The 72,089-nt window shown below is 38.1% G+C and overlaps 1 protein-coding gene and 1 long non-coding RNA gene across 3 annotated transcripts; both read right to left on the bottom strand.

Moving 5' to 3' along the window:
- Positions 1 to 7,369: 7,369 nt before the first annotated feature.
- On the bottom strand, positions 7,370 to 10,236 carry LOC139733976 (uncharacterized). Its single transcript, XR_011711126.1, has 3 exons — positions 10,131 to 10,236; positions 9,084 to 9,200; positions 7,370 to 7,786 (listed from the first exon to the last, which is right to left on the bottom strand). It is a non-coding gene; the product is annotated as an uncharacterized lncRNA (long non-coding RNA).
- A 9,894-nt stretch (positions 10,237 to 20,130) lies between these two features.
- LOC139734052 (striatin-interacting protein 1 homolog) lies at positions 20,131 to 48,767 on the bottom strand. Of its 2 annotated transcripts, none has more exons than XM_071644867.1 (21): positions 48,641 to 48,767; positions 45,437 to 45,506; positions 44,417 to 44,491; positions 43,641 to 43,772; positions 43,179 to 43,299; positions 41,505 to 41,573; positions 40,401 to 40,507; positions 39,545 to 39,672; positions 38,518 to 38,700; positions 32,775 to 32,956; positions 31,636 to 31,701; positions 29,114 to 29,177; positions 28,393 to 28,464; positions 27,032 to 27,106; positions 25,762 to 25,859; positions 24,635 to 24,761; positions 23,845 to 23,945; positions 23,119 to 23,185; positions 22,084 to 22,188; positions 21,497 to 21,701; positions 20,131 to 20,968 (listed from the first exon to the last, which is right to left on the bottom strand). In XM_071644867.1, the coding sequence occupies exons 1-21, from the start codon at positions 48,761 to 48,763 to the stop codon at positions 20,694 to 20,696; spliced, it is 2,445 nt and encodes an 814-aa protein (XP_071500968.1). In that variant the 5' UTR covers positions 48,764 to 48,767; the 3' UTR covers positions 20,131 to 20,693. The 2 variants fall into 2 exon arrangements, with proteins under 2 accessions (XP_071500968.1, XP_071500969.1); XM_071644868.1 differs by having other exon boundaries at positions 32,775 to 32,941.
- Between the last annotated feature and the right edge of the window lie 23,322 nt (positions 48,768 to 72,089).

Below are 72,089 nucleotides of genomic sequence, written 5' to 3'. Positions count from 1 at the left end.
TTCAAACGTTCCCTCATGTCCGAGGGGGATATACACCTTATTCCCGTTCTTGACAAACTCAGTGCATGTCATCGAGGGACGGTGGAACACAGTATTTCGTTCTTCAGAATTCAGGCAATGGCTTGATCGAGCCATCTTTGACACTAACAATCCTAAAATGAAGAACGGGGGAGATATTCGACACATCTGGTATTATGTGTCACGAAAGCCTTGTGATAATGAGAAACTGTACGCAAAGTTCGCGATAGAGACTGTTTTCAGCAATGCCACATTTTCACATTTGCGTATACCTTCCACTCTCTATTACCACACGATATGACACTCCCCTGCTCCCGAAAAAGAACACAACAGACAACAGACAATGATGTGCAGTATCAAGATGGCCGTTTGTTGTCTTAGTGCCCAGATGAAGTTCACAAGTCTGACTCAATGAGTGACCGATGAATAAATGAATACTCGCGTCGACTGACTTCGAAGAACAGAGAGAAATCGTCTTATAATGATAGTAATCTGTGAGAGATCGAAACACATATAGTATTAAACTTGTCTGTAACACCACCATATAGCAACAAAATGATTAACAGTTTCAAAAAATGTATGCTCCTACCCTTGATTATCTACCCCGAATGCAAACCATCATTTAATGTTGTCTGTCAGATGCTGATTGCATGGCTTTGGACCATGCATGATCATGCATGTTCAAAAGTGATCTCCAGACTGACCACTCCATTTATTATGTACTCTATTTTGTCGACTCTCCACTACCACCTGACTGGTGAAAATGGAAATCCCATAAATGTGCTTCTCCCTCCTCCCTGGGATAGGCACAATTCCCTAAACGTTCCATATTTAGTTTCCACAGACTCGATATTTCTATATTGCTTATGTAAGGTTCTGGGGCAGTTACCCCCCGGACAATTACCCGAGACCCTTCCCCTGAACATAACCTAAATCCTAGTCCTGAACCTTATCCTAACCCTAACCCAAACTCTAAGAACCCTAAACCTAGCCTTAACCCAAATCTTTGCCCCAACCTAAACACTAAAAAGCTTTTAGCCGAGGGGTAATTGCCCTGATACTGCTTTTAACAGTTTGTAGAGGGGCCCTAAACAGCCAAAACTTTCCTTACCAAAGACTCGACATTTTCTTTGTATTTCTTTATAGCATGGTTTACGAAGGGGAAGGAAGACAAGGTTTGATTGCTCTGTCGCAAGACGCAGTCGAAAACTTGATCGTTTGTACCTATGTTTGAATATCAGTTTTGTATTTTTTTTCTATGTCGTTTCGAGGCGAAATAATGGAACGTTATATAAAACATCACATCTGCTATCTGTCTTTGTTTTATTTTCTTTGCGATCTTTTTTTTTTCGCGCTCTTTTTATTTCATTCCAGCTTTGGAGGAATCAAGCCGGACTTAGAGTTTTCGACAAGTCGCACGGTAGTGGTCAAGGAAATGGCAGTGGCTATCCACGATTCCTATGATTACATTCCGTCGGGATTTCGCCACGTCATCCTCATTCGTGACCCACGGCGAGTGATACCGTCCTTTCGCAAGATGTTGCTGGATCTTAAAGGAATCGATGCAAGCGATACCAGCTCGAATATGGAAGAAGTGCACGACACGTATCCTACCCTGCACTGGTATGGCGAAATGTACGCACTCTGGCAGTATATCCGGGAACACATCGACATAAACCCGCTGATCATCGACACAGAAGATTTCCTCACCGATCCTGCGACGTACCTGAGAAAGATCTGTGAGCTGATCAACGTCGAGTACCGCGACGATCTGCTTGAGTGGGATCCTTCGATGGACGTTGTCAAGAAGTGGAAACAGGGTTGTATGGATCTTTACACGAATGGTATCATTCCCGGTTCCCTGGCGTTCAAGAGGGCTTTCTGCAGCTCCAAGTTTGTCCCTACGTCCAGCCCTATTCCATCACTGGAAGATCTCACGCCTGATTGCGTTCGCATAATTGGTAAATGTCAGGCAATGTATGATGAAATGTATGAACATCGTCTAAAACCAAAAGTCTCGGAATAAATTCCCACCCCCTTCGTACACATGCATATAATGCATTTACTTTTGTGTCTGTAGCTTCTTTATTTTCATTTTTATTTTTTTATTTTATTTTTTGGCAGGAAGAGTAGTTTCATGTTATCTGTCATTGTCCCTCTTTTGTAAGATAAATAAGTTAAAGTGATTGAGCATAATATTAGCAGTGTACTTCAAGATATGCAACTCAGTATAGTAAAAGACGATATTAGTGTGTTTGTACTCAGAAAGGGGGTTCAAATACAATATAACTTTTCTGCCTATCTATCTATCTCTCTTTCCCATCTGATATATATGAATATAGGCCTACGTTTTGTTAGAAAAGTGCAGCAAGTATCTGCGTAAAGCCTTGCTGAAGTTGTAGCCTGTCAATTCTGTTAAATGTGTTGCTTCATCTCATTTTTGCATTATTGTTACACAAAAACCGAATTGAAGTTTTTTCCCTGGAATATTGGTACCTACAGAGTACTTGCCAATGGAAAGGTGACATCCTTGTATTTTTTTTTTCTTTTAAGATCTGAAAGTGTCTGGCGAGAAATTTCTTCATGTTGATACTATTGTCATTAAAAAGTACTAGCTATGATAATCTTGATAATATACCACTAAATATTATACATTTTTATATATATATATATATATATATATATATATATAACAGAATTTACATGTAGAAAACGTTACGGTATCACACGAAATACGTTGGTAAGATTTTTTATTCACCCATATTATCTGGTTTGAAAATATTATACAAATAAGTATAACGCAACCATGCTCCCGATTTTTTATTACGGGGATATAACATGTATGGCAGCTGCTAAGTACATAACCCCTTTTAAAGATTGCAATATAGAGCTATTTGCATAGCCGCTGTGAACATGTATAGGGTATTGTTTGAATCTAGACTTCTTTTTTTTTTTTTTTGTCATTAAATTCTATATTCCATGGTATGTAAAGCAATTAATGGACTGTCCTCTCATTATATTTACAGGATTTGTTTAAATACAGCCAACATGAATATTTGTACTTAGGTCCAAAAGAAAATTATACAATGTATCTACCCAAACCCAACATTGATTACTGCAAATGAACTTTTCTCATAGAGATGCTTTTAAGTTTGGACCTAGAAATAAGTTAAACACTTTTCTCCTGACTGTCTGTTATTCTCCATTTAAGATATTTCACACTTAGTTTTTATAAGGCATTATGCTTTTGAGTTAATAGTCAACATGGATATATTTATCGAAAATATCATGTCGGGACCCTATGGAAGAACACTTGTATTCTTGTTGATACAGCTGAATGGACAATCCCTCCGTATTTCAGTAAATTTGTTCCCTGTTTACGTACTGTTTCTGCACTATATACACCTTGCTATATCTTAAGATTGTTCTGCTTGTCTGTTTTTGTTTTCACTGCTCCTTGTACCACTCTGCCTTTTGATGTTTGAATACGGAAATGAATAAATCCAATAGATATAAATACAAGTTAAGAGGCTCTAGTGAAATTTCGCTCAATTTTGTTAATTTGGTTTTTTTTTTTTGTTCTAGCTTTATTTATTCATTTTTTTTTTTCGAGACTTCCTCTCGGCTGAAATATCATGCAAAATGATACATGGTGCCACACTGAACTGAATAAAAATCACAAAGGGTGGGGCGGAGAAAACAGACATAAGTGAAGAGCTGAAACGAACTTTTCTTACGAGTGTCATGATCTGTAGGGCCTACATGTATCCACGACCGGAAAAGTTAAGCTGCGGCAAGTAGCAATAAAATAGGTACGAAACCACCAGGGAGGCGAACCGAAACCTCCCTGAAACTGCTAGGTATTAATATTGTAAGACCGGATAAGCAATTTAGCTAAGGTGGTGATATTAGCCAAACAGACATTGATGCAAACGCCTAATTACTCATCATTGGACAAGGATTGTGTACTCAGCATGTTCCATAGAAACAATGGGAACAAAGTACGCGTCCTTGATTGTGTTGTAATACTCGTTTACAGAGGCGCCCTTCAGCAGCTTGGAGCGACAATAAAGCAGTCGGTTTTCAAGAAGTATTTAGTGACAATTTTTTATCCCCACTGAACCACAAGACACTCATAAATTTGAAAGAAAGAATTCTGAACGCTGCACATTCAACTCAGCACACACCATCCGAATGGGATACCACAAATGAAATGAGAAACTCAAAAGGATGAATGAAATAAACACCTTGAATATAGATTTTTATTACATATACAGTGTATTTTACTATATAAATTACATTCATTTCCACAATTGCTTTATTATGCGTAGATGGCTAGCAATTGTGAAGTTGATCAGTGACCGTATTGTTTAAACAGCTAATAGAGTCAACTTTGCCTTAGTCGACAGCGCAAAATTGTACGTCAAATCATCAGCTAATAGGGGAAAAAATCTAATTTATACACTCCTGAATAGTCTAACTTAGTAATTATTCCTTTGAACATGCAGAAGTCGAATACAGACTGTATCACCTTGGTCGATGTGTTTCTCCCAGTCCCACGTCAAGATTGACTTACATGGAGTTGACTGTATCAGCTCAGATGTGGTGTATACTATGGTACATGTAATTGCTTTTCTTTATTTTACAAGGCAACAGTACTTGTAATACAGTAACCACCCGGCCTTATAACTTGCCATGCTTTTGTGAACAACTGCAATGAAAGCAGTATCTCAGCTTACAATTTTGCTCTTTCTGTCAATCTACACGTACAAATACATACGTCGACACACAGTGTAGTACTATAAGACATTAAATGTGTAACAGTTGGCATACTGTACACTTCTTTGTAAGAGAAATAAACACCATAAAGGAACAATTCTGTTGGAAAAAAGTGAAAAACAATAAGCACCAGTCCCTGAAAAGAAGCAGCAGCAGTTTACACTCCTAGCTGTAATATTCAGAGACTGAAAAAAAAAAATACATGTATTGACATCAATAACTTCTCATTTATTTATTCCGCCTTCTACCTGCAACAGACATCAAAGATGCTTGAGACAAATCCCTTGCCAGTTACTGTAAATGCCCTGAATTTACTGGAAACTATTACTACACAATGGAGTCAGTAAATGCAAACTTAACAGATACTGAAGCAAGAAATACTGTGAAAATGTTATTTTGCAAATACATGTATTCTGAAATCCATTCACCAGCGTATACAACTACATATTATACAGTCAACCTTGCTTAAGTCGACCTTGCATAAGTCGAATAATTGCCTACATGTAAGTCAAAGGTCTTTTCAAGTCCTCTTCTCTTTATACATGTATTCCACTGATTTTAATCCCTTGTGAGTTAAACTTTCTCTTAGTCAAAGCTATTTCTTCAGTCCAAATAGATTCGACTTGGGCAAGGTTGACTGTACAATGTATATATCTAAATCATTCTGCACCCATAATACTGTCATGTTGTTTAGTTCTCAGGCTCACTTAATCCACCAAATGCAAATTTGTAATAGATGCGCAAATACATAAATGTTCATCTGCCCAGAATCGACTACACTGAATGCATTCACACAACATTCTCCTAAAAAAGACATGTTTAGATTGATGCAGTATCTCCAACAGTATACACATTATGGAATGCTTTGTAGGTCAATGCCAATATCACTGCCCCAAGGGGCATATCTCTTACTCCAAGGATCATAGTAAAAAGAAGAGATCCCAAGGGGCAATAATATCTATAACGCCTTAAATAAAAGCAGTGCACATCTATTTTACATACTGTAAGATTTTACTTGGTTAATCGCTACTGCCAGATATTTTTATTCCGATTGTATTGGACAAGGTGCATTACATGTACACCATGCAAACACATCACCACGAACCAAAAGGCAGTTTAGTAAAAATAGTATGGGGCAGTTTGGGTACACTGTACTATGGGGCTGCAGGCAACTGCTGAATTTACGCCCCCAATTTCAACCACTCAGAATTGAGAATTCAGAAAATGAGGTACGCAAAATGAACAGTAATACAATACTGCTAGCAAACTAACATTTTCAGAGATGATTTTGCTACTATCTAATGTCAATACATTGTATGAGTAGATAACAACACTTCTGAGACATCCAAGACAAGGGAATGCATACAATATCTCGATGACATGATTTACATTAAACTGTGTACTGGAACAACCTTTACCTCTGAATGCAAATTGATAGTGTAATTTGAGTAAAATTCTGTACACAATTTACGGTAGGATTCTCCACTTTTGTGATTGAAATATAACCTTTTCTACACACAATTTCTGGAAAAGGGGTACTCTACTCTACTGAGTACAACATACCCTTTTTATAAAACGGAAGCCCTCCATACTTTGGTGAATTCAGAACTCAATATACTCTTGCCATTAGAGATTGAAACAGGCAAAACTAGCACATTTTTGATTGACTTTGACTACAACATTGTTTGCAAAAGACTTCAATCAATCCAGATGTCACAAAGCTCACACCGATTGAATCACAAGTATTGAATCATAATGTATCAGATTAACAATACAGTACTGCAAAACTTTGATAAAGTCCATGATTATTTGCTGGACTGCATAAAGTTATCATTGATCCTTTTGATAGTGCAGCAGATATTTCTTCATGTTAAAAAAAAAAGAAAAAAGGTGAACACAAAGTTATATGCATACATAGGTGCACTTCATTAAGAATATTTATGACATGTTTGTATACATTTTTAGTTATCACCTGGTATCTCTTGTGGACAATAAAAACAGCACGACACCATCTAGCAATACAGTGTACTTCATAGAAAATTCACATCAAACTGACACACCTGAATGTGTGTGTATACAGAGTGTACTGCGAGAAGTGATTGCCTTTACTGTATGTTCAGCTCAGTATTTACGCAATCATTCTGATTCAAACTATGTAACTATATTACAAACATTCCATCTTTGCAAGCTTCTCAAGGAATTATTGGGAATATCAGTTTGCCTGCCTTGGTCTGCAAAAAAACAACATCTGCAAGCTTACTGCACATGTACATGTACACATTAAATTGTGCGCAACTTCCTTTTAATTGTTTTTTCACACCCTCTCTGGAAACAAAAATTACACAAGCAACTTGGTATTCATGATCATTCCAGATTTATTTCTGGGACAAACCATGGCCTCCAAAGGACTTGGCCTAACTCACTGGCCCTAAAGGGTTTTTACAGTGAGAAAAGGTATGCCTCCTGGTACTCACCTCCATGGTAAAAAAAAACTCCACAAAACAAAAAAAAACAAAAAAATTATAATAAAGAAAATGATCATCCTCAGACTTGTGGACTCACCAGCCTCCTGAATTTTTCATTCAAAACATATACCAGGGGGTTCTTTTGGCACCACTCCAGCATGTACACTTGTATGTCAACTGGCTTTACTTCAGTTCTGACATGTCTACCGCCTTCATGATGCTACCTATAAACTATAGGGTTTATGGCAAGCAGCTTGTCATTTCTTTTTCTTCTTGCCCTTCCCTTTCTTTTTTCCCTTTGGGGCATTGGGCCAGCCAAAGCCCCGAATTTCCAGAAAGTCAACAGGTCCATGGGCAATGTAGTAGGCATTGGTCATGGCGGCAGGACTCATTAGATCTACTGGCTTCTTCTGGCTAGGGGAAGCTGACCGGGATTTCTTCTTTCCTCCTTTCTTGGGACTCTTGCTTCGGCTGCGGCCCCTCGGCAAGGCCTTGGCACTGCGACTGAATCCCTTCTTGCCAGGCTGCAAGAACAACAACAAAATGCTTTACTGCATATTTACATATGTACACAACCACCACACATTTTCTCTTTCATCCATAGTGCACTTATTTCCTTTTCCTATCAAAGGCAAAGTCTATTTGAGTATGAGAGTGAGTGTATATGTGTGTGTGTGTGTGTGTGTGTTTGTTTGATTGATTACAGCAATTATGTAGACTGGCACATAAAGAAAAAGTTACCAGAGTTATGCTACGGTTAGTAATTTGGTCTATGATTGCATTAAGTTGGCTGTCCAAAATCAATCATTGTCTCATCAACACGATGCCCAAGGTAAAACCACCAACACTGTAATCACTGTGTTTGTTAAATAAGGATTGAAGATTTTGACATTCTCTGTCTTGGATGTTGTAAAGGTATACTGTATGTAGTATCCATACAATATTTTTTGTTTACCCCCATTTGGGATCAACGTCTACAGTCACGAAACTTTACAATGAAGCTCAGCACTGATATCACAAATAATGAATGCAATCATTACCAAAGCAATAATGTTACTGTCACATCATCACACTGCTGATTTCATACACCATTAGAATGAAATCACTACCGTACACAAACTATCAGCATTCTAATTGAAGTACTTTCTCTTATAGTACATAGCAATAAAAGAATCAAGAGAAACTAATATATTAAACCATCCCAATAATGAGATGTGCACCATCTCTGATAAATTTCAAAGTCTGGAAATGCAACAGCAACTGCAGATACTATCTGTGCAATACATGTACAGTGTACAACTGATGTTTATACTATGACTTGAAAATGTAATGATTGTTGTTTTCAATGTGGAAATAAATGAAAAAAATGAAATGAAATGTATTCATGAATAATACAGTGCAGGAACATTTTCCTCTCATACAGTGTAGGTGCATGTATTCATGCAGTATATGTACATGTGTACAATATGGTATAAATACACTGTATGGTGTATTCAACAAACTGGAACCTGTAAGGCAATTTTCTGAGTGGCTGGATTTTCAATTAATAACCATATTAAAGGGATGAGAAAGGAGTAATGACTACTTTTCATGAGAAAAACAAGCAATCTTCAACCTTTACTATACATATGATACATATGATACAACCCATTTGTTTCATTGGAGGCAATTAAATACATTTCTATGAGCTATTGATTTCACTAATATCTGCCAATGCATAAATTTGTTAGGATACCGAAAAACATATATCAAAGAACTCTTGTAAGCATGTTTACTTCCCACTAACATTTCTACAAGAAACTGTACACAAATTGTACATACCATGATGACTTGGCCTTGAGGGACAATGGACACGTTCTCCAACTGCACAATTTGCTCAGAAATACGGATGAATTCTTGGGACCCTTCCCAAGGACACCTTCATATCCTCATTGGCATCTGTAAATTAAGAATGAGTAAATGTTGTACAGTACAAAGTTTGTAAACTCAGGACTACGCTTAAAGATTTTTAAATTGACTTTTGTGTCCAACCCATTCACTGCAGTGCTCAATCTATAAATGCAAGGTTGACTTGTCGCAGCAGGTAGATACTAGTGTAATTTGCCATGACAAGATACTCATCCCATCAATGCTGGCTAGTTAATTTCTGAACTTATCTTTTGGCTAGCATTTTGCACTCATCCCCCCCCCCCCTCCAATCAAACAATACTGTCAATATTCACGGATGTTCTGTCATGCATCAACATGATACCTCATTCGTACATCACATGTCTGGACCAAAAATATAAGGGTTCTGGAGTAAAAAAAGTGGGGAATCTATCTAGACTTCTAGTTCTAACAGTTAGATTGATTCTAACAGTTAGAACTAGAAGTAGAACACTCTAAACTTTTATTAAGCCAGCCTAACATTTGTCGTTAGGTAGAAATTAAGACTCTGTACTGTCTGTAGTGAGTGAATAAGATCTTTGATGTTAACGTGTTAGTACAAGTAGACAGATCTACTTAACGTTACAGAAGTAGATCTATATCTACCATGTATAATTTAAACTTGCAACATGAACATCAGTTGTGTTAGAAGTCTAGATTCTAACCCTAGCCTCTAAAATCTGTAGACGTCTAGATCTAGGCCTACTCCCATTGAATTGTAGAGATAATGTTACTCCCAAATCTATCATAATTATTTTCTACAGGCTCATGACATGGTGTAGATGTACGTTTTATAAATTAACTGTCTAACGTGTTAGACCTAATGCATTCTATCCCGTCTGGTCCCCATCACACATTATTACACATAGATCTACTCGATTTATAATTAACGTTAGAGGGATCTACCGGTAAAATTTATAGAATCTAGACATGTCTACTTACATCTCAGGCCCAGGGTGGTGACTCTCACAATTCCCTCTCAATATTACGTGCTGTTGGAAACTCGCAGTTTAGAGGAATTATCCAACAAGCAATAATGACTCTGACGTTATGACGCGTTTGTCCAAGACACTTTATCAAAATCGATAAACAGGCCAGAGGAATGGATCACTATGAGCTGGTGTACAAGTTGTCCCATACCACACACCACACTGCATGCAAGCACGACGGGCAAGCGGCGGCTAGGCTGGCATCGCGGTGGGGTACGCGGGCGGGCAGCGGTGCGTACCGGTCCGTACACTAGCGCCTGAGCGATGAACACACGCAGCAGAGCTACAATACACACAACACAATACGAGGCACGTCGCTATGGTTACCAAAGTAAAGTTTGTATAGTCTTTAATCAAAGCGTGCTATAACTTTAAAAAGCCCAGTTGGCCTGAGTAAAATCAGATGAAGTTACGAGAGGCTGATGGCTACTAGTACTACAATGTAATAACTGAGTCGGATGTTGGAGGAGTTTTACAAAAGACTTCCAAAGAAGAGAAAAAATAAAGCGAGAGACTTGTGATTACTCACAGATCACGTTGCCTACCTTAAAAAGGATGGGAATGGTGAGAAAGAAAAATCTCCATGTCTTCTGAGAAAGACCGTCTTTCTTGAAATATATCAATTTCAGGCGAAATCAAGCCTGATTACAGCATGTTCATTTCTGGAAGGGTTCAAAAGACGTTCTTTTTTTTTGATTTGGGGCCAAAATGAAACTAAGTTAATTCACTGTTTACTGATCCATGCGAAGTAAAAATACGGACTGAATTCAGACTACTGCCCCGTGCTTATTTTGAGAGTCGGTCGATGGTCCCGCCTGTTGAGCACTCGGCGAGACCATTGTGTAGGCTCTAACGATCGCCCCAAGTCGGGATGGCCCCTTTTATGGAGTCGCTAGATAAAGGCCTTGATTGATGAAGCGCCTTATTATGCAGGGATTATTCGATGAAATAAAATGTAACAGAGCGCGTATCAAGGATACAAGAAACAAAGAGCAAAATGTATGTCCCACACAGTCCCGGCCATGTCTGAATAGGGACGGGAATTAACTTCATCGTCTGATGCATTATAGACAGAATACACGACAGCTTAGGCATGCTTTGAGGCATTTCACGAAGATGAGCCCGACGTCTCAGCAGCTCTGGCCGGAAAAAAATGTGAAAAGGAGTGATAAGATATGTCAAAGGAATTTGAGGATTATTAAAATCATACAATGAAGTAGAAAAATTATCAGATATGTTGTCACTGCTTTCAGGGAGGTCAACTTGTTTCAGCAGACCAAACTCTTCATTGCAAGCCATCAAGTACTTTTTTTTCTCTCCCCCTTCTCTCTCTTTCATTGTTTTTTTATGCCTCCGCCAACGAAGTGGCCGGAGGCATTATGTTTTCGGGTCGTCCGTCCGTCCGTACGTCCGTCCGTATGTCCGTCCCGTTTTGTTTTTGTCGATATCTCAAGAACAGTGAGGTGGTTTTTGCATCAAATTTGGTATGAGGGCATATCCTGGGGGATGATACTTTGTTTGGATTTTAGGGTCACGGGGTCAAAGGTCAAAGGTCACAGGTTATTTTGTAAAAAAAAGGTTGAAATTTCATGTTTTTCTCCATATCTCGCAAATGGTTCAAGGTATCTTCATGGAACTTAGTATATATGCATGTACCGATGGGCAGTCATTATCTAAGGAAGTTGGGGGTCATGGGTCAAAGGTCAGGGGCTCAACGGTCAAGGTCAACTCCTCAAAATATCACTACTTTCCTTATATTTTACTTGGGTACGTAAGGGGGGGTCACCGTGCACCCCCCCCCCCCCCCCGGACTCCTCGAAACTTACATACCAAAACATAATCAAGATGTTAACAGGAACGCAAAGTGGCTGTTCTAGGTGAAATTTAATGTATTCTTTTGTTTTTCATAATTTCTTATGTATTTCTTTGTTTTTCAACTTTTCAACTTTTGTTTTTTCTTTGTTTTTCTATTGGAAATTGTCACTGACCACTTTTCTACCATAATTAGCACAAAACTAATCAATGAAAGTGATTAATTGTAAAAATAATCAGGTTTTCATGACCTTCATGACAGAGCACTTGTTTTCCATAGGAAATGTACACAAAATCACAAAATTGTGCCCGTTTTGGGGAGACATACCGTTACAATAATGGGCGTGACTTCGCAAAAGTATACGCGGATGTTGCAAATTTGGTCTCAAAAGTTGTGCGAGACTTGACCAAACAAAGTCAAGAAGCCTCGCGACAGATTTATAGCGCGAAACTTTGAGGGGGGTGGCGGATCCCCCCCCCCCCGTCCTTATTACCCTTATGACTCCTCAAAACTTACTTGACTTTGTTTTGTTCAAGTCTCACGCAACTTTTGAGACCAAATTTGCAACTTCCCCGCATACTTTTGCGAAGTCACGCCCATTTTTGTAACGGAATGTCGTCCCAAAACGGGCACAATTTTGTGCTTTTGTGTACATTTCCTATGGAAAACAGGTGCTCTGTCATGAAAGTCCTGATTATTTTTACAATTAATCACTTTCATTGATTAGTTTTGTGCTAATTATGGTAGAAAAGTGATCAGTGACAATTTCCAATAGAAAAACAAAGAAAAAACAAAAGTTGAAAAAGTTGAAAAACAAAGAAATACATAAGCAATTATGAAAAACAATAGAATACATTAAATTTCACCTAGAACAGCCACTTTTCGTTCCTGTTAACATCTTGATTATGTTTTGGTATGTCATGAGGATCCTGAAAATGTAAGTTTCGAGGAGTTCGGGGGGGGGGGGGGGGGGGGGTGCACGGTGACCACCCCTTAGGTACCCGACTATTTATGCAATGCCTGAAGGATTTTTTTTTAAACTTGATGTATGCATGTATAACCAAATATGTATTCTGTGGGAAGTTTCTTGCCAAAAGGTCAAAGGCCAAAAGGTCAAAGGTCAAGTGAAAGTGCTAAATTACACTTCTTCCTCCATATCTCAAAAGTAACTCAAGGTATTATCATGAAACTTACATATTTATGCATGTTCTACCTAACAGTGATTCTCTTTGGAACTGTGAGGTCAAAGGTCAGGTTTAGATAATACTATTTTACCATTTGATACTGAAATTATACTTTTTCTCAATACCTTGAAAATTACGCAATGCATAAACTTACAAAAGGGTCAAAGGTCAAGTAAAAATCATCAGTTCCCCCAAAAAGCTGCACTCTGACGTTTTAGTCATTCATCCAATTGAACCTAGTTCTAGGAAAGTGAACATTCAGCACATTTGTGGCAAACCTCTCATTTTGATATTTTGCCAATTGTGTGAAACTGTCATCACACATTGTCAAGACATTTATAGACCTATTAGGAGAACCATGCATTATGGCGGAGGCATACACCAGTCGCCGTAGCAACATTTCTAGTTTTTTTTTAATACACTGTGTAATTCTAACTCTCAGTCTCAGGCCCAAATTCACGAAGGTGGTACAAATGAAACCATGGTTTAAACCATGGACAAAAACCATGGAGGGCCAAGTGTCACACAAAGTATTTCATTACGAAAATTAATCATTCGTCGACAAAATGACCGTCTCTTTAACAAAATTATCATTTCGGGACGAAATGTTCATTTAGTTACAAAATGTTGTCATTTCGTTACAAAATAATCATTTCATCGACGAAATGACCGATTTCGTAACGAAATATTCCATGCGACACTTGGCGCTCCATGGGTTTTGTCCATGTCCTTTAAGTTGTGAGGGAGGTCAAACCTCTGCAATTCTAACTCCCTCCTCCATCTCTCTCTCTCACGTGTCTCTTGATCTCTCACATGTGCATACACACAAACACACTCATATGTGTGCAGATATATATGAAGAGTTTGTTCGCAAAAACCGATATTTGTCCATATTTGCCAAATGGAGATACTTGCGATTAAAGGTCAAGAAAAATAAAGAGAATAATAAGAAAAAATTTGCTTCTTTTGACCATAACTTCAAAAATGTACCTTTGTATGTAATGGCCAATATATCATTTAAAAGGTATTATTTTGTACTTTATGACAGAGACCGTAATTCAAAATCTTCAAAAATGGACTTATCGCCTTTTGCAAACATACTCTTCATATTATACAGATAATAGATAGATGATAGATAGAATGTAATGGATATAATATCCCTCTCTGTCTGTCTGTCTCTCTCTATTCCTCTACATTCTCATTTCAGTCACTTCTAACAGGTGTAGTGGTTATATATATATATATACTGTATACGCTATATATTTCGCGGGGGTTTTATTTTCGTGAATTTCGCGAGTCGGGAGCTATTTGCGAAATTAACAACACGCGAAAATATTACCTTCCAAAATGAATCCCTTGCCTTGATGATACGAACATTTCAGTACTAGTATACCATGTCATGGCTTACCGAACAGACCATACTGGCTAAGCTTGTTTATGCACGTCCACGTCTACTTACGAATACTGTAGAGAGCCAATCCATTATCGCAAAGGGAACAATCGTCAGAAATCTAGCGCGATGGACTTAACCACTTCAAAAATGTTGAATTATAACTTACTAGTTCGCAGAGTTTGGTAAGTTTTCATGCAGTGTATAACTAGTATCATTCTTATTTGCTAGTAAGTTGAAAATTCACACTTTCTTTGCCACTTCATATTTTCTCTAGTCCCCCAATCGCGAATTTAACAACTCACGAAAATGTGTGACAGCGGCAATTCGCGAAAATTTATGTACACGAAAATTATAGCGTATAGAGTATATGAAACATGTGCAGGAAGCCACTTTGATCACTATCCTTGTTAAAAGTCTTTCCCATTGCCAGCAAAAGTGTAATTTTATTTGCTGTTCATCCAGCACATTGTGTTACTCCAGCATTATGTACTCTGCATGCACAGACATTTCATTCACCTCAACCATGGGGTAATGCTGCAAAATACAATAAATGCACACTGTGGGCAGAATATTGGATGATGTTCTAACATTTCATTTAAATAACAGACATCTATTTACACCAAATACAATGATAAGTACACATTTATACATATGCACATTCAAATTTCCCTGGGGTCAGTGCATTATTGTGACTCTCATCAACCAAAGGAGAGGTAAGCAACACAGAACAGTAGGGATATCTTCAAAGAAACAGCTAAATGTCACTCAGCACATGCAATAGAAATGCTTCTAAAAAGTTTCCACTACAGCTATTGACAAGATAATTTATATGAGATTTGGGTGAAAAAAAAAAATTAAGCAAACATTGTTTTAGATCTGATGAAAATATTTTTCATTGCTTTTGCTTTTCATAGAGAACTTTATAATACCATTCATCTTTCTACCTATGTGCCAAAAAACAAAACAAAACAAAACAATACAAATCCTAAGTATAAACCAGGGGCAAAGAACTTTCCTGTGCTTGAGCTTAGTACCTGGTAAGAATTATGATCAGCAAACACAGTTATTAAGAATCTGATGATGATGATGATGATGATGATGATGATGATGATGATGATAATAATAATAATAATAATAATACCAATAACAATAAAAAAAATAAAAATAAGGTAAGGTAGAAGAAATACCCTCATTAAGAGAAGAGAAAGAGTGAAAAACTGCGACTCCAACCCTGTGATTGTGACTCTCAACCGCTGCTTACAGAAACTATTCAGGAATGAGTTATTAGGTGATACGCTATCAGCGTATCACCTATTGTGATTGTCAAAATCTCTCTTTATTTTTTTTTATTCTTCTTTCTTTCTGGACAATTTTGTGTCGTCAATATCTCAACAATGACATTACGGAATGACATGAAATTTTCAGTCAACATGTCTCATAACAATATCTAGCCACAATAAGGTTTTCATGACAGTAACATATCTATGACGTCATCTAGGCGCCATTTTGTGATTTTCGGACCTTGTCACATGATCGATCATAACTTCATAACTAGATGTCATTTCTGCATCATTTTCGGTGGACATAAAGTTCAGGTCACGCTCTATCTTACTTTTTAACGCTAGTTACCCAGGTCTTCATTACGCGCGCCTACGCGCGCGTCAAAATTTTAAAAGGCTCAAAACGACTTCCCAATGGGAAATCTCGAAGTTTCAGACAATTTTAAGCGTTTCAAACATTTTCTCGCGTGCGCGTCCGTCCGCGCAATTTCACGCGCAGAGGGCGTAACCAACATGAAAATGCAATTTTTTTGACTGATTTGGATTCCTGATACTTTGAGTAACAATATCCACTGATTTCCGATCGATGTTGACCTATAACAAAGGAATGCACTGGCGTCAAAGTTGAAATTCCGCGCGCGCGTCTTTCTGCAAATATAGTGAAAAAACATGTCTTTGTTTATTTCGCCATAGCTCTTTAAATCGTCCGTTGACCCGATATTTCTATTGCATATTACAAAAGCATATGAATTGTAAATAACATTCCTAGTATCAATATTGCCAGGAAAACGCGATGAAGTGATCATATCGTCATTTTGAATAAAAAAAGTGGAATTGATTTTTTTGAGGTACTGTTTCTGACATTCATTTGCTCGTATCTCTGTTGTTTAAGCTCAATATTATCCCAAATTCACATATGTTGTCCTTTAAACATTTGCCTTTCAAGTCCATGTCATGGTTTTGAAATTTGATGACGTCATCATACTTTAAATTGTGATTAAAAGTAAAGATGCAAAATCGGACAAGTTTACGTGTTATGTCTATGGGAGGTGATTTTTTTTAAAAGCATGCATTGACTTAACAACGTTTAAGCACCTTTATCTCAGCTGATTTTGCTTCATTTCCTCTGAAACTTTAGTATGTTGTAGCTGAGACAATAAGCTGCAGTAATCATGCATTTTATTCTTTGAAATCTCCTCATCAGATTGACAATTTTGCAGTTTAAAACTGAAAATGAAAATGGAATGTGGACAAAACGATTCCTCATGTATCTTTCATATACATAAGTTTACGTTCCCCATATTTTCTCGTCGAGACGTATGGCCGAGTGGTTAAAGGCGCCGTCTCAGAGACGTGAGGTTGCGGGTTCGAACCCCACAAGATCACGAAACAATTTTTTTTTATTTTACTTTTTTTTCTTCAATTTGTATTATATATTCGTCCATGTAGAAATCACGTTCGTATATAAACGCACCTATACACACACACAGACACACACACACGCCATATCCCTCTTTTTTGTGTGTTGGAGACCACATTGCTTCGACTGCAGCAACATTTTGCAGGTTGACTTTGTCAAACCGATCATAGTATGTAATGACGACGACTGAGGTGTTGTACTTTGAACAATTGTCTTTCAAGACGATGTCATTGTTTTGTAATTTGATGACGTCATTACACTGAAAATTGTGATTAAAGGCAAGGTATCAAAACCAGCCGATTATAGGTTTTATGTCTGCGGGACGTATTTTTCCCAAGTTGCCAGAAATGGCATAGCGACCTCAGTCGTTACAAGGCCGCTTTTCCGTCTAGCAATGCAATAGATGTTCACACGGCCACGTTAGTTGAGTGGGCATTGACTTTCCCCCTGTTATATCTATACATTGTTTTTTTTTTTTTTGTCTTACCATTTCCGTGGATGACCCGTGGCCGAGTGGTTACAGAAACGGTTTCGCATGCACGCTCAATATAACTTCAAGGTGCCTATATCACATTCTTTTCTTTGTCGATCACAGATGACTGTCATCTGATGACCACAAGCGTATCACCTAACTCGTCCTCAATGTGACGAGTTTTCATGTCTCGTTAATAAATGTTTTCGGTCACTGTTTTGATTTCTCACTGCCAGTGCCAGAGTACATCTGCCTGGCCCAACATAGTAAGTAAAGTACCAAGCCCCTCCTTGACATCTGTAAAAAAACAGGCAAATGCCAAATGAAGTCTCACCCACAATTTGTGATTATAGTGTTTCTAAATATGAGTTCATTGACCTTTTGACCTCTGACTTTGTTCGACTTAACCAATATTCAAACTTGACCTGCATCTTTAGGTGATGTACATGTTGTGTGAGTTTGGTGGTCCTAGCTCAAAGCTGTGGAAAGTTGTTGAGAGTACATCACAATACTGTGAATACAGTGCTTATCAGGGCAAGCTTATTGACCTTTTGACCTTGACCTTGTCTGCAGAGACTCCAACTCTCCCACTTTCGATTGGAGATCTCCTGCCGAGAGCCCATTTTTGCAAAATCTCTTGTTCTCCTGCTTGACATGCAATTTCTCCCACTTCAAATGATTTCTTACTTATAGTGTCATCGTATGTCGAAAATTATGCCCAAGATAGCATGAGAGAGCATCTACAACCCTAGAGCTTCCAGGGCCCTTAAGTTGCGGGCCCTGGACCCTGGCCGCAAGGAACTTTGCGCTTTACACTTGTGATGTGCGCTTAGCGCACATCAAGTTGGAGTCTTCCGTTTGCTAGGGGTTTCAGGCGAGAGAATCTCCAGATCAGAAGGTGCTTGGGGTTGGAGTCTCTGTGTCTGACTGCAGAATTCTCACAGACAGGCCATGAACATCACCTTACCTGTGAGTGATAGCTTATTTGTAAGATTACTGGCAGGTTCAAAACAGAAATCATTATCATTTCTGGAACGGAAATATTTAACAGTTCTTTAGATATGAAATGGCAAAGATGTATACTAGCAAACAACAAAAGCCCAAACCAGACTTGATGGTGTACACTAGTCACAAATGTGCATGTTTGGTACAGCTAGTCAGTGAGTTTCACTGCTTTATGAGAATGATTACCAATGATGACATAAAGTCATTAGGTTAACAATCAAGCTCTCTGATACATTAGACCTACCGACACAAAATATATCATGAACTTTCACCTGTACAAAGAGTAGTCGTTATATGTTCTCAATATAACGACGGGCCAGTTTGCAGCAAAGTACCAAATGATCCAAACTCTTCCTTCCCCTCTTTCACTTTAAAAAAAAAAAAAAACCCCCAAAAAACATGTCTTGAAATTAGTATCAAAAAAGATTTATAAGTCAATATTCTGAAGCTTGCGATCTGTTCCCTTATGATATTCTGTGTCACCTTCCAAAATTATTAATTCCCATTTGGACGTTGCAGAATAAATAGTGGACGTACAGTCGCTTTGAAATGAACGTCTGCCCATGGACAACATACCTCAAGCAACAAATTTTTGATGTGTGAAACTTGAGCAGGTGTGATGGTCACCATTTTTACACACTTTGCTAGATTTTGCATCACAATCCAGCACTGCAGCAAAGTGGGAAGAGTCAATTTTCCTCTCCTCAGGTCAGAAGCCCATGCCTATCACAGCATGACTGAAATCCATGTATCTGATCAACCATTCCATTAAAACAAACATACAAACAAATAAACTCGCTCTCTGAGGCATGGACAGTCTTTTCGACGAGTGAGAATGTGATTGGAGGTAATTCTGTCAGGTGTATGGGATACAGGACATGAGATCAAATGCATCGCTTTCGATATGGCTGCACTTTTTCTATGCAGCTGAATTCCACCATCGCTCTGAAGAAAATCCAGCTTTTGAATTCCAGTCTCTGAACCTATGGGATGTGCTGAGCAGAAAATTTGACAACAGCAAATGCACAACCAATTAATAAGCTATGAACTGTAACTTTCCCCTGGCTAGCAGGGTACGGCAATATATGTACAGTCATTGAGATATGAACACTGTGTAATAAATACTACCATCTGCTGCTGTAGCTGGGAATACTGTAAAACAAGGAATTTTTGCGTGCACTTTAATTTCGCGAATTTCGCGAGCGCCAAGATTCGCGAAATTAAAATGCACGCGAAAGTCCATGTTTACATTATATGCATTGAACGCCAGTGGCACTTCGCGAAAATTTCATGACGTGAAAAATGCTGTCGACTCCAATTCGCGAAAAATTCATGCCGCGAATATATCATGTTTTACAGTAGACATTAGAATCATTGACCCCCATATTGAAAGAAAAAAGTGTACAGTGATATGCACCAAATGAACCATTGTAGCTCATGACTGTCAGTCACATACACTGTAAGTTGCAAGTCGACCAACGTCCAGAGACTGAGACCATCAATCAATGGCCATGCTTGAGTGCTCAAAAGCGAACCGAAGCAAACTAAATGACAGCATACTGTACCATACCATACCAGATTGGGAGCATTTGAGTGCTCTGTGGAGAAAGCATACCTCATAACTTATTTCTGAACTTGAGTCAGAGGGGTCAAACATTCTGTAGCAGCGGATCATGCATCTGGCACGCTTACACTACATACAGGAGTTCCGTACGAAGAGAACCAACTCTTTGCATTACGACGTAGTGCGTGTCATCTGGTGCATTCTTCTCATGCCAACTTCTGGTAAAGTACGGTACAGTTTTTCTTTGGAGCACATCAAGAAGTTGTCCACTTTTGGCTCAGTATGGTACAGTACGGTATACTTTAGGAGCGTTTGAGCACTCCTCTGGCACGGGTATGGACGCTTTAGGGGAGCGCTCTGAAGCACCAAATGTTCTGACACCAGGTCATATGTAGATCTTGTCCCTGAGGAGCAGGTCCCAGTTGATCTGGGTGGAGAAGACCTCCCGGTCGAGCCAGACCTCGTAGTAGCGCTTGAACTCCTCACTCAGCTCCACCTTCTGGCTCAGCACGCTCTGTAGGTTGTTGTCCACTGGAGCCAGCTCCGGATGGAGTGGGGTCGACGAGGAGGTGTGTTCGTAGCGGCGCGAGTTGAAGCGGTCCACACACGCCCTCAGTGCACATTCCTCTGCCTGGAAATCCCAAGGACGGGCGTCCATGTCTGCAAGTGAAGTACACAGCATATCTCAGAATTTTCTTGCATTAACAACATAAAAGACAGCAGAATTTTCTTGTGACTAATACAGAATGTGAGTTTTCCACCTTACAGAGAATCAGATTTATTTTTGTTCCATATAAATTCATCATGAACAACTGTAGGTGACAGTACTCTCTGGAGTTCTGGCCACTTTACCCAAGGACTTTGATAGTTTGTTATGTGAAGTGCTGCCTCGCTTTCAGTTCAGCTGGTAGAATGACTAGTCTGGAAGGAAAAGCAGTCATACTTAGAATGAAAGCATAAATCATTTGTATGTATTCTTGCTTTAACTGTTTGCCATGAAATGCAGTCTTGCTGATAGCATGTAAATCTCATTGATATATAATGGTCACCCTCACACAGAAGCAGGTGTCTGAAGTGGTAAAAGCTTGCAGCATTTCTGAAAGATTTTTATTAATTGGCATGAATGGAGACTCAAAAAGAAGATGTGGATAAGTAGCTGACGAGGATAGATATTGGGGTTTTGATTACCATTCCCATACGCCCAGTCATCATTCAGCCTGTGCCGGACTTTCTGGTAGATGGCCGACATGGTCTTCATGTTACTCTTCCGCCACTGGCGCCCAAGATACTTAGTCTGCACCTTCAAGAGTTTGAGGACATAGAGTTGCATCATGGCCTGCTTGACCTTCAGTGCCCGCTTCAAGATGGGGGCTGATTTGAAGACTACCAGCATCTGGAAAGTCAGGAAATGACATTGATATTTTCATGTAGAAAAATGCTTCAAATGTCTTCATCAAGTCCATAAAAATACCACTTGTAAGTCTCTGGACAAGCTGGCATATTATACAATAATTCTTTACAACAGACTCACACAGCCAGACAAGAGAGTCTTATTATCAACTTGAATAACAATGACAACGTAACGCACATCTTATCAAAGAGTGTCAAAATGCTAAATACCACTGCTTTCTACACACTGTACACTCTGCTTCGCATGTCTGACATAGGAATCACACTAATATTTCATAAGTCACATCAAAATAGATCAATTTGAATAAAATCAAATGAAAAACTAATTTGAGAGAGCCACAAAGCTTAGATCTTTCATATCTTACCATAGTCCTGGAGTGCTTCCACTTGGTAAGTTTGTTGAGAATCCTAAGCAGGTTGATGCAGGAGAACAGGTTCCTCCAGCAGTATGGTTGAGAGTCTCCAGCCTCCTGCAGGAATTGAATTAAGGGGGGAGGGGGAGCCTTTACCACAACTGTGACATGTAGTAATGTAAATTTCACATAGGTATTCTCTACGGAGGTACAAAGTGTAGTGAGCAGTTGAAGGCACATTAACATGTGGTTCTCAGATAGTGACTGGCTCTTTGCAGCTTAATTTGACAACTCTTTTTACAAGTGTAATCACAACCTTAGATTTACTGTTGCTATGATACATTATCTTTGGTATGCCAGATTTTTTGAGGTTGAATGAGATCAGCACACACAATGAGCATTCAGAAAAAAGAAGATTTGTAAATATTATGCATTACTTGCAAACATAAAATTAATATGAAATGGGCCATTGTTTTACATACATACGAACGGATTTATAGCATGTATCTCTACTCAAAAGTAATTTGACGTGCATGCTGTGATTGATTCGTCTCTGTATTTCAGAATGTTGGGAAGAAAGAAAAAGCATTAGGAAAATGTAATTCATAGTAATTCAATTTTATACCATCTTCATTCACTTGGGAGAATATTAAAAGGACAGTATAGTATTGGTTGACATGAAGATTAAGCTTTTACCTTTTTGCAAATTACTAACAGAAACCACTTTATGAAATGTTTAAGAGCATACAATTCTAAGAGGAATTTTAGTTCATTTGAAGAAAATTGGTTTTGAAATGGCTGAGATATCCATAAACAAAGTAAAACAATGCAATCCTAATAAAAGGTGGGTATAAAAGGTGGGTCCCACCTTTAATTTGGGTGGCTCTGTTTTGGACATCTCAGCCATTTCCAAACCAATTTTAACCACATAAATTTTGAATTCCTCCTAGAATTATATGCTCTTTCATATCTCACAAGAGGTTTCTCATTATCAGACCTGAAGCTCGATCTCAAGCGAAACTATACCATCTCTTTAAGATTGCTTACCAAACTCTCTGCGGTCAATTCTGGCTGATCACCAATCACACACGATGGGAAGTCAATCACGTGTATGCTAGATATATGACACAGACATAGACGTATGATAAGAGCATGAACTTCAAGATGGGATGGAAATATATACCAGCTCTGATGACATATCAGGGAAATTAAAGTACAAATCTATGATTACCCTTTTGCATGACATGATGTTTGTGCTTTGATATCAAATTAAATCCTGAAAGCATAGATATAACTGATATTTATTACAAATCAAGCGATGTGGTGCAGCAAACAAATACTTTGAGGTGCTTGCATTCACAAAGAAAATTATTACCACAGTGCTCGCTTGCGCTTTTGATATGACATTCACCATGTCACATCAACATGCACAGGGTGTATTAAACTTCCTTCATTTCATTTCATTCATATTCATTTTCAACAAGAGAGTGTCAGTGTACAAAACATAGCATGAAGAACGAACAAACAATTAACATATCATACATACATTGGAAGACAATATAAAGACACAATAAATTGAGGAAGAAATAGATACGTGCTATTTACTGCATAATACTGAAAATGTTGAAAACTGACTTTATGCTTCTGGTAGAAATGACAGCACACCTAAATAAGCTCTCCCTGAAATAAGCATACACTGTACTTGACATTGTGACTCTAGACTTACATTCCTCGCCATTGCCCGAAAATAGCAAGGGGATGGCAAACGCTTACCTGTTCTTTGCTCCAACATAGGAGAGGATATTTTGGTTGAAGAACTTCAGGACAAGTGGTATGCAATTGGCAAAGACCAGATGCTGGCTCATGAACTCAAACTGGCAGAAGACAAAACAATTATGAAACAAACTCAAATTAGATAAGTGAAATATTTTGTTGCCATCATCAAAAATATTTCACAGTTTTCCCAACATAATTTCTACCACCAATACGTCTCATGATATTGAAGAGCACTGGCAGCTTAGAGATTGTATGCAGAGTTGACGTGATGGATGTCAATGCAAGCTCATGGCATTTTGTCAGGTATCTTTGTCATTCCTTTAATGAGACAGTGAAACTGATTTTCATTTCCATATTAACATAATTAACTGAATGATTAACAAACAAAGCAGGAATATACATTGTATAGAAGACCTCATCAACAATGTACAACACCACTTTAAGGTAGCCATATGTTTTCTCTACACTTAACTTCTGAAACATTTTGAATACTGTCCATTAGACACTCAAATCTGCTCTGACAACCATCAGTCCATTAACAACCACCTGTCCGTAAAAACCATGTCAGAAAAGAAAATATGTGGTTAAGAAACTGTGCACAGAAACTATCTACCTAATGCATTCACTAACCACAGATTTGGTTTCGGTGGATGACTAACCACTGTCTACAATAATGACCACTTAGTCTATAGTGACCAATTGTCTAGTATAGCGACTACACTTTGTGTTTACCCCAAGCATCTCTGCAGACAGATTTGACTTGTGTATGTGACAGTGCAATGCTTACCTGGTAGACGTGGTTAAGTTTGAAGTGTTTGAGAAGAAGCAGAAGAAGAGCCGAGATAGCTTTGACGATGATCTCTTTGTGTCTGTTAACATCCACTCCCAGCTTCATGCTCTGCAGAACAGTGATACTGTGCAAATAAATCAGAACAAAATGAAAATAATGCTCAAAGTGATCCTATTCTCATAGGAATATGCGAGTTTCACATAGCCTTACGTACAGATTACTGATATTAAGTGAGGTGATGTTCGAGCAAGTAATATTTGTGCTCGGTTCAAAATTAGCTGGATTTTGCATATCCTTAATTTCTCTGACTGTACACATTTAACGACAACATATAGGAGGGAAAAGCAGTTGCCTTTCATATTTTTCTTTTGTTCTTTTGTATTGGTATCACTTATAATCTTTTATGGTGATACTCCTTCCTACTCCCAGTCTTAAAAATTCCATCTGGGGAAAAAAACACAACAACAATTTTTGGGGAAAAATTAATTAATAAATGAAGCAATCACTCTGCAATGCGTGTATCCACAAGACCTACATATGCAAACATGCTCATTATACTGATACCAGTTGATATCGAATAAAATATGCACATGACAACACATGGCCTAGAGACACATGATTTAGTAAAAGCATAGATATCAGATATTTTTAGGCATAAAATCAATCTTGGAACAAACATCACATGGTACAGCACAATCTTGTTTGAAACCACACTGACATGGTAAACCAGTCTTATTACACACACAATGGCTGCCATGAGTCCTTGTAATATGCATTATCTAAAAAGCAATGTGTTAAAATCAACATATTCTGAAAAAAACAAAGATTAACTTCAGGTAAAATACCACGGTAGCCAGTAAGCTATGGCCAAAACTAAATGTAATGTTTTGTCTTTTCTGACACTTTTTACTGCCCTCCCCCTCCCCCCAAACTTCCTAAATAAACAATTGAGGTAAGACTTTAATTATCCCTCATGAAAATTATCACATGCCCCTTAACCATTCTCTGAATTTCAACACAGACTGAGATTGTTTGAGTTATTAAACAGAGTAGCACTATTTTTCCCCCCCACTTGAAACCACCGCACAGGAGCAAGACTTGGCATATACAGGCACGTGACATACGGCATTTCTTCTGGAAGGACGTCCGCCAGTATGTTGATGGATTCTGTCTTGGCCTTGGAGGTCGGCGCGGCGGCCAGAAGGATCTTCAGCAGAGAGATCTGGTGGGGCGAGAATGTCACATGTACAAACATAAGCCACTTTTGAAGAGGTCCTTGAGATTGAACATGATAGGTGGCATTATCTCTACAGGGTAATCACATGTGGAGAGGGAAGGAAGAAGAGGACAACTCAGTACGCTGTCATTCAAATTTAAAGGGATCGTACAGTTTTGGTTGAGACCTAATTTCAGGTTTCTAACATTTTTTTTTGTGAAATAATGAGAGACCTCTTATGAAATATCAAAGAGCATGTAATTCTATGAGGAATTCAACGTTTATTTGATGAAAATTGGTTTTGAAATGGCTGAGATATCCAAAAAAGAGTGATTCAAATAAAGTGTGGGACCCACACTTTATTACGATCGCTTTGTTTTACTTTGTTTCTGGATGTTTCAGTCATTCCAAACCCGATTTTCATCAAATAAACTTTGAATTCCTCTTAAAATGGTATGCTCTGTACTATATCATAAGTGTTTTCTTAGTATCTCGCAAAAAGTTAAAAGCCCAATTCTCATCTCCACCAATACTGTACTATCCCTTTAAATGAATTTGCCTTGATGTATCTTCATGATTGTACTCTCGAATCCAAGCCAAGATCTGAAATCCACACAAAATGTATGGATTCTCTTTCACAACTTTTAATGCTAAATACACACAAGAGTTTAATCACTCTAACAAATGTGTAGCCAAGCAAATTAATTGCCCCTCTGATGGAGCTAGCCTGGAATCATGTCCCATTCGTGATTTTGACAAAGACAATACCAAATCCTGCTTTCTGAGGCCAACATTTGCTCGCTATAGACCTTGAGAAAGAAAGTGGATTTTAAATATCATTTATAAATGAATTGTCATTTCATCTCTTTGATATGGGTGCTATACAATCAATGAAAAAATGCTGCTTTCTTGAGTCTCAACAGCCCGCATTCACGAAGGTGGTTTAAACCTGGTTTTAGACCATGTGTGAAATAGGCTTCTCTTTGACATTCGCCTATCAATGCGCGATTGTTACTGGACGTCCGTTAGCGTACGCAATCTGTCAATCGTATTTGCGCTGAAGAAACTTGCATAAACTATGGTTCAATTTTGTACCACCTTCATGAAAATAGGGCCGATGTGTCAGATCGCACATACACAGGTTGCTACACTGTGCAGCACTGCTGGTGGAGACTTACCATGTACTGTGGCAAGTTGGGAAGCATGGCTTGATAGAGGGCTTCCACAGGGGAAGATGTGATGTCCCCTTCACCCTACAGGCAGAGATAACATGGAAATAAACTCATATTAGGGCAATTTTGGTGCATGTACAGACACAATGTGCAGAGATTCCAATCTAAAGCCCCTTCTGATCTGGAGATTCTCCCACCTGAAACTCCTAGCAAACTAGAGACTACAACTTGATGTACACAAAGCGCACCTAACGAGCGTGAAGTCCCTTGTGGCCAGGGTCCAGGGCCCTTAAGCGGGCCCTGGAAGCTCAAGTGTTGTAGATGCTCTCTCGTGCTATCCAAGGCTTATTTTCTAACATACGATGGCACTATGTAAGAGATAATTCATTGATTCAAATCATAGGTGTTTGGGTGGGAAAAAGATCATTTCACGCGGGAGAAAATACATCTAAGCTGGAGACACAGAGCCAGGGCGGGAGAAATTAAATCTCTAGCGGGAGAACGGGAGATTTGGCGAAAAATGGGCTTTCGGCCGGAGATCTCCCATCGAAAACGGGAGAGTTGGAGTCTCTGAGTATGTGTGCGTGTGTGTGTGGGGGGGGGGGGGGGGGAGGGGGTGGGGGCTGGGGAGGTACACATGTAGGTCTAATTACCCAATTATATTCACAATGTCAGTGGATAACGTGGGACAGTAATTAATTTAATGATTGCCAATTATCGAATTACAAAACATCCATCCAGCCAGTGCATTAATGAAAAATAACTTCTTCTGCTAATTTCCTTAATTCATGTCCATATGGGTTTCCTTGGGCATCTTCAGAGAAATAACTAAATTTGTTATTTCTTTTTCTGTGTGTAATACTTGGTATCATGTTTGAATGGTTGGCTGTAAATCTAGAATTTCAATAATTTCACATACCTCTTATAACCAGAATAAGTGTCACATCAGATAGATATTGCCCACTGACCAGGTATTCATGTTGAAATAATCATGATGGACCACTGTGTGCATGATACAATCTTTAACAGAAGTTCATTTATACAGGCTATACAAAATCAATTAGAATCTACATTGTGGCAATAACCGATCATCAATCAACACATTCCTGGAATAACACTATATGCCTCAAGTACTCAAGACTACATCAGCTACACTTAGATTTTCATGAGAGACATAAGCAGTCTGACATATCTTAGCAAGTAACCTTCTTTCTTCATTTGTATTTCAAATATGAAGTTAAACTGTACAGAAGCACTAAGAAAACACAAATGAATATCTGCAGGGGAGATATTTCTCAGTTTTGTGGACTTAGCACGCCCACAACATGGTCAGTAGATTGTACGCTTACTATCACATTCAAACTTACTTTGGATAGGGGATTCTTGTTGATTTCTTCTTCTCGCTTTATTTGAAGTTCTGAGAGCGAAACATACACATGCTGCATGGAGAGAGAAAAAAACAAATACAAAACATTATTAAAGTTCATCACTTATCAATCTCACACCATTACAACCCTCTTCCAAACAACAAAATTTATGCTGAACATGTTCATATCATTCTCATAAGGTAATGATAAACTCTTTGATGCCCATGCCAAACAACAACAGCAACAGCAGCAGCAGCAGCAACAACAATAGCAACAACAACACCAAAATCAGTGTCTTGTTTCTTCTTTTATCCTATCTTATTTCAGTCATACTTGAGCGACATAAACAAATCCCTGCAAACAGGGCCACGATACCACTTAAAACAGAAATCCAGAATAAAAAGCTCTTGAGGTATAAAATTCCTTTCCCAGTAACTAGCCATGGGAGTCTCCTCTCATCTGGAGATAACATAGATACTGGACAGATCTTTTTTTTTCCCCAATAAGCAATTTTGTGTTTCTGAAAAGAGTATTTGTACAAGTCTTCTGAGCTGATACGAATATGAAATAATTAGGTCATGATACAGCACGCTAGATTTGTGACTAGGCTTCAAAAGTCATCAGAACCAAGGCAGATAGCCACAGGCTAGCACCTTGTCAAAAAGAAAAATACCTACAATGATCTTCCTAATGTCATCCCTGTTTTACGGGTACTCCTCACCTTTTTCAAAATTTGGACACCTTCATGGATAGGGTGAGGAAGGCCTGCAAGTGTGGTGGTGTCACTGTAAAAAAAAAAAAAAAATCAGTACAGTCATGTTTTAAATGGCATGCTGATAAATATCTATTACTGTACCAGTTGATTGCAATTCATGCTAGATTTGATGAAAAAATATAAGAAATAGTATATCCCTCTTGGAATTCAATTCTCTCAAGGAGTATAGTTGGTGTTAAAAAAGGTGTTCTATTTTCTATGTATCCTACTTGTTATCTTAAAGGACAAGTTCACCTTCATAAACATAAGGATTGAGAGAATGTAGCAATATTTAGTAGAACACATCATTGAAAGTTTGAGGAAAATCAGACAATCCGTTCAAAAGTTATGAATTTTTGAAGTTTTTGTGCAGTACCCGCTGGATGAGAAGACTACTGCAGTGTATGAATACCTTAGATGTCACATGCGTACAACAATGTAAGGAAAATATAAAGAGAATTTCACAAAATTCCATCTTTTGAAAATAAAATACACATTTCCCTGACTCGCTACCGACTAATGTTATGGGTAATATTATTCCCCCTGCCTATAGAAAGAGGCAAGTCAAGTGCTCTTTTATTATGCGAAAAAAGTGAAAATATGTTGAATTTTCTTTTACATTTTCTTTATACTGTTGTACGCATATGACTCACAAGCTGTAGTAGTCTCCTCATCCAGCGGTTCCAACACAAAAATTTAAAAAATGCATAACTTTTGCATCGATTGTCCAATTTTCCTCAAACTTTCACTGATGTGTTCTACTATTATTGTTGCATTTTCTCAATCCTTATGTTTATGAAGGTGAACTTGTCCTTTAACTGTTTATTCATTTCACATCTATTTATCTATCTATTGTTCAACACATCTACTTATCTTGTCTGTTTGCAGTTTATTCAGTTGTTATCTCCATTTCAAATTCATTCTCTCTGAAGTGATTTTTACTGTTTTTTCTTCAGAATTCACAAAGTCATGTAGGCATGTTCTGTTTATTGTTCACCTACCCAGTCACTAATTTGCCTACTTTCTACCTACCAATCTATCAATCTATATACCTATCTGTCCATCTATCTACCCAACTACTTGTTGATTTGCCCGTTTGTTTGCTGGTCTTCGCGCAACTCATCCTGTTATTACCACCGTTCAATTTCTGGTAGGCCTTCACCTAGGCAAATGTATCTGCTAGTTGATACAAATACCACAGTAGACTGAGTGATGTATATTGTGAGATATTGGGCGGGATGCATAAACACTAGCAATTGCTTGTGCTAGCCTTTTACTTGACTCCGTATGCATAAAAACAAGCAACTGCTTGCGAGCAGAAGCTTTTGCTAGCAAGCACAAGCAATTGCTTGCTGCCCGCAAGCAATTGCTCAGAGACCAAGCATTTGCTTAAAAACGTATGCTTAAAGCATACCCTTTGCTTGTTCTTGCTAGCAATTGCTTACGATTTTCCAAGCTCTGTAAAATTCTATTGAGCTTTTGCTTAACTGGGACGTTCCCTTTTAAGTATCATTTTCATATTCATAAAAGAAAGACCACACTTGTGCAGGAGTGGTATAAATCTACAAGAAATTACTTGTATGTAGTGTAAGAAACTTTTTCGTTTCAACAACGGGAATGTCCAGTGGTGAACACACAAAATGTGATGAAAAACAGGTAGGATGTCTGACTTCGTTGGAGAGCAAGGAGACCTCTCTCCACATGCGATCTGGCACATCCGGGCTACTATAAGCAGTGATGGGAATCAGTTAGTACGTGTGTGTGTATAGACGTGTCTGTGCGCCTGTGTGTGCATTTGAGTGTCATTTCATAGCTATTGCACTATGTCAGGAAATGTTTCTGCACACACACGCCCTTTCAAATACATGCTGCCACACTCGCCTTTGTTCTTGTGTTCACACAGGCGTGACGTCCCTTTTGTTGAAAACGCAAGCAATTGCTTGTGCGGGACAAGCAAAAGGTATATGCACAAGCAAAAGGTTATGCATATGGATTTAAGCAATTGCTTGAGCTAGACCTTTTGCTAGACGAGCTTGTGCTTTTGCTTGAAGCAAAAGCTTACCAGCAATTGCTTGTTTTATGCATTCGGCCCATTCTTCTGGCGAAACACTTGACACCTGACAAAATTTAAGTCATAAAGCTCAAGATATCCAGTGCTCAAATTCTTCAAAAAATCATTGCTAGGGCATAAGAACAGAGTCATTGTGAGTGCTGGTGTGCGCAGCATAACTAATACTTCACAGGCCAGACTTCCAAAGTATGGGTGACTGTGTACATAGTATTCCACAAACTTATCTAAATATCGAAATAGTTTTTTTTTTTAAAATGGACTGCAGTAAAAATTGTAAGAGCACATGAAAAATACAGAAAAGGGAAAAAATAGGAAGGCATAGAAAGAGAGAATGGCTAAAACGTGAGGGCATGAATTAAGTTGTGACACTGGTTACATAAAGTACATGGAAACAACAGAAATAAATTATTGCACTGACCTGGGGACCTGATAGCCAACAAACTTGTTCCTTGTGTGATCCAAGAAGTTATCCAGATCTCTTTGTCTGCAGAGTAATATGAAATCATTGCACTGTCAGGTCAAGAAATTGAAATGCGAAACATCATCATATATCCCTCTCACTTTTTAGAATATCAAAGAGCAAACAAAAATGTCCACCTTCCCTTGTTTGACAATCATGTGAATTATGTATAGTATTCCTTCAGACTTCCGACACTAGACTACAGAAATACTCTCCATCCGTGACTCAAACATCAAAATCATCCTCACTAATAAGCATCAATCACAATTATCATTATCAATGGTCATCAGCATCAAAACAAAAATACAATTCTCAGACAACTGTCATTTTAAACATATAAATCAAAATTACCAACACCAACATTATCACAGCCACAGTTATAACCACCACCATTGCAATACCATCATCATCATGGCCATAACACTGCAAATTAGCATCACTGCCATTATGGCTTTCATTATGATACAAACCAACATTACCATTGCCTGTAGTTTATCATTGTCATCATCCGTATTGGCACTACCATCATCACCATCACCATCTGATTACAAATCACCAATATTGTCATCACCACCCTCATCACCATCATCACCATCATCACCATCATCATCACCACCACCACCATCATTATCACCATCACCATCACCATCATCACCACCACCATCACCAGGTACCATCATCATCATCACTATCATCACCACCACCATCATCACCACCATCATCATCAACACCATCACCATCACCATCACCATCACAATCACAACACCATTATCAACATCATCACCATCATCACCATCATCACCATCATCATCATCACTATCATCACTATCACTACAACCATCACCCCCATCACCATCATCATCATCATCATCACCATCAACACCATCATCACCATCATCACTATCATCACTATCATTACCACCATCACCACCACCACCACCATCATCATCATCACCCTTGGTATCATCCTGCCCACCAGCACTGTCATTTTCATGATTGTCACCCTCACAATCAATACAACCAAAGACCAAAAACACCATTACTGACGGCCATCACTGGTCACCATTTGTGTTTGTTCGTTTTTGTTTTTTTGTCACCTGACTTTTGGTACCCATGGTAACACCCTGGGCTCCCTTGGCGTGTCAGGGGGTCGTCCATTGCCCTCGTCATCTTCCTCACTCCCGTTGTTTCCCTCTTCTTTCCCGTTGCTCTCGTCCTTCTCCTGATTCGATGGATCATCTGGCATGGGCTCATCAATGCCATTCTGCTTGACCAATCCCTGTGGCGGGTTGTGATGCCATCGGTAGAAGAAATGAGTCTATACTTGAAAGGTTGTACCGCCTGAGCAATCTCGATACATATTGACACAAACTGTCTCCTCCCAAGGCAGCAGACACTGCCCTAGGAACATTTTTACTCTATTCCTCGCTTGACCTTCAGTTTGATACATCTTCTACACCATAATATGGAAGTTACTTAACTGGGGCAAACATGGAACTTCTTAGTGGCGACTTCAAAATGTCGCTATGTTTTATGATACATCCCAATGAAGGAAAAAAGTTTACCACTTTGCAATTGATATAGAATCCAACAACCCCTTTAAATGTATAGGTAGCATACAGCTATTCACATTAACTCAAGCATTCTATTGCTCTATTGATCTCTATTGATCCTATTGCCCAGTTACAACAAATGACACTTACATGACTACCAAGTATTACATGACAAAAGTGAGCATTAGCAAGATATGACTTAAACGAAGAAGTCATTTTAAAGTACTTTTAATAGGAAATGCTGCAACCTTCCCTTGTTAGGGCTTAAGGCTTAACACTTTAAATCTAACATGCACATACACTAATTTAAGTTTTACAAAATTGTCATGCAAGCCCCATTTCTCTGCATGCTGCCAATGATGAAAAAAAAAGCATTGAAAAATAATGAAAAAAACAAACAAATAAATAATAGGGCAGAAAATAAACTGGCTTTATAGCAATTATGGGTGACAAGACCTTGTATCTGCAATTTTGGTGAAAATGACTTTTTTAGATTAATGGTCAAATAATGGGTTAAGTGATGTCCTGTCCAAATCCCAACTGTCTTACTCCAAAAATGAAGACACCACAGCAGGTCAAAGGAAAGGCTATCCCATTCGCTGCAATGCTTTGGCCGCCATGTTTTTTGGCTCTCCTGAACATTTGACATTTTGTAGATACGAGGTCTTGTCGCCCCAGCAACGAATGTACATGTAAATCCTGCAATAAATGGCATAACTGAATACAAGACATGCCAGAATTTGATAAAGACAGCAAAGCAATCAACTCCTTAAATATCACATCAGATTCTTATGATGTACAGAGGCATATACGAGGAATTGCTCAGTTCATAGGCACCAGGGAGGCACTACATTTAGCTGCAGTATGCAAATGAGATATATGATACTGCGCCTCCATGTTATGTTGATGCAGCCGACATGACTGTATTCCCAGGATTATGTACAGGTACCAAATGGCCGGGATAGAAAAGTTTGAAAAGAGGTAGCATACTCGACTACATGAATATATGTTCTGCCTCATGCAGAAGTTCATGACCCATGAGAGAGAGAGAAAGAAAGAAAAAAAAAACACACCAGAAGACAGAACTGCTTCCCAGTGAGATATTGGACACACCTACATGTACAATGTATGCTTTCTCAAGCTACCATCAACTGCATCACATTACCTTACGAGCAGCCATGTAAGACACAGTAAGAATGTGATATATTCTTGTTGATGGATAGAAAACAATTATCCTGTATATAAACTCTCTTAAGAATTAAAGGCTTAATTGACATGATACATATGGTGGGCTGCTCAGAAAGCTGTTTTAATGCAATTCTTGTATACATAATTTAAGAGTAAAAGAGAAAAGTCGGAACTTTTAATCATGTGCCTACACTATACGGAAACCCAGTTGAGTAAAACTTTTTACACCCTTTATTCATTTAAATAAAGTGTTGAATTAATGACAAATTTACACATCCATACTCCCAATAATTACTGCTAGTATGGCAATTTGTTGGTTCGATTGAATTACTGTAAATGTGGAATTTTTCATCCAAATCATGTGACATGAAACTAACGCAAAAATACAAGAGAGCTAATATTTTACATGTTATATGTGATATAATTTTGATCTCAAGGTAGGTATTGTCAGGGGATAAGTGTTACATTCTTTGAAATTTTCTTCACAATCGCTAATTCTGTAGCATGAGAGATTTTGCCATCGTAAATGCGGACAAGAACCTTTTTACAGTAGTATGGAATGTGCTGCCACAGCCCTTAACTGCAGTGTCAGCGATGAGCTGTCTGAAGTGCTTGCTCAATTTTCATGACTGTCCATTAAATAAAAAATATGAAAAATTCATCTTACCTGCAAAGCACAGAAAAAAAAATTACTCTTGCCAAAAATTTCCACTTTTACAGTACAACCAAATGAGTGTCATCGAATGGAATGCAATTACTTCGGAGTGCATGATTTCTAATCAAGGCATGCCCATTCTTTCTTTTTTCTTCCCCACATAAAATGCATGCAATGCAGTGATACATGTACTGTATGCCCATGTTTTATTTGCGCGTGCATGGCGGCATGCATGCAGCGTGGTCACAGCCATGCAGTACAAGAGTTCATTATTTCCTGCAGCTGTCGTACTCAAACACACACACAGAACGCAGAATCCACACACAAGCATGCATACAATGTATACAAGAGGAACATTACACACTTGTTTTAGCAACACCATGCTGCATCAAAGGTCAAGGTGACCATGCACTGAGTGTGAAAAATGCTTTTGCACACTTCACGCTTTTAGAATTAAAATATCGCACATGAATGGAATAAAAAAATATATATCTATTGTAGTAGGTGACACCACATTACCTGAATTGAAGTCTCAATTAAACAGTTTTTGTTTAATCAATCTCTCATCTCCCAAGTGAAACAGTGAGGTTTTGTCTATATGGGAATTTGCTCATAGTTTGTTGAAAAATGTGTTAATTTTAAACTAGTCTTCATACCATTCACTCAGGTACCATTATCACCACGACTGCCTTCACAACCCGATTGCATCAAACCTTCACTCAATGAATATTTACCCTAGAACTTTGCTGTTTTAAGAGGCAATGCACGATGATTTTGATAATGTCTACACTCGACTAGACAGGTAGGCTGTGATAAATTTCTTGTGCTATTGTGATTATACAGTAAATATGTGTGCAATTGCTCCATCTGTCCGCGTATGTGATCAATGTGATTAATGCTTTGTGTGTGTTTGTTCATGTAACTTGCCTGTTTTTGAGATAATACTGGTAGTCCAGTTTCTTTTCATTTTAAAGGGACATAGCATTACAAACATGAATAAAATGTACATTGGCATGCAGAGAGGTCTGACCATCACAGAACTGAACAAAAAACAAACAAGCAAACATAACAAGAACTTACTGGAGAAAAAAAAGAAAAAGAGAAAAGATAAGGGCTTCTTTAAAACATGTACATATAGACTTTCAGGGAAAGGTCATAGAGAAAACAAACATGGGAATATTTGATTCACAGGAGGAGAAACTAAACGGTACTGTACTGTAAAGGCCACTTATAAAAAGACTTCAACGTACACGAGAAGGCAATGATGTCAGAGGCACAGGGAATCATGGGTAGGTCACGGTGATGGATGATGGGTAACCAGCATCGGCAGCAGAATCAGGTCAGGGGTGAGAGGTCGGGGCATTTGTTTTTGAACCATTTCCATCAGATGAAGAAAATATGAAATAAATATAAAAGAATAACAAATGGGAGTGCTTGGGGGTAAGAATCACAGTGTAAGATGAAGTACCTATTTGGAATAGATTTCACATAACTGCTTGTAAAGTGAAAGATGTTGCTCAGATAATATTATTCTTCAAAACATATGACTGTCTGAGCTTTGAGGATTGGACTACAACTGTGAACGGTACTGCAAGGAAATAGCTCATATTGTGTATATATATATCTTTTAAAAAAGCATGAAAGTTTAACAGTTTCACCAGCCATTATTTGTCTAGATAGCAGAGTATCTGGTTCAGAATGTGTTTTATCAGGTTTAGCATACAAATATGAGTTAGCTGGGTTTAGTTATAAAAATCAAGCACTTTAGATATTCAACTAAACCATTCAATCGGTTAATATTCTACATTAGATAAATTATACTTCCATGCGAGTATAAGGCTAGATCTTTGGGTAAAGAAATTAGCAAATTATGGTTAAACAAACGAACAAGTCATGAGACAAAACATCAATCACACATCAATGTAGTGAAATCAACAACACTCGCAACTTCCACAAGAAGTGAAAGCCAGACAGGGGACAGGATAGCAGAAGAGAGTGAGGTGGAATTAGACAGAGGCAGCGGAACTTTTCTCTTTTCTACTTTTTTTGGAGTTATTCTACAGCGTTTTGAAGTGAGACGTCTAAGTCATTTGAGCGCCATGCACTGAGGACCTAATGCTGTCAAGATATATTGACCAGTTGCCACGGTGATATATTGACCAGTCACACCGGTGGAAGTCATGCAGAAAACGTCCCACCACCTTGAACGTTTTGGGCTAACACTACTGCTGTGACGTAACATGATGTCACAAGCCCCTCCTCCCTCACAAAAGTTCCCCAAAAGTGCATGAACTTGCATATATACCGATGCCTGCAGACTATACTACCACATTAGCCCGATGTATCAGTGAATATGATGGGAGTCTGTCACCAATGCAATTTACATCATTTACATCAAATATGCTAAAAAAAATATACTACAGCAGCTCTTTCATGAGCAGAAAGGGTGATGCTGGTAAGTGCCTAAATCTTTTCGTAATACTGAATCATTCATTCACCAAGTTACTCTATAAATTTGTTAAGTTCCTCTTTGAATCTGAAAGTGGCTTACATTTTCTTTACAGTGCCTTAAACTTTAACACAAATGCCCCTCAAGTTCGTTTAAGCTTTTATTAGAAGAAAAACTACAGAAAAAAGATACAGCAAAGACTTGTTAGACGTCTACCTCAGCTCTCATCTGACTATGTCAAACTCTGCTAGATAGTTAATGATAATAAGACAGTTTAAGAAATTAAATACTGGGGACATACTCGGGAAACCTGTGCTCTGTTGGAATGACTCTAAGACATATGACAGATTGCAAAATTAAGCAAGGAAATAATGGGTAAACATGTGTACGAGATTAATATTCAACAGACACAAAATTCTGGGTATTTCTATAGCAATGAATTACAATCAATACAACTTCAATACAATCATATGAACACAAATGATGTGACTGAAAACATTTGATATGTCTACAGCATCCATGAATATGTCTTTGTTGCTGAACAAGCAGTGTTTCAAGGTTTTCACTTTATTTAATATCACATCTGTTATCTTTTAATGTTTTCTACTCTTTGTTCTTCTGGCATTTTAATGTGTGTGTGTTTGTTTGTTTTTGTTTGTTTTTTTAGAAATAAAAATCAGCAATCATATTATAATGGCTGTGGGAATGATAATGTACATAAATTCCTCGGTTTTTCACATGATAGAGACAAGTATGCATGATGATTCTACTCATGTTTTGGGGCTTTGATCCTCAAAAACAACCCATAACGCCTTTATGACCTCATGATGTCCATTTTCTAGACTGCATAAATCATTAGATAAGAATCATTTTCTTGCGCATACTTCAGCCACCAGCATTATTTTTTGAAATCCAATACTGCTTGAAATAACTCTCACAAGAGTGTTTGTAAAATGGCTCAAATGGGACGACTATTTCTTCAACAGCTGTGTTACCCTTCTGTTCTGTCTTGTTGACCTCCGCTGGGGGTCAAAGACCTCTGCAGCAGCCATGGGAGGGGAGGAGGCCCTCATAGTCTTGGCGATGGCCACTGTGTCTTCCCGCACGGCAGGAAGCCCCGCGGCCTTCCTTGCCGATTGCTTCATATCCGCGTAGTCCGTCAGGCCGCCCAACGAGAACTGCATTTTGAAAGTAAATGAAAAAGAAGCCATAAGTAAAACATACCCTCTTGTGAGGAAAATCGAGCCCCCCCCCCCCCCAAGTAAAATTCAACTTGTATGTCCTTGGTAAATATACATAGAACAGCCAAACTTGCTAGCTCTTTTCAATATTGATCACCACAACCTGGAATATTTCTGTTTGTCTTAAGCATTGATGTCAGGATCATAAAATGTAAAAGTTTCATATCTTTCTTCTTATGTTGAACAATCAACATATGCTTTTTTCTTCTCTATTCTTTTGTGTGTGTGTGTGTGTGTGTGTGTGTGTGTGTGTATGTGTGTGCTGTGGCTCACTCAACATATGTATCTCCCTAAAAGATTCATTTACAGTGCTAAGCAGAGACTTTACTGTCAGCAGAAAATGTCTCTTTATTGTGTTCTTGGAAAGAAATACAACTAAAAAATGGCCACTCTGGCCATCTCATTCACATGCCTGCACGCTATTTGTTGTAGTGGGGTCTCCTTATCCACACATTGAACTATGTTCATCCCAGTAAGGGTGTGCGTTTGTATGTTGGTTTCATTTTCCATCTGAGAAGATGGCTGGATAGCCCATATTCAGCAGCACTAGCTGGTCTTCCATGGGGTCCAGTTGGACATACATGTAAGGCAGACCACTTCACTGGGTTATGCACCCTGCATTTTGCAATGGATGAACGAAGCCGGATCTTTACGAGCATGAGTTGCGACTCACTCATATACAGGATCTCCGTCTTATGGTCTATCCGAGGGACATAGGACACTAAAGGTTGTAAAAGGTCTGAACTGTAACAATTCCGTCCAGCTGACAGAAGCAACATACCAGTATCGTCTTCCACAGCAGAAGCAGGATCTTCTTGATGGGGAAGTGAGGGGCGTGTCCGCTGCAGAACTTGGTGACCATGTTGAAGAGAATGATGGCCAGAGACTCCTCCTCCTTCATGGGTTGACCTGAGGAGAGGAGCAGAGGTGGAGATGACCGTCAATCCACCGTTTATTTGTTACGGAATTGGCAGTGAGAGTTTTCATACTTATAGCAGCATCAAAGACATGAGATGACATCTGGCAAACAACCGAATGTAATTTATTTTCCTGGTTCCAGGTCAGAATCAAAATAAGGGTTTCTCTTCTTCAGAGCAATTTTTTTCTTCTAATCTCTACTCAGTAGCATGATGCAAAATCTCCCTATGTCTCCAATTTCTTCTTTGCAGTGGACTCTAAAGGATTTCTAATACTGATCTGCCTCTAGGCTCCCATTAACGGAATGAGAAGTAGTTTATTTTATTTTCTTTATTTTTTAAAATTTGTTTCTATTTTGTTTGTTCATTTCTATATCAAATGAAAATTACACAACAAATATAATGCATGCAGAGTATTCATCATTTTCTAACATTATAATGTGAACTTAAGCCTCTGCTTGGAATCAATGTGAAATGAGTAGAAAACTTGTGAAAAGGCTCAGGGGCCTTGTGGGGGGGGGGGGGGGGGGGAGTCATTTTAGATATTAGCACAATATACGTGTAAGCACAATTAGCATGTTAAAATAACACACACAAAAAAGAGAACACACATCATATCACTAGTGGAAGAGATGGCAAAATGATCAAATAATCAGTTATTTTAGCAAAAGAGAATTTTGGAGGGATTTTCTTTTTGAATAACCTAATAGGGGAGCTCACCTAGCTCGGCCTTGAAATTCCTGACATCTTTCTTCATTTCTTCCGTGTCCTTTTCAGCAGGCATTCGTAGGGTCTCCACCATGATATAAATGACACTCAACACAACCCTGAAAACAAGGTGATTAAAATCAAAGTGCAAGGGAGAAATGAATACAGGGATGAATGAGAGAAAAAACATTGTTGGATAACATTTCTCAGCCACGAAGCACTACTAAAGCAAAAGGAAACCCAAACAATTCAAATTCATTCATTACTCATCACTTTATATATTGATGCATCAGCAAAACCTCACAAAAGCACACCTACACAATATCAATAGTGAAACATGATTTGAATCACACCTTGTTTTTCTAGCAACACACAGCATGGCATTTGGCATACTGTAAAACATGATATATTCGCGGCATGAATTTTTCGCGAATTGGAGCCGACGGCCTTTTTAACGGCATGAAATTTTCGCGAACTGGAACTGGTATTCAATGCATATAGTGTAGAAAAGAACTTTCGGGTGCATTTTAATTTCGCGAATCTTCGCGCTCGCGAAATTCGCGAAATTTAAATGCACGCGAACATTTCTCGTTTTACAGTATCTCATGATTCCCATTACATATCACTATTATACACACATCATTACTACAAAAATCCACTCAAATTATATGGTAACACCTAAAGAAAACACTGCATAATGATGATCTATATGTTAGCTGCTTAGCATGTTTTATGCACTGCAGTTCTACCTTCTTTTATGCAAAGGTGATTATGGCACAAAAAGATCAAAAGAGTCTGCATCATTGGTTATATTGCCTGTATTTTATTATTTCAGGTAACAGCCACCTTGCCTGCTAGACAAATTATCACCCATTAGTGTAGGACTTATTTTTTTTCTGATTCTATGGCTATAGCAAAAATGTTTTCGGCATTTTGAGTACAATTAAGGGGCAGTTTTATTTCTTACCATACAATGAAATGGTAACAAGACTTTGTCCTGGCAAATTTGATGCAAAGTTTGGTATTAACTATACAATGAACCCCTTCCTTGATGATCAACACTTTCAGGAAACATTAACATATTGAAATGAAACACTGGCAACTGATTCTACTCACCTTAGATCTGTGCTATCAATAATGGACACTGCAGGTTTGCGTAGTGCTGTCGATGCTGCCACTGAATTCCTGTTCACAGAAGATCATTTCAAACACACACATATGGAAACTTGAAAATGTGCCAAGGGCCTGCATAATCATATTCTAGCAACACCAGCTTCGACATAACTCTATATTTCAAAATCCCTACATGAACAGATTAAAAGATGAACGGGCATTGAAGTAAGGGGTGTCAAGAGAGTGGAAAGAAAATAAGACCCTTTGCAGCCAATCATTGTCCCCTCACTCAGGGACAACTAAAAGTCATCACAAATGAAAATTTGAAACATTGTTGCTGCAGGAGAACACCTAGTTTTATCTTGGTAATTTGATAACCTTGTTCATTTTAACAGCAAAGGTCAATAGCCAAATTTTAGACTGTCGTCACAGCAGTTAACAAAATCCTGTACCTTGCAGAAAACCACATAAATTCACAATTTCCTTGCACAACATTATCATGTTTTAAACTCCACTTAAATACTCATTTGACTCTGACCATAGCATATGAAAACTACAAACATCACATCAGTGTTGATATTAGTATAACGCATTCTGAATTGGTCAATGCTAATAGGTTTTATGCAGTCTAATGTTGAATTACAGTCTTTAGATGTAAAAGAAAAAGGGCAATTCCGCGGTTAGTAACGTTACATTTGAACAAATTTAGATATTTGTTTTTACTACTAAATTACCATTTATTCATTTCAAGTCAAAATTATGACAAAAACATGTTCATCTTTCCCAGGTTTATGATACAGAAAAAAAATGGATACAATCCACGAAATATTAGAATTGCTATGGCAACTTAAAAGGCTGGTTAGTAACGTTACGAAAAAAGGACATGACAAAAAAATCAATGTCTTGTAACAAAAAGTGTGCAAAAATTAAAGTTACTTCAAACAAAGTGTTGCATTAATTTCAATTAACGCATCATGACAAATGTTCACACAAATTTTTTTAGCAGTTCGACCAATAATTTCTTAGCTAGACCCCCAAAAGCATGGTTAGTAACGTTACGGTTAGTAACGTTACATTTGTCCGGAGTAATTCCGCAGGTCATTTCACCCTTTTTTAATTGACAAAATGTCACATGACTTCTGGAGTACTTAAATGTATTCATCTTTTACCCTTTAGCAAAACTTTTAGGAAAAAATTTCAAAGGAACCCACTGTAATTTGCATTTAAGTGAATTTAAGCGTCCCCAGTCCCACATGTACATTTTCAATGATGGTTTTAGATCTCGCAAAATCAATAAATATGAAAAATAAAATCTACTGAATTTGAAAGACCTTAATGATTGGTGAACATTCATGGCATTATTTGAAACCTAAATTAAAGAGTATGATAAAGAGGCACATATCTTTTATCCATGTCATGTCCACCTAACTGTGGAATTGCCCAAAAGGAAAAATCATTCCTCTTCTTTACTTCACCTGGAACACACTGAAATTAATCCTTCATGGGTCAATATCTTTGTTTATTCAATATCCATATCCCACCCAGACAAATTATACAGGCACTAAATCCACAACTAGACTCAAGAAAGTTGATAAAGAGTGGCACGTTCGGGAAATGACAGCAGTACTGCCACAAAAGAGGCAACTCTAGCCTTCAAACTGACTGCCGATCACTTACTCTGCCTCCATGCACAGCAGCTCCACAAACGTGGTGAAGATTCCGCATCGATACAGGAGGAAGCAGTTGTGGCGACACCACTTGACCTGGTCATCCTCTGACGAACATTCACTGAATACACCTAGAGGGCAGCATAAAAAGTGAAATTGTCAAACTAAGCCAACTGAGTTACGTAGATGACACATGGAATTGATGCACAGCTAGTTGCACAGAAGAGTATGCTTTTAAGACAATTATGCACTGTTGATTTATGTTTGTGATTTTTTTCATCTTTTTGTGGCTGTTATTCTAAATGTTGATGTATGCATAGTAACCTTAACAAGCACATACAAACAAGTAATCTGTCTACTACCTGTTTTAAGCTTTTCAATGTGATACTGCTTCCATTCAAATGTATGGCATGAAAGAACTTGAAGAAAGAAAAAAAAAAAGGTCCCTGGAAAAGAGACCAGAACATCATACCCTGCGCCAGGTAGAGCACCGCCCTCGCTGTCTTCATCCTCTGCTCCCTCTTGGCACACTCCAGGCTGTTCTGGAGGCGCAGGATGTGCATCACCTGTCGACTCTCATCCAACTGGCTCCACTTCTGGTCCACTGCATCAATAATCACAATTATGATTGTCATGGTAACACTACTACTACTTCTCCTTCTCTTACTGCCACTATCATTAAATGATTTTAATGATGGTGATTATGATGATTTTAACAACAATGCAAGTAAAACAACTTGGATTTAAAGGCATTATTTACCATTTGCACATGAAACAAAAACCCAGCATTATTGTTTCAAAATAGTTCTAAAATGTGAGTTAGGGATAGAAACAAACAATGTAAAAATTTGAATCAGTATAATCAATGTTAAGTATTGTTAAATACACAAAATGTGAACAATAGTTATAATAAAGATGTTTCTAGACTAAACCGTCTATGGTTATAGTTTACTGAGAAAAATAGTGATATCTCCTTATATTTTAGGCTTTATTGCACAATTTTTATATGGTAGGATGTTTTGTGATACAACTGACCTACACATATGCCTCAAATGTGATAACTCGAACATTTTTTACTGTAAATCACTGCTCCCAATGGTAAACGGGACCTTTAAGATTAGGTATTTTTCAAATATTTACCTCACGAAAAATTACCTTTCAAATGAAGGATTACATGCATATATGTACATTTACATGGCAACATGAGTATCTGTGTTGTTCTTGCAAAGCCAACTGAATAAAACTTACCATATGAATGAAAATCTTCCTCAAAACACTTCTGTCCAAGAGAAAATTCTGGCTCTTCTGTGTAACTGTACAGTTCTGATTTGACACACATATGCAAAAGGACAAACAGTATGTAAAGTTGGTTATCCATATAACTTCCAAGAATGTGTTAATCATCTTTGTTTTCAGAGTCTTCAGTCAATGAGGATGTTTACAGCCTACACTGTACATTGTCCTTGGTTCATGGCAGACTTTCATTGCACAACAATGCATTCTATCATGCATGTATTGTGACAGTGATAAACTACAAAATGATAATCATTCATGACATACAGAATTGATAATTTGAATTAAGTTGAACCAATAATGAAACTTCTTTTAAAGACCTTGTTTTCCTGCTTTAAATACTAAACAACAATTCAAACAACATGCAATATCAATGTATGCGGGTATACAAGATTGTACACTAAGATTGGAAGAATACATGTACATGCATGAAGTGGTGGCAGAGAGTATAGCAAATGATTTGACAAGCCAGATCATAACATACAGTAGAAATCAACCCATTGAAAACGAGTTCCGAGAGTACTCGGGCAGGTGTCTATGGGCAATGTGTGTTATAGCTAAGTAAGTCCATCGTATCTGGGTTAAGATTTTTTTATTTTTAAAGCCAAGTAGACCAGCACGTTTTCATGAAATTGGAAAATGTGTCATCCCTACTCCATGATTACCCCCAGGAAATATAAATTAGCATAGCTACACTCACAGAGAGCTTATGCACAGCAATTATGAAATAATCTACTTCATTTACTGACACTGCTGCATATGAGCACATACATTGCATCTGTTCCGACATCGCATTTACAGCTGTCTCTACTGTTGCCGTTTCAACAGTTTTTTTACAATCTGCTGAGACTTATGCTGCAAATGCATGACAGAAAGTTACCACGCTAGTTATTCTTAGTTACTTATCCCTAGTCTGTAAGAGTATCATGGTAAACACTTCAAAAACCACAGCCATAGCACAAATGCAACTCTTACCTGCAATTTCCGCTGTGTATTTGTGAGCATCATTGTATTCAAAGTCAAGATCTGGTGTATCATTTTGACCCTGTGAATAAAGAGAATGAAAACATCTGAGAAAATCTGTTTCTATATTTGAGCACACTACAATGAATCACACTGGTTAACACTGAAACCATCACACTTCAAACAGAGCAAAAGTTTCAACATTTCAATTCCAGACTCTAACATATTAGACTACTAACATAAAACTAGTGTATAACTGTATATACCCTGCAATTCACCCTTGTCATTCCTGTGCAGGGTACATGAACTATTGATCACGTGTGTTTTAATGTAAACATTTGTTAAACCTTCAAGACATGATCTTTCATTTGACACTCAAACACATGATACTGTAGTCAATGCTATCACAACCACAAATTCTTGGGGGGGGGGGGTAGTGTTGAGCACGAATGTTTACCATTCAGGTGGTAATACTTGCACATCATAAGACCAACACACATGGCAAGGTGAACTTGCCAGATGATGTCTCATACATGTAAATGGCAGTCTAAGTATGGAATCCTAAACCATACATGCACATGTACATGTATATGACACTGAAGAGCGAACTGAGGTGAACCAGGAACGGGATTGATGGAATATCAACAGCTACTAAAAGTACTTTTCTGAATGATGATATGGCATTAGTGTGTTAGTTCAAAATCTACTTTCAGATGTACAATGTACCTTGCTGACTAATGGGACTTTATTCTTAATCAAAGAGATTTTATAGACACAAGAGGGCATACATAGCCCACAGTGGAGGTGGCCCCGCAAGGGAGCTAATATACAAGTTTTGGAATTTTTTTTTTTTTTTTAATCATTTTGCCTGGATCCTGTAGAGTCACTGAACAGCAGACGGCAGCACACTATTCAAAGGCGCTCGACTCCCAATCTTAAACGCAGTCATCTACGCGCCGTACTACATAGTTACGTCACAATGCTTTATTAATCATAATGTTCAAAGGTAATAATGCTCAGAAATCTTCTGCTCTACCTAGGCTATAGTTCAGTTCCCATTTTGTGAATACAAAGGTTAACATGTACTGAAATGTAGACTCTCAGCAGTTAGACTACATGATATGATATCATTATTGAAAATTATATACATATTGTATCACTATCTTAATGAAACATAAGTTTCTGTATAAAGTTTATAAACATTGATTTAGCAACAACAACAAAAAACAATCATGATGGTATGAATTACAACATATAACATGAACCTACATGCACATAGACTGCCGGCCATCAATTCCTTGATCAGTGCGAACAGCGACACACTCAATACATGCATAGCACACATATACTTTGACACTACCAATCTACAAAAAACAACCGATAATATGGGCACAATCTCCGACAAAAGTGAAATTTTCTCACCTAAATGACAACATATCACACCAAAAATGTTATTTTCCGCACTTCTTGATGTCACAGTTAAGAAACAAGGGTTGAAGAAACTACGTAAAATAGAACTTTCCCGAGCTGATGTGGGCCGCCATTTTTTTCTTGAAGTGGATGTTACAATTTAAAAAAGTCAGAAAAATACGAGAAACACATCAACAACGCCGCCAGAATTGTGATCCCTGCTTGCAGTCGGTGCATGTGCGCCAGCTATTTTCACATGCTTTCGCAATGGGAATTGGTGCTTACGCAACATTCGCGAGCCATGTAAAGGCATTTACACTGTAGCTGAAGATTGCGGAGCACACGTGAATTGCATATAGGAATTATACATTGTGCCGCAAGCCGAGTTACTATGGCGCATATCAGCGAAAACTGGTGTCGGGTTTGGCCTCGGTCAATCTTGAAAACTGCGTTTGTCATTGGTCGTATTTTTATGATAATAGCGTGTAAAAATAATCTTGTCCATGTTTATGAAATGGTTGAAAATAATTTGCCCTATTTGTTTACTGTGAGAAAAAACTGCCGCAAATGGGGTATTTTAATACTCTATAGTATACTCGTCAATTCAACCCCATGTGGCATTGTGCACTGTGCGTGACATTCAACAGTTGGGCTTCCTTGCAGTTCTGCACTGTAATTAAGTACAATGCAATTCCACCAATCAGCGTTTAGTGAAATATGAATGATTGATACTGCAGCATGCAGCAAGGTCGATTTCCATAGCACACGCGTAGCATCTTTTGCCCTTCCTTCTTTTTATTTTCGTTCCTTTGTGGTTGATCTTTCTTTTAATGTTTTATTTCTTCCTACATCTAGGCCTATCTCAACTACACCATGCATCAGCGACCCTAGCCCCGGAGACCGCGCCGCCAGGCGCGGTCCTGGCGGCTTCCCCGCAGTTTCGCTTATGTTAGTTCCTAAGTATTCTGTGCGCTTGTGCAAGTGATTGTGAATTCTGTGAACATCGGTGAGCTGCTTATAAGACATCATTTTGTGCATCACAAGCAATGAAATGCATCAAACAGTCGCCGATGATAGTCATTTAGGTTTCATCGACCCATGTAAGTATTCCTAGTAGTTTCTGTTGAAAAATTAAGGAAATATAGCGCCGCAAAGGCACCCGTTTGTTCAACATGAAGATCTTTTATGGGAGCACGGCGCAGCCGCCACACTGCGTGTGGCGGCTGTCGCAGTTACAGCGACCCCAGCACGTTCACTGGTTACAGCGTCTCAGCCCGTGGGTATGTATGGTAGGCCTATCTCAGCAGAACCAGATACATTGTTGTACAGTACAGTCAGCTATAAATACAGGAAGACTTCCTATACCACCAGTCCACTACGCACTACAGCACTCGTCGTAGACAGGGTCATCACTAACGTCAACGCAACGACTCCCTCGACTAATTTAACCATTAAAAACCCTAAACAAAACCTAACGGTAACCACGCTAGCTATTGAACGCACAGATGCACGCGCCCTGCGGCGGTGCCTATTTCACGATTTTGCAGATGAAAGATTAGACTAGGGAGCCTACTTAGTACTTTATTAAATTTACTCAGCTCAGAGCAACAGCAACTTCGTCTTCAGGTTCTTTGCAGAATGCTAGCTAACACAGTTATACACATATGGGACAACGTAATAATCTTCACTGTCCTGCTATGCTACAATTACAAATAGGATCTAACACAATATGCGCAAGTTTTCCTGGGATTCCACGGCACAACAACTGCAATATCTAAGAGGAAATGGATAGAGAAATGCTCTTACATCCGAATCACGCCTCTGACGACGAAGAAGCTCCCGCAATTTTGGTAAGCCTCCACCTCTTTTCGCTGCTAGCCCACCAGCCATGGGCACGTCCATTGACGCCATGGTTGTGGTATTTACCATTGGGTGCGGTGGTACGTGAAAGTCTACGCATCACACGCAGCATAAAGTCAACTGTTCTGCATGTATAGCCGCAAGTTATCCGCACCCGTGTTCACATGCTAACTCGTCCATTACATTTTGTAATATCCACATGCAATTTTCTTTCTCAAATCAAACCAAATCACATTATTAACACACAATTGGCAACAATTTGAAAAGTGACAAGGGAAACATTTGGGGAAAATCATTCACAGGATGGAGACAGCAGGGTAAACCATTCCATGGTGACTTCATTATATAATGGTACCACGTTATTCAAAACCATGAGTTATGAACATGACATACACTATTATTACAGTTTGACTGCACTGATAGAGAAATAGAACATGTATCTAAGTACTTTTACTAGCACCAATAATCTTGTAAAGTACACTGATCACCAGAAATCAAACCTCCATTTTCTAAAATGAATAGGAAGCTTATTTCTATGTTTAATTAGAGAAGTAATATTCTATTTCTTTTTGTTTTTGAACAAATGATTTAAATGCACTAGCATTTGGTATATTATCTTTAAATTCACAAATAAAGATAAAATACCATACTGCTAAGATTAAATATGTTACGAATTTGTCAGATGATACACATGATACACAAAGTTGTGGAAATTAGTAAAATCAAAATTAGAATCCTGCTTTTACACTTATACATACCTTTTAAAACTTCCCAAATCGGGTGACATTCTTACCAGTGGCAGATCCAGTGGGGAGCGCACTGGGCGTGCGCCCCTCCTCATTGTTTTTTTTTATGTTGTTGTTATTTTTTGTTAAAACAAAAGAAATAAAAAGAAAAATGAGGGAGGGGTGCATGCGCCCCCCTTTAATTTTGTAAAGGCGCTCCCTCTTTACAGAATTTCTGGATCCGCCCCTGCTCACAATCACAAAATATAAATAAATCATTGTCTCTTCGAATTTGTAACAAAAAGAACAATTTAGGGAATCTTTTCTTTTGATCTTTGACAAAATTTCTTTCAGGGCTATCATTTCATATGAAACATTTTGAAATAAGACAAGCGTATAGTTTAGTATCAATAGTGCATGTGAAATTTGTAACAGTAGTTTTCCCAGTCAAGATTGGCCGGTACTAATATCTTGTTCTCCCACCCAATATTCTTAACGCTTACTGGGAACTTGCTGTGCTCATGACTTTGTGTGCTATAAAATAGCTTGCGTACTTTTTCCTCTGTTCAGTACAGTTTATACTTTTTGTTATGACTGATTCTTGTTTGTGAGTAGTATATAGTGGCGGATCCAGAGGGGGGCGCAACCGGCGCACGCCCCCCCCTTTATTTTTCGTTAAAAACAAAAGAAATAAAAAAAAAATGAAATGAAACCCGGAAGTGGCACCAGAATTGTTAGTCACGCCCCCCCCCCCCCTTTACAGAATTCCTGGATCCACCCATGGTATCTCATCTCAAGATATTGATTTTTTTTTAAGAGAGATTACGCAGGTTAAGGCATCCTACAGCCAATGCTCTATGATAAACACATTATATTTGTTGTTGTTGTTGTTGTTGTTGGCATTAAAACGTCTCGAGAAACAATGGCGTAGCACTAAAGACAAGAAGTTTGCACCGCCTCGAGTGGCTGTAAAGCCCCACTCTTGAATGACAATCTCTGGCGCACATGCAGCTGATGAAGTTCGTTGGGGCTGATACTGAGGTTGCCCTTGCTTTCCTCCTGGCTCTCTTGTCGGTCTGCTGTATGTGCCTTGCAGCTTCTGCCCTCTTGACGACGTCCTCCCTGACGCTGCCTCTCCACAGCTGACGATTGTCAGCTGCACCTTCCCATGTGTTGGTGTTGATGTCAAACAACACCAGCAAATTATATTTACATTGTATTGACATTACTCTCTAAAAAAAAAATCGAGTGAAAATTTTCACTCTAAAAAGAGTGAATACAAAAAAGAGTGAATTTCGAGTGAAATTGGAGTGAATTTTGAGTGAAAATGCTCATTTTCACTCATTTTGGAGTGACGTCAGGGATCACTCGAAGATTTTGGAGTGATCTCTGACGTCACTCCAAAATGAGTGAAAATGAACATTTTCACTCAAAATTCACTCCAATTTCACTCGAAATTCACTCTTTTTTTGTATTCACTCTTTTAAGAGTGAATATTTTCACTCGATTTTTTTTAGAGAGTATGTTTACATTATAGTTTCGCCTACATTTACAATGAAGTTGGTCATCTGCTAGACTTCACCAAGCAGATACCATAAGGAATATCCCGACCCAGGCAGAGACATTTGGAGTCGGCTCTGTATATTTCGTAAACAGCATTGAAATCAAGAAGACAATTCTATGGAGATAGGTAGATAGATCAATAAATAAATACTCCGGGAATTTACCTTGGACGTAGGCTTAAAGTTACAATAAACTTATTTGCCCTCTGCGTCAATAAAGATGCATAATTTCTGTGTGATAGCTAGGCTCCGTGCAGCTGAAGTACATGGACAGTTGACATCCGGGTTAAATAATCTTTCTTTCTTGCTCCAAATTTCATTGATCTGTTTTAAATGTACTGGTTGAGTCTCTAGGCCTATGCTACATGTGATGGTATAGAGTGTTCCATTCCGATAAGTGAATAAATGAATAAATGTTATGATATATATATATATATATATATATATATATATATACATATATATATATATATATATATATATATATATATGACAGATGTAGGCCTATGAAAAGTCATGTACATACGTGTGTCCGCATTCGTAAATATTCTACATGCAGCTTTTCTGAAATCTTAAGATTTTTATTGTAAATTGTATCATCTGCTGCAATTCACTTCTAGCTATAGTCCATCATGTGTTCATAATTTGCTTTTAAATTGCCTTGAACTCGTTAGTTGAGTACGTTTGGAGCAGTAAGACGGTGTAAGCCTGCAAATTAATCCCTCCTAAGTCTTACTATCATAATAATTATGTGGTGCACTGAGGGAGTATTACGATGCGACCTCGTACCATTCAGTGATATTATACCATTTGGCTTTGTTGCTCCTCTTCCGTCAACGTGATGAAAATAATAAGATCACAATGGTGACTTGTGAATAACGTTTTGCGAGGATACGAAGTGCTGTCGTATACCTGTCAGCACGGAAATTATATCCAAAAAGGTATAAAAAAGAAATGGAGGGCAGGATGATGAGGAAAGAATAAGAAAAAAACAAACAAAAGGCGAAGAAAAGGAGAACGACACAGGGAGCGATGTAGAATTAAAAGCAGCAGTATATTGCAGGTAGAATCTGTTGCTATGGTAGAAGAAAAAGAAGGGCAAGAAGAGAATTGGGAGATGAAAAGTGAAAAACTAATGTCGCTATGGCAACTGCGTGGTATGCATGGTTCTCCTAATAAGTCTATAGTACAATGTCTTGACAATGTGTGATGCCAGTTTCACGTTACTGGCAAAAAAAAAATGAAATAACAGGTTTGTCACAAATGTGTTGAATGTACACTTTCCTTGAACTTATAGGATTGCTATATTGTCTAGGAGTGGCAGGTACATGCATTTGGGGATTTGAGGATTTTTACTTGACTTTGACCCTATAAGTTTTAGTAATTTTGAAGGACCGGAGTATGGAGAAAAAGTGTAATTTCATTATCAAATATTAGCATTTTAACCTGGCCTTTGACCCTTGACCTTCCACTGTATGTTCCTATAAAATTTCCAAGAGAATCACTGCCAGGTGATTATAGAACATGCATAAATATGCACTAAGTTTCATGATGATACCTACCTTTCACTTTTGAGATATGGAGGGAGAAGTGAAATTCAACACTTTTACTCGACTTATGACCTTTGACCTATTGCCAAGAAACTTTCGAGAGTATATATCCTGGATAATACGTACATTTAAGTATCGAGAGAAATCCTACTGCATGAATATGAAGGAAATAGTGAAATTTTGAGGCGTTGACTTTGACCATTGACCCCTGACCTTTAACTCATGACCCCAAATTCCCTAAAGATAACCACTGCCAGTCAGTATACATGCATATGTAAGTTCTACGAAGATACTTTGAACCATTCTTTTGTGAGATATGGAGAAAAAAAGTGAAATTTTAACATTTTCACATGACATTTGACGTTTATCCTTTGACCTCATGACACAAATGTACTCTCTCTTGGAGAATCTTTCTTTGGTAGTACATGTATATGTTAAGTTTCAAGAAAATACCTTGAGGCATTGCATAGATATTTGGGTAATAGTAACATTTCGAGCATTTTGCCTCGAGCATGTTTAACGAAAAGTTAATAGGCACAACTTCGCCCACTTATACATGATATACAGTACATGCCAAGTTTTATCTGGATAACTCAAACGTTTTTTTGTTTGTTTTTTTTAGTTACGCTGTCCACAAAATTGATTGCGGACGGACGGACGGACGGACGGACGGATGGATGGACGGAAGGACGGAAAAAATAAGAAAACAAAAGGCGAAGATAAGGGGAATGAAATAACTAACGATGTAGAACTTAAAGCAGCGGTATATTGTTGGTAGAATCGGTTGCTGTGGTAGAAGTTGATAAGAACAAGAAGAAAATTGGGAGAAGAAAAATGGAAAAAAATGCAAGAAGGATAAATAAACGGAAATAGGAGAAGGAAGACAAAAAGAAGGAGAGTTCATAAGGAAGACGCAAATTAATCGGAGGGTGGGTGGGGTGAAGAAGCTGCCGTGCGAGATGGATTGATTTAAGGTGAGGTCAGACGTCATCCAACCATACAGATCGCATCACCGCAGCTAGGAAGAGAATGGCAACGCCCATTTATTTTAACACCGGAGAAAAACCGTGCGAGAATCTGCTTATTGAACGATTTCTCGGCTCTTCGTGTCAGTTTGCTGGCTGGCCATCACGCATTTTGCATCTTCAGTCATAGCAGCTGGGCGATTTTTCAGAACATGCGACTTAAACTGGCTTGTCAGGTGAGCTCATTAAAGGTATATATAAATCCATCAAGTGGCGGTGATTTCTTTCGCAAAACATAAATCCATCAATTAGTATATACAAAATTTATATTGCGTGTCACTTATACAAAGAGAGAGAGAGAGAGAGAGAGAGCAAATTTGTCTATTCCCATCAAGTCGATTTGATGGTGACGGTTGGGAAAATCAAATCATCACTTCTTTGATGGAAAACGAGGCATGGCTACCGATTGATATTTTGCGAAACGCATGGAAACCGATTGATACAAATCACGGTGATATCTTATCAATTTTCTCGATCGTCTTAAGAGACAAGTAGATTTCAGAAAAAACGAGATCCGATGAATCGTACAGAGGTGCAGAGTAAGAATAAGAAATGTATTGTATGTCTGCATACCGAGCACACGCATTGCTCATCAGCTCATGACATAGTTTTAATCTATTTTCAGGACCAGGACCAGGGAGTTACCTCAATAAAAAGTAGCGCCTGTTTCCTCCAGTCATAGTCATCGTTACCGTCACCCCATCGTCATCGTCATCGCCACCACCACCATCATCGCCATCATTGCTTCAAATGCCACTTCCATGATGGAGCTTCACCCGACAGTTCTTGCCCATAACGCACTCGTAGATAATGACACCAACCATGCCAACGAAACTTTGGACTACTACTTGGACGCCCAGAGCACGTCCTCGTCAGAACCATTGCAACGTTTGAACAGAAACTTAATACGCTCAATCATTTTGTCCTATTACGTTATATTAATCATCGTCGGACTTTTTGGCAATCTGATGGTTATCTTTGCGTTTTGCACCAGAGCGAAGCTGCGCGCTGTGTCGTGCAATATTTTTCTCGTCCATATGTCTCTGGTGAATCTTATCGCAGTCTGTTTTATGGACTTTGTGTGTGCTTATATTGTAGCTAGTCACACTTTCGTAACAAACTTACTGTTCTGCAAGATATGGACAACCCTCATTGAGGTCTTTGCCGGGATCACCTTGTTTTGCATCACTGCCATCGCCCTCAATAGATATTTTCTCATCGTTAAACCTAAGATCTTTCGCACCTGCTGCACGCCGAGACGGATTAGGTTTGTCATCGCCATTCTCTGGATTTTGACATTTGCCATGGCAGTCGCCGTTGTCAGCCATATGAAAGTGACGAGGGATCCATTAACGAAGAGATGTCGCCTTGACAACACCACCGCCATATCCAAGTTTGTCAACAGCCTTATCTTATACTGTTACTTTCTGCCTCTCATGCTTATAGTGCCCATTGCACACGCCTTCACTCTGCATGCCATCCGTGAAAGCAGAAGACGAGTGCGGGTCCAGCCTCCCCCTGACCAAGTCAGGCGAAATCATGGTAGAATCGTCCAAAATATTGACATCGTCTCCTCTCCTCGGTCAAAACCTGAGGGTTCGCAGGCATTCGAAAAGGTCGCATCCATCAGTGAGTCCGTACAGATTCAGCAGTCTGATGAAAAACTTCTGGGGGACGACGTGAAATTTAAAAGAAAAATTCATGGCGAAAAGATCACAATTTTCAACATAGAACAAATGAACCTAACGGCCACGACCAGTACGGTGACGCATGGTACGAAACAGGAAAGTGATGTCCAAATTCCAATGCTTCAGTTGGTCCAACAAAGGGCTCGAGATTTTGAGGCAGTTCCTACGTCTGCTCGTCATGCCAAGAAGACCTGGTTCAACCGAGGAGGAGGATGCCGACGTGCAAAGTGCCGCGAGTATCCTTTAATTCGAATGATGACACTGCTCTATATTGCGCTGTGCCTCTCCTGGGTACCATACTGGTGGAACAGCATTTCCGCACCGCAGAATACTTTGTCAAAGCTCCTTTATTCCATGGCTTGGCTCAACCCCGTCTATTACTCTGTCAGCCCTTACATTTACGCCCTCTCAAACAAGAATTTTAGGATTGCTTATAGTGATGTCTTCAGGAGAACTTTCCTAGCATTTCTACGGAGATCTTAGCTCTGATCAAAGCTCAGGTAGGATGACATTGATACTTGCTTGCAGCGAAGTGGAACGCTCTTGACTTCAATCTGATAGGCAATGGCAAATGACATGTCATCATCATTCCTAAAAGATATTTCGCTCCTCCACAGGAAGGGTTATACATTCTGTCGGCTCAGTGCTTTTCTCTCCGAAGAGAAATTACGGCATAAATAATTATAATGACAATCATTGTTATCTTTATTCTGTCATGGCAAAAAAAAAAATATTACCCTGTGTAGCTGCTAGGACAATTTGTAGAGCCATTCATTTTTACTGTACTTATTACGTTTTTAGAATCTTTGTATCAGACAGTTATCGGACTTGATTAGCCTATTTTTTGGTATGTTTTGGTATGATTCGTCTGGTATTTTCTGGCATCCTGTATTCATGTAGGTGTCTTTTGCTATGTATTATGCCATGTAAATTAGCTTCAACTTCAACTTCAACTTCAACTTCAACTTCAACTTCAACTTCAACTTCAACTTCAACTTCAATAATTTGCCTATTAATACTGTGATTACTTGAAACATCTCTGCGTATTCACAATGATGCCTCACTCAGGTGACTGCATTTGTTTTGTTTAATCGCTACTTTATTTAACATTGGTACCTTAAGTTAAATCATAAACATTACATAATAATTACTGCATTCTGTATACTTTATCATATTCTCGACATATTGTATTCTTGCATGTTTCGTCATTTTTCTTTATTGACACATTGTACTATATACTGAAACGCCTATATTATAACTTTGGAGCCTACATCCTACAAGCGCTCCTTTTCAGTAGGTTCCTTATATTACACGTCATTTATAATGTCTCTACACATTTGTGTAAATTCATCTCAATCTAACTGTTGTGTTAAACTTTTTTTTTCGAAATCATATGGAATGTAAAATTTGTACGAAAATGTGAAATATGCAACAACAACAAAGAAAAAGAAATGGTGTGTACGTATAAATGTAGGTGCCCTACACTTTTCATCATATTGAGTTGACAAAGCGCAGTTAAATAGAACATGTTTAAAATGGTTTAATTTCTTAAAGTCGAACTAGGGCCTACCTCTGATATTCCTCTATACACATCATGCAGAGGGGAACTTTCCCAAGCTGGAACCGAGTGCCTGAGAGCAGAAATAATCGCTGATGCTTGCATGAGATTCACCATTGCAACTCTTGCCAAGTTTTGAGGACCACAAACCATTTACAGTAACTTTCAAGACGATTTATCTTTGTCCGAGTATAGTAGTGGTACAGTTGTACTAACACAGTATCTGACCTTTACAGCGCACTAGTTATATTGCAATCGAAACAAGGCATCATGTTCAAACGTAGATATTATAGGCCTAAGTATTTGATGTTTATATTGTCAAGATCTCGCACTCAGCATTTATTGCAATCCACCATCGAGTACAGAATATTGCACATTGCATTGTATATGTAGGTGTAAATTTTATTCTTTTTTGGGAAGGGTGTAGGGGTTGCGCACTGTTGAACAAAGTATTGCGCACTGTTGAACAAAGTATATTAAAACTCATCACTCTTGAAATGAGTATGAATAAATAATTTGACACTTATTTGCAAGCTATAATTATGTACTAGTGGTTGTAAGCTAAAACTAGGCAATTCATTTTCGTCAACGTCATAACTTGCATCATTGTTGTTTCATCCCTTTATTTCCTTTGATCTTCGAATTCTTCGAATTCTTCGATGGGTAGATTATGGTCTTTGTGTTTACAGTTCGCCAAAGAAACATTGATCAATGCAATTAAGAATTTAGAATGAAAATAACGATGATGATGATGATAATTAGAATGAACAAACTCACAGTGGGATGAAGAAGATGCTTATTATGGTAATAGTTATGATACCAAAAATCCGGTGGCTTTGATACACAATATGTCCGTAAAAAATCTTTGTTTCTATGCCTAGAAGCTTATGATAATAGTAAACAAGCCACCGATGCATGTATTCATCGCAGCTATGCATTCAAAGTGGATTTTTCTCTGCAACTGAAGCTGCAATGCCCGATGCGAACTGTCTCACCCAGGACAGGATATCTAATCAATTCAATTCAATTCAATTCATTTATTTTCATTCTTCTTCTTTTTTCAGCAGAACACAACACAGACTAAATCCGAAATTATATCACAAACGTATACATTCAACTTTGCAAAGGATAAATGATACAAATAAAGATGTATATGCATGTATATTGGCAAAAAACACAAAGTTATGTTTCAGTTGAGAAAAAAAAAGAATTGAGAGGTCCACTAAAAAGCAAGCTTGTATATTGTGAACCATTCAAAGGAAAATCTTATGAAATACTTATTTGCAAATACTTAGCGCAAATTTAATTTAAGACAAGACGGAAAAAAACAGGAGACAATTCAGTGCTCATTATTTTAGAGAGGATGTTACTGGGGTAGGTGAGAGAAAAATAGAAGCACTAGTCGGAGAGTGCAAACTTCAGCCGACTGTGGCGTAACGAACGCCACAGACCTGTGCACTCATCCTTAGAAGAAAAAAAAAACAACAACCATGATGTCAAAAACGCCACTTGTTACTGTTTACTCATCCTTTAAAAACAAAAACAATTAAACTTAATCATGGATCCAACTCATGAAGCGGATCGCCACCAAAAAAAGTAATCACCTTTCCCGTTTACCTCAAAGGTCATTTTCTAAAAATGTTATAAAAAGAATCAGCCGATAACCTTTCAAGTATAATATTGCAAAGTGACAGAAAATTAGATGCATACAAACTAATACATTATCTGGCAAAACATTTTATCCTCTTTAAGATTCTAGAGTGATGATAATGATTGGGACTACGATCATGATGTTGACGATGACATTGTTATCATAATCATCATAATCATTATGTATCCATAATATTTCTAGATAAATTATACGCTCCCAGATACGACCGTTTTCAGTGTAATTTTCTTCATCATAATGATTGATATTATTATGTTTTAGTATACGCCTTAATTTATCATCATTCGATGAGGAAGTCCTGACAGGGATTTGTAAATCAAATGGCGTTTTATCCCCCCGTATCAGTGTTACTGACGTCAGTAGGTATCTATTTGATGCCCACGTATAGAATATGGCGCCATATTATAATGCATACAATTTTTGTAATTATGCAAGTAAGTACCTTTTACCAAAATATTGCATTGGTTGAAACTAACCGCAAAGAGAAATTCACCTTTTCAGCAAGGCAAGTGATCAACAAAATTAGTTCTGCCGTGAATCTATTCGCTTCACAGAATGATATAAAAATTAGCCCGCTTTTAAATTTTTGTTGTTATTAAATTGATCTCAGTGTATGAATGCAGCCGACAGAGTGTATGAAGAGAGCTCGTGTCAACGTACGAAATTCCCCACCACTACTTAGTCTAACGAGTTGACGCATCACGCAGTAACCACGGCAACATAGCCTGAGATTTGTTCAACGGAGAATATGTCATGCAGTTAGGACAACGAAAGGCCAATGCCCAGGTAATTCAAAAGGGCGAAATAAGTTGCAAGAAAGCAAGAATCGTAGAACACTAATTAAACACGATGTTTCCATCATTGTTGATGACAATCGACAAATTCTTCCTTTTTTGTTGCTGTTGTTGTTTAGTGTGGACATACCTTATCACAATGTTAACGCCATTAGTTTTTAAAAAGTTGAGAATTCCTAGGGCTAGCTATTTCTTTTCATACTACATATTTTATTTTACTGTTTTACCCGATCAAGTATCTATCGAGCCTATCAATAATGCTATTGTCCTGATGATCGTTGTATTGTGTCACAATATAATCATCGCTTGATCACTTGCGTGTTTGAAATGCTGTTATCATTATGTCGTTTGTGAAGTGAGAGAAATAAAACCATCACTTAAATGGTGAGAAAATACCACAAGAAATGTGCACTAACACTTCCCCCTCTCCCTCTGTTTGTCTCTCTCTCTCTCAGTCAACATAGTATAATAGATATACAATGATACAGTTGTACACACACACACACACCCCCACACACCCACACATATATGTTATATATCATATAATATATACTATGTATTATATATCATATATCATATCATATATCATATATTATATATTATATTATATATATATATATAATATATATATATATGTATACGTATATATATATATATATATATATATATATATATATATGTGTGTGTGTGTGTGTGTGTGTGTGTGTGTGTGTGTATGTATTTCGGATATTTGCTTAGTATGTGCCCAAGAGGCCATTGGTTATCAAACACCCAAAGAAAAGGTTACTCCGCCAATCGTACATAAAATTTCAGAAAATGAATGCAATAGATTTTAGGTTGATAACTTTTCATGTTCATTTTACAAGCCAAGGAAACCTATGGTAAAGCGTATGTCATGAGTAGGGGAGGGGTGGAATCGAAAGCAGACTGTATCATACATTTTCGTTTCATGAGCATTACATTCGATTTTGTGCATTTAAACCAGTGAAGTGACTCTACAAGGCAAATGATTTAATGAGCTTAATGATAACAATAATGATGAGGACTATAATAAAGGTAATAATAATAATAATAAAATAATAACAATAATAATAATAATAATAATAATAATAATAATAATAATCATAATCATAATCATAATATATCATTATTACTATTATTATTATCATTATTATTATTGTTATTATTGTTATCTCTATCTTCACAACCTGGAACCTTAGACTTCCAGTACTTTTCTCAGGATTCGTGCCGTCCCCAGCAATGCTGCTTTTTGGAGCGTTTGCACTCGATCTGGCACACCAACGTCGTCCAAGTGCCATCTCAGCTGCTTTGGCGTTGTTCCGAGTGCTCCAACGACAATAGGGATCACCTTCGTTCTCATATTCCACAGGCGGCGAAGCTCTCTGGCAAGGTCTTGGTACTTCTCTATCTTTTCCTTCTCCTTCTCGGCTACTCTGCTGTCTCCCGGTACCGCGACATCGACGATTGTGCACATCTGTCGAGCCCTTTCTACGACGATGATATCCGGACGCCTGTGCTGGATGACATTGTCAGTTTGAACATCGAAATCCCACAGGATTTTAACTTGATCATTTTCAGAAACTTTCTGTGGTTCGTGCATATACCATTTGCTCTCACATGGTATTTCATGTTTTCTGCAAAGCTCCCAGTGAACGACTTGTGCCAGTTATTATCATTATTATTATTATTATTATTATCATTATTATTATTATTATTATTATTATTATTATCATTATTATTATTATTATTATTGTTATTATTATCATTATTACTATGACTACTACTACTACTATACAACAGTAGTACAAAGAATACTATAGTATTTTTGTTTTCCCGATACGACGTGCCCCATCAGAGACGAAAAAAAAAAACAGTATGCTACGAGTACGTAAGAAGAAAATAAATTCAAGTATACACAGCAGAGATAAAAGAACAAATATGTATAACAAGACATAGTAAAAGTTTAAACTTAAAACAATGGGTCCTTGAGTGAAAAACTAAATTCATTTTGAAATGTCAATTTGAAATGCCTATTTTAATCTTCACGTAGATCAAGTCTATTTCCAAACGAGTTTTATATCTGCCTTCGTTACAAAGCAAATCCGCCGGTCCATAAAGGCCATTAACTTGTTATCTTATATCCGCCATTCCTGCTGCAAGCATTTTGCAAGCGACCGGTCGTTTTCACTGTAGGCATATATAGGAATAATGACAATGTCCCAACAATATACAATCGTGACGCAGCATGTGCATGCATCCATATTTGCGTCCACTTCCTGCAAGAGATTAACATATCTTGAAGGTTCATGAGGGCTGGCAGGTATCGCGGGAAATAAGAATATAATCTATGATCGAGTTCTAGTGAGAGAGAGCGAGAAAAAAAACATTATGCATCATAGCTTTGCGTAACAATGCAAGGACCGATGTTTGGACAGTTGGATCAGGGCCTGGACACACATACACGAAGATTGGTCGCCGACTTTCAGCAACCAAGAAATTCTGACGCGCATTGGCGACCAATTAGTAACCAAACTTTGAAGAAGCTGAAAACTAATGTAAAGAGTTTACGCGCAGTTGTTACAACAGAACTATCTACCATCTATAAGTAATATTGTCAAAATAACCTGATTCCTGATGAAAACAAAGATTTGCAAATTTACGGGATATGTTCGCACATCTCACGTCCAACTAGGACCTATTGCACATTGCTGTTTTGCGGTTGATAGAATTTTAGAGATTTACGCAAGACTTTTACATATTATGGGTTGTTTGCACATTTCATGGCTTCCGAAAGGCAGAGTGATCTTCCACTGTTACACAGGGGATGCGGAACGCTTTTAAGAGTGGGGGGTGGGGTGGGTGTCAAGGGTCAAAGGTCAAGGGTCAATGTTCGACTTTCTTTTATGTACATTGCGCCCACTGTGCCAAAAGTTTGCCAGGAACATTATGATAAATGGTACATCAAGCCTGCGCCTCCCACAAACGAGGACGAGTGGCAGTAAGTTGCTCGACGCTTCTTATAACTATATCATGGCATCCGGGCTCCGTGTCACTCACCATCCGCCTACAACAACTGTCGGGAATGTATTACAATATTGTGATGTCTGTAGTAGTGGGTTCCCAATATAAGTTCATGTATCGAGATGTTGGTTGCCATGACAGCTTCGGAGATGCTTTTATCTTCAAAGGGGTTACAGCTCGTTATTCCAAAAGTTCGTTTTTCCGAAGGTTCGTTATTCCGAAGGTTCGTTATTCCGAAGATTCGTTATTCCGTGAAGGTTCGTTAATCCGAAAATGTGATGAGGTTTGTTATACCGTAGGTTCATTAATCCGAAAATGAAATAAGGTTCGTTATTCCGAAGGTTCGTTAATCCGAAAATGAAACAAAGCTCGTTATTCCGAAGGTTCGTTACGGACCCTATATCATTTCGGATAAACGAGCCTTCGCTAAATAGCGAACCCTATTTCATTTTCGGATTAACGAACCTTCCGAATAACGAACCTTCGGAATAACGCCACAAATGTTCGGATTAACGAACCCTTTTTCATTTTCGGATTAACGAACGTCTATAGATATATAGGGAATTTGTGTGTTTCGGATTAACGAACCTTCGGAATAACGAACAGCACCTCTTCAAAGGTGATGAGTTCTACTCAGCTTTGGAAGAGGCAGCAGAAGCACAACCTCCACCAGAACCCTTGCCTCTTGATAAATATCCAATGACCTTCTTCTTTTACTTTCTTGCAATACATGATTTCGATCTTTTGTTCCTTTTTTTTTCTCATCAGAGGGTACTGAGGAAGAGAACTCATCATCCTAGACTGGAGGGAGTTCTTCCTCGGAATGGGGCCTTAAAATGGACGAACCCTGACGAAAGTAAAAAAATCGCTACGTTCGCAAGCATTCGCCGCTTCGTAAGACCTTCTTTAATCACACAGACAACCATATACGGAGTTCTTCACGGACTGATCTATAGAGTTAAGAAGGGATTAGTAAAGATTGCCACACACAGTTCATTCTTCTGACTTTTCTAAAGTAGATACATCTGTTAAATTGCTGGTGTGAATGTTACATTTAATTGCTGTTCGATGAAGACCTAACAAGCTCTGATTAGTATGCTATTCGGTGACATCTATTGCAAAATTATTTCGAAAAGATAAAGGCATTACATATTCTTAAGTGGTTCTTTAATCCTCAAGAAACAATTTTATTAATTAGTTACCTTATCAATAAATTAACTAGTAGTAATCATTGTCTCACCCATGCAGTTAACCAGGATCAAATCAAATGTAATCCCCCAAAACCTAAGTGGTAGATTACAATAACTATTAATTTTGGTCGTGTATGGCTTGGAGATGTTTTTCTCTATCCCGCTATAGACGATAACAAAAGGAAAGTTGTCAATATTGCCACTACTGGGTGAGTCATATACAAACCTCGGAATCTCCCTCCAGAGATAGAAACCGGATTTCAACACCTAACCGTCACCATGCATACACCGCCACCAAAGCAGATTGAGTTCATAGATAGCGCATCCAACTTTTAATCGGAATCGTTTGCGCGAGTTCCTATTTTCTTTCCTTCTACCACATGTTTTTAGTTGCTGTGCATTTCACTGATGCAGACCTGAAAGGAACAAATATTGAGTCACTAAACATAAACATGTAAGGTCTTCTGCATCCAGAAAAGGAGTTAAAGCCATTGGACGCTATCATACACAGGTCGACGACTAAAATACTCCCCCACATTCAAGCCTTGGTCTGACTAAAATTTGGGCAAGCAATAAATGGAGCTTGCTGTAGTCTTATTCTGGTTAGTTCTTCTTATTATTATTAGTATTACTGCTTAGTTATATGCAGCGATGATCTGAAAGTTGGTTTGCTCTGCAACTGCACTAAAAATTATGATATCTGACACTGAAGACACTGTAACTTTCACTCCCAGAAAACATCTTGGCAAGTAATTGAAGTATGAATTGAATTCAGAAGTTTATTTCATTATACGCAGAGCAAATATCGAGACGCCAAATGTGATGAATTTCAACAAATCCGGCGTGACACAGGAAAGTAATGGATTTACAAAGTTTCACAGGTTCTCATCAAATGCACATAAATTGGTAGAGTCCGTGATGTCGGCACCAAACAGATCTCACACTGGTTTGCACATGAACATCTTATGAAAATCATGCCTTTGATCAACGGCTTTTCAAACTGCAACCGCTCTCCCCTATATATTCGTTATTGCTTGAATTAAGACGACTGCAATTATTCACTATCCTGTGAAAATATGGGAAATCCAACATCCCATAAATTTTATTGTAGCTCCAGTTCTTGAGGCGAGATGTGCTACCTATTGTTTTCAATTATTATTGATCATGATGTAGAAATGCGTTTCATCTGAAACTTTCAAGATATTAAAAAAAAGACAAAGTAATATAGGAGAAGAGTAACACATAGAACCGCTCCCTCTCTAACGGAGTTATCGGGAGATTGCATGAGTTCAAAATAGAACTCATGGAATCTTCAGATTTTATCGCTACCTGTTACCAGTAAGTTGTCTAGTAGCAATGTCAGTTGCATAATATCCGTTGTGACGACACGCTTTGACGTCACTTTGAACCGATAAAAGAATTGCTTGGATTGAAAGATTTTAATGACCTGTTAGGACTAGTGATTAAGGCCAATCAAAGAAGGATGACAATTTTCATAGTGAGTGACGTGCTTTGAAAATAGTTATCCAAAATCTCGGGCCCGATTTGATGACAAATTTCGCAAATTCGTTTTATTGCAAACAAAGGGTCTTCAAAAATATGTTCATCTCTTAATCGTGTATCTGGAACGTTGACTAGTCAGGATTATTGTAATCGGTAAACTTTGACAAAAATAGAAACTTTGTACATGATGTACGTCGTGTTGATGGAATCAGGGGAAAAAAGAGTAACATAACATTATTCATCACTTTATCCATCTTGTATTTACTTATTCATCGGCATATTCATGCATTAATTGTCCTCATCTATCCACTCATCCAATCATTAATTTATTCATTCAATAAATCCTGCGCATATACATATATTACCTAGTATGAGGTAGGCCGTGCAAGGCAACAACTTGAAATAATCTCCAGGAAATGATCTCCAAACATACTGTGTCCTAGATAAACCGACGTCGTAAAGTAAATTTAGAATTTTTACTATCAAAGTTCCTTACTCATTTATCATGTTTATTTTCAACTTTCACTAGAAATTGTCATGAATAATAGATAGGCGTGTGTGAGCGTATGACTATATGTATACTTTGCACGCTAGCAAAATATTCATTTAGCATTCACCAGCCTTTCGTTAAAGCATTTCTAATGAGTTATAAATTTGTTACCAGGGAGCTGATCTGTTTGTTTTCTTTTTTCTTTTTCCAAGGGAACTGTTGTATAATGTTCTGTATGTACCACATGACACCAATTGCGGCATTTAATCCGAGCAGTGATGATTTTAACAAAAACGATCTTATCAAAACTAGACCTGGGGGTGCTTCATAAAGCTGTTCGTAAAGTTACGAACGATTTACGAGCGACTGGTGATCAGTTCTTCTACTGAATTATGGAAATTCTGATAAGTATAGCACATCAGAACTGATCACCAGTCGCTCGTAAGTTGTTCGTAACTTTACGAACAGCGTTATGAAACAGGGTCCAGGTCTTTCTTCTGTTTGTGTGTGGGTGTTAAATATACCAACGATTTTGGGTCTATGACATTAATAGCTGTAAGGTTAGAATACAACATAGAAAAAAAAACCCGTTCATTTCATTAGGGAATGGAACCAGTAAATGACTCAACTCCCTGACTGGTGACGTCATCAACTACCTCTCCTGCAGCATTGTGATAAAACAATGTGCATCCGACAGGTGGGAAGAGTTATCTATGCCACTCAATCTGAACTGTTAATCATGTAAGTAATCGGCGGAGGTCACCTATGTGAGGCATGGTATAAAAACAAGTGGCAGCAACCTGCCGCTCAGTCCCAACGTGAACTTGACAACGACAAGTGACTGCTTGCTTGTAAAACTTGTAATTCATCCCACAAGGGCAGTGAAAACCTCGAGCGGTTTTGGTTACGTATTAATCAAGGTAGGTGCAATTCCTTGTCGCTTTGTATTCAGTGTGCAATCGCGGTACATTATTATTGATATTATTATTATTATTGCTATTATTATCATCATTATCACCATAATTGTCATCATTATCATTATAATCATCACATGTCATTATGTATATTGCTACTATTACTATAAATAGATACGCTATACATTGTTCAAATATACCGCAGTGTTAATGAAAGAAGTATGAAATATTTCAGTGGTTGTAGATAGCCCTTCATTGCTGCTGATATGCCACCTCTATCGCTGCTGTTCTCTCTTTCTTTTTACTTTACTTCTCTTTTTTTTTTTGTAACTTAATATGATGTTAAAGGGTTCTTGAGAATAAAAAGTTGTAGTTCTTCATGCGCACCGAGTCGTACTTTGCTCCCATTTCAACGCACGTCGCAATAATGATGTGTGTTATTGATCAATAAACCGGTAGAATCCAAGAACTTTTATATCATTTTCTGAAGGAGGATCAACGACAGGTTGCAAAATTTCTCTCTTCTCAATGGTCTCAATTTACTCGGCAATCACTTTCCGTGAAAGATGATAATTTTGTTTCTATACTCGAGGTACTGTACTAATATCTTCTGTGTAGTGTTCCTACATACAGCCTAAAGAAGCACTTGAAATCTATTGCTTAGGGGTGTATAACAGCGAGGTCATGGAATGTTTGTACGTATCTTACAGTGAATATCAAAGATTTAGGCTTGCCAGATTTTTAAACACCTTTATATATACACAGACACACAAATGATGATATTATCTTTACATGCTGTTTAGTTTTGTATTTACACACATTGTCAAGTGACTGATGCTATGCTTAAAGAAATGCGTACAAGTATAATGGTGTTATACATGATGTAATACCGTGTCGTCAGTAGTAATATCATAAGAATTAATGACATTCCAGAATTGCCTTGTTTTCTATAAATGTGATGATCTTCGAAATACTTAAAACAGTTGAAGCAGAAAAGTGATTTTCTCCGAAATAAGAAGTTTGTTTAGAGGTTTGTACCTTTTTTTTTTGTCATTCTCTGCTTTATTTCACATGCTATGCGTGTATACACTAGATATTTTGAACTGTACGACAATTATCCACTTAAGAATATACCTTAATATTTCTTTTAAAAAATGAGTAAATCGGTGCTATCATCTTATATCATCTCCTTACAACTTACCATATAGTTTGTACGCAAACACTTTAATTTGATTATTTTGGGGGTTAAAATTTAATCATGCTCCAGTCTTAAATCATCTTACTGTATATCGCCTTGGAGCAGTAAGTGATAACATCATGTTCTACTCTTTTCAAGCAGATTTGAATGTCATTAATTTCTTTGTACACCATCAGTGGAAAATTGCGAACAGATGACATCATTATACCTTACTCATTTGCATATTGATGTTCGGTGATCGAGAACCAAAATTAACAAAACTTCACAATTTCATAACTTCCCTAATTTGTGTCCAATGTTAACCAAATTGTCAGACTTGTGCCTTTAAAAATTTACTCTTGCTTTTCAATAAACTTATAAGTGGTTGGTTACGTCCCTTTAACATATGTCTTTCATAACATGTATACACATATACTAAACCCTATCTCTATGCTCCGTATTCTCGCTGACTTCGATGATTCAATGAAATACCATTCAACAACAACAACAACAACAACAGCAACAACAAAACTGATATTTTGTGATTTTTTTTTCAATATCTAACGAAAGAATAAATGTATACATACAGTCATTTTGCGAATCCGAAGAGGTTTTAGAGCCATAATGTTTGAGGTGGTTCCAAAACAGAGGTCCTCCTTGTATCATAAGAGAAAATAATACTTTTGTGCTTGTCCTCCTCAGCCGATAAATTCTGTTTGAAAAAAAATGGAAAGTTGGTGAAAAATTTTGTGGGGCCCACAAAACATATGGAGAACTGCTCTACATCTACATCTCACAGATTTGCAAATCTATCTTATATACTCTCTAATAATTCACAACATTTGTGTGTGTGTGCGTGTGTGTGTGTGTTGTATGTCTGTCTCTCTGTCTATCGGATTTTTCCGAAATTTTAACAGAATTATTTCTCCGATTATTATACCACCTACTATCGGATGGGATGCCCTTCAAGCGACACAATGACTGTCATCATATAAGGGCTAAGTTGTGAGGTCAAATGATCTGATTCCTTTCCATCGTTGTACAAACCTAACCACTTGACCAGGCACTCTTAGCCACGGTTGTAAACACTTTCCGCACTTGCTCCTCTCTGTTAAAACTGCATTTGTTGCTAGTACATCTTATACTATAGTGCATATTATTGATCTTCAAGCGTGTCGTTAAGCATTACGAAGAGGGTCATTTCACGGGTGCACGTCACGAGACCGACACCCACGAATCATACAGCCCACTAGTCATATAACAGATCACATAGTCATACAACCCATGAGTCATACAACTCACGAGTCATACAGCCCATGAGTTCGACACTAGGCAAATAAAGCCCATGAGTTCGACACTAGGCAAAAACAGCCCATGAGTTCGACAGATACAACACGGGGCTTAATGTGTCGGTCTCGTGGGCCTTGTTAGCTTGTTTTCAATGTCGAACTCGTGGGCTGTATGACTCGTGGGTGTCGGTCTCGTGGGATGTCGTAAATGTTGTACTTCCACATGTATTACAGATTCATCTGTACACGTTATATACTAGGAATATCCACTATATTCCTACACCCGCTCGTAATAATATTCATGCCAATAATCCCAAGCTCTTAATATTAGCTGATAAATAATCAGACGTCATTGGCCTGATGAAAGGATTATTCTCCCTGATTATGTAAACTCTTAGCATAGCCCCCTTGTGATCATTATGAGTTCATGGAGGTACATTGAGTATCATTAGCGTAGGTTGCCTGTTGCATTCCGTGATTAGATCTGATGATGTTCTTCCCAAAGGACCGGTGTACAGGATATAGGCCTACATCAGGGGTGTGACGATAATTGATCCCTGAAGGACTCCGGAAGGGAAGGAGAAGGGTCTGGAGCGAGCGACTTTAACCAAAAAATAAATAAATAAAATCTCGTAATTGCGTCTCTTCAAATAAGATTTTATCCAGTGCGAGGCGAGTTCCTGTGATACCATGATCGGACTCAAGAGGATGAAGGAAATGACAATAATCGTACGTATCAGACGCAGCGGAGGAACAATATATATTGACAAGTAAAAAAACATCAACAACAATAACAAAATAAAAACAGATATCGAATTTAACTATATGAATATACAAAGTACTCATGAGTTGCATAATCATTGGTATTGTTCTTCAAATAAGTGGGTGTTGATGTGGTTTCTTTTTGAAAACGTCAGTGGAGGTCATTTATAGGATACTAAATATGTATTCTTTTAAGGGGGTTACTAGTTGGCTCTTTCTTGCTTCGCATTCAATTTCGATCTTTGTATCTGACAAGTTTCAGAAATAAAAAGATAAAGATAAAGATGAAAGATAAAATGAAGATCTGCATACATATGTCTCCTACCTATATACCTGACAGTTTGTCGTTTTATGGTATCCACCATATGAGTAGGCCTACCATAAGAGGTTTCAAACCAAAGTGAGTTAATTACTTTTTCCATGAGGTTGCTTACGTAACAGCAACAAGTACACGATAATTTTCTTCAACGCGACTATGTTGATTATCAATTTATTCTTGGCACTCGACAAGCAAACGGCATTCCACAACAATGTATTCCAATGGTTCAGAAACTGAATGATATCAATTCACACTCGGACTGATAGAAATTTCTTTAGACCCACGGGAAAAAGAAAATAATGAAAACCCTTCATAGTGATTGCTTGACAGTCGAGTGTATCAGGTCATGGAACAGGCGTCAGGTGCGGGTCAAGTGAAATCCTGTTTCCACTTGATTCAATACAGGTATGGAATTGGTAGTGAACAAAACAAAAACTTTAAAAAAGTATTAAAAAAGGACATAATACATGTACTTACGTGTACGATAGTAATAAGAATAATGAAGGGCTCAAGGTGGATTTTTTTTTGTACATCAGTATAGGCCTACCTATTTATGGAATATGAATTAGCATTAACAGAACATGCAGAGGGAACAAAACATTTGTTTATATGAACCATTGGAGGCAACGGGTTAATGTTTAATTTTAATCACTAAAAAGAACGACTGTAATGAATACTATCATCTCCCTGAATTCATACCATTTTTGCAATAACAACTTTTAGATCTCTCATTAGCCCACCCAACCCCCATTGAGGGATAACTTGTAATTGCAATTGATCCCACGTTCAAAACTGCCCACATTTTTGTGGTGACACACTGTTTATATCTGACCAAAATTTCCTTTGTTTTCAGAAAGTTAGACAGCCATATGAAATCCAGACTGCTACACGAAATGCATAACGTAAGATCTCAGTTTACTACAGTCATCACAGGGCTGTTCCAGTCGGTGATCAAATCAGACTAGATATATTTTCAACATGACCTGTCTGGAAACCATCGAAATCACCGGTGTCACTGTGATTTTCCAGCCAACTTCCTGTTTCACGTTGACTGTGGTTCTAATATAGCGAGGTGATTCAAAAGTGTCTGCCTTGTTCAAATCAAAACCATAATTGCAGTTTTGAATGGCATGTCGCCCAGTAACATGACTCGATTCTATCATTCTTGTTCGCCCAAATAAATTTTTGAAACTATGTATAGAATGTCATGACCAACCGCAAAACGGTGCTTTATGCATTGTTAAGAGAAAGTTTTTGTTTCTGTTACGATAACTATTGTCATGAAGTACAATGGCTATTGCCTCTTTCCCAGCTCTTTTTCAGTAGAATTACAGATGTTCAAATGAAATTAAAATCCTTCGCTTCCATTTACACCAATGAACCATGCAGTACGGTTACAACAGCGAATGGGGAACTACAGAATCAAAATAAGTCCCTACAGTTTCCCTAAAGTGTGCTGTTAACTACTTGTAACATATTTAGTGAAAATGCTTCATAAACACCTCATGGTGGCTGGATTAAGCACTTAAATAGTATAGGTCAGAACATTGGATAGTTGAGTAAAATAAATGTTGGAATGTACTCACGTTGGCATTGACTTGCACCAGCGTTTGACGAGCGAAAGTGTTCATGCAGAGGTTGGAGAAAGGGCATTTTATATACATTTTGTATTGGGCTCTTTAACACGCGCGTCTATGGAAAATTGTACACGGGTGTGAGACTTACAGGGGACCTACACCTATCAGTTGCCATAGTCATATGAAACATTTAGTATCACAATTCACGGGCGTCAAATCAATATAACATTTCAAATCTAAAGTAATTTTGTTCCCTGAGTTTCGTTGACTCCAAGATACAATGACCAGACATACCTCCAGCGGCTATCGCTTCCGCCTTGTAGGCAGTTGATCACTTCGCATTAACTCTGCTGGATGTCAACTTTTCTTTGCTGTTTTAGAGAAACATGAAGATATCTAGAGAACTTCTCATATCGGCTGTCATCTTGGCAACATGCATCGTGGCATCCTTGGCAGACGATATGGACGAGGACAAAAAAGAAAATTACCATGATTTCGGTAGTTATTTCTTCTCGTTCTCCTGGAGTAGATGTGTAATTTTCTATAATAATTGTCCTGTTG

Source organism: Diadema antillarum, unplaced genomic scaffold (assembly GCF_040938485.1).
Source record: "Diadema antillarum isolate AM-2024a unplaced genomic scaffold, OU_Dant_1.0 seq00000507_RagTag, whole genome shotgun sequence".
Classification (NCBI taxonomy): domain Eukaryota; kingdom Metazoa; phylum Echinodermata; class Echinoidea; order Diadematoida; family Diadematidae; genus Diadema; species Diadema antillarum.
This window is presented reverse-complemented; position numbering and strand designations above follow the sequence as displayed.

What these genes read in the sequence shown, in the direction of transcription:
- LOC139734052 (XM_071644867.1), bottom strand. Translation starts at nt 48,763, where the DNA reads ATGGTAAATACCACAACCATGGCGTCAATGGACGTGCCCATGGCTGGT. An exon ending in GGAAGATTTTCATTCATATG is followed by an intron (nt 43,773 to 44,416) that starts GTAAGTTTTATT and finishes TTATTGATGCAG; the next exon opens with TGGACCAGAAGTGGAGCCAG. An exon ending in GAATTTCAAGGCCGAGCTAG is followed by an intron (nt 39,673 to 40,400) that starts GTGAGCTCCCCT and finishes TCCTCTCCTCAG; the next exon opens with GTCAACCCATGAAGGAGGAG.